The sequence below is a fragment of the Bactrocera tryoni genome, unplaced genomic scaffold (genome assembly GCF_016617805.1).
Source record: "Bactrocera tryoni isolate S06 unplaced genomic scaffold, CSIRO_BtryS06_freeze2 scaffold_25, whole genome shotgun sequence".
NCBI classification, from domain to species: domain Eukaryota; kingdom Metazoa; phylum Arthropoda; class Insecta; order Diptera; family Tephritidae; genus Bactrocera; species Bactrocera tryoni.
Genome location: NW_024395977.1, coordinates 32,183,058 through 32,255,146, shown reverse-complemented (window position 1 = coordinate 32,255,146; position 72,089 = coordinate 32,183,058). Strand labels below are relative to the sequence as shown.

General features: G+C 35.6%; 3 protein-coding genes and 2 long non-coding RNA genes across 6 annotated transcripts; 4 read left to right on the top strand and 1 right to left on the bottom strand.

Moving 5' to 3' along the window:
* Nucleotides 1–1,718: 1,718 nt before the first annotated feature.
* Nucleotides 1,719–5,200, bottom strand: LOC120780652. Of its 2 annotated transcripts, XM_040112914.1 has the most exons (6): nt 4,710–5,200; nt 4,304–4,652; nt 3,856–4,000; nt 3,624–3,794; nt 3,402–3,567; nt 1,719–3,147 (listed from the first exon to the last, which is right to left on the bottom strand). In XM_040112914.1, exons 3-6 carry the CDS (start codon nt 3,973–3,975, stop codon nt 2,492–2,494), a joined length of 1,113 nt encoding a protein of 370 aa, XP_039968848.1. In that variant the 5' UTR covers nt 3,976–4,000; nt 4,304–4,652; nt 4,710–5,200; the 3' UTR covers nt 1,719–2,491. The 2 variants fall into 2 exon arrangements, 1 of the variants encoding a protein (XP_039968848.1); XR_005705943.1 differs by having other exon boundaries at nt 3,402–3,563; nt 3,624–4,000.
* Nucleotides 5,201–38,589: 33,389 nt separating this feature from the next.
* Nucleotides 38,590–38,932, top strand: LOC120780960. Its single transcript, XR_005705982.1, has 3 exons — nt 38,590–38,652; nt 38,710–38,842; nt 38,917–38,932. It is a non-coding gene; the product is annotated as an uncharacterized LOC120780960 (long non-coding RNA).
* Nucleotides 38,933–41,609: 2,677 nt separating this feature from the next.
* On the top strand, nt 41,610–42,706 carry LOC120780882. Its single transcript, XM_040113118.1, has 2 exons — nt 41,610–42,075; nt 42,624–42,706. Exons 1-2 carry the CDS (start codon nt 41,610–41,612, stop codon nt 42,704–42,706), a joined length of 549 nt encoding a protein of 182 aa, XP_039969052.1.
* A 1,838-nt stretch (nt 42,707–44,544) lies between these two features.
* LOC120780287 (xylulose kinase) lies at nt 44,545–66,170 on the top strand. The gene is made up of 8 exons (XM_040112555.1): nt 44,545–44,626; nt 44,691–44,856; nt 47,247–47,368; nt 47,417–47,528; nt 56,957–57,672; nt 58,484–58,705; nt 65,554–65,743; nt 65,804–66,170. Exons 2-8 carry the CDS (start codon nt 44,794–44,796, stop codon nt 66,071–66,073), a joined length of 1,695 nt encoding a protein of 564 aa, XP_039968489.1. The 5' UTR covers nt 44,545–44,626; nt 44,691–44,793; the 3' UTR covers nt 66,074–66,170.
* A 1,725-nt stretch (nt 66,171–67,895) lies between these two features.
* On the top strand, nt 67,896–68,110 carry LOC120780935. The gene is made up of 2 exons (XR_005705977.1): nt 67,896–67,935; nt 68,030–68,110. It is a non-coding gene; the product is annotated as an uncharacterized LOC120780935 (long non-coding RNA).
* The last annotated feature ends 3,979 nt before the right edge of the window (nt 68,111–72,089 follow it).

Genomic DNA, 72,089 nt, shown 5'->3' with positions numbered 1-72,089 from the left:
TATATAAACGAACTACGAGCCCGAGTAAAGTGGACAACACCTTCACCTAATCTCACTAAGGGTGCTTTAGTGATCATACATGATGACAATCTGCCACCGCAACGTTGGAGATTAGGTCGGGTCGAATCAACCGTGCTTGGACGAGATGGCCATGTTAGAGTGGTGAATCTCCGAACTGCCAATGGAACTCTTTGTAGGCCGATACATAAATTAGCCATTCTTCCAATTTCTTGAAAGATAGTTCTTTCAACGCGGGCCGGGATGTTGGGTCACCCTAATGACAGTGACCCGTGCTCCGGATAAAAGCAACATATTGTTATTATAAATCTCTCTTTATCTCATTGCTTGTTAATAACTCAATGCCTTACGCTTACTTACATTTGTACACACATGTATACATACATACACATATTGTACTCATAATTTTCTTTACTTATGTCAATACTCAAATCTTCTAAAGAGCAATTATGTATATACATATGAACAACTTTGAAAATAAATCACTCGCTAAGGAACCGTGAACAGGAGCACACTGCACTTTAATTTGTTTTACGCCCCCGCATTTTTTAAAATAATAAATAAAGTAAGAAAAACGCTTCTTGCTCCAACAAAAATTTTTACTTATTTCTTTCTATTTTTGAATTACTAAAATTTTCAAATGATTCTTACTACATAAATTTTGAACAAATGCTTATGATTTGAAATATAATTTTTGTATTTATGAGTTGTATTGAATTTTAGCATAAAGAGATAAAATGTATCCTATGTCCTTACCCTGCTTCTAAGCTACCTCCCCACCAATTTTAAGCCAAATCGGTGCAGCCGTTCTTGAGTTATAAACGACTTTCTTTTGTATACCAACTTGTACCATACTTGTAAATGACAGAAAATAGCAGAAAAGAAAAAAAAAACAACAAACACATACGGGAGCTGTAGCACATGAAAATTTTCATTAGCTCTGCTGTGCTACCGCTTTCCCGCTCCAGCTATAGTTTTTTAACTAACAAAACTCGGAGCAGAGTAGAGCGCATACTTTACATTGTTATGCTAAGGCTATGCTGTGGCTCCCGACAAAGTGAGAGCGGTAGCAAGAGTAAAATGAAACGCTACGAGAGTAGCGTAGTTTTTCAAACGCTGACTAAATCATCTCGATCAATTAGATCACCTACCATGAGCAGTATCAAGTGAGAAAATGTTTTCATCTGTCTCGCGTTCATTTTGAATGAAGCGTTTTGTATATGGTGCTTTTGAATGGGTGGACTTACATATATTGTCAATTTCTGTATCCCCATACTGAAACATCTGTTTCCTGTAATTCAAAGTTTCTAAACAAAAAAACTTTTTTTCATACACAAAATAATGTAAAATTTTGGAAAAATTATATTTGCAAACACCCAAAAATAAATCGTGCATTATGTCACAAGCAATGTTATCGGTTACATGAAAGTTTGACAAGAAATTAAATATCGAAACATTTTTAATGCCACTAACAAAAGGATTGTTCAGTAAAATATCGCTATTATAACTACTTCTAGTTCGTAATGAGTTCGGGACTTCAAGACAATCTGTACGAGTTTGAAGTTTTTGCCTTTTGCATATTCTGCACCAAGAATTCGCAGAAAAATAACTGACATAGCCTAATGCAGTGTTAAGACCAAGATTATCGCCTAAAATTTGTACTAGTTTATAATGTATTATACAGCTTTTGCTGTACATTTATTTGAAGGCCATTAATTTCCAATGTTTTTAAAATATTCAGAAGTGGTGTAAGGCAAACAGTAAATCCACAATCTTGTAGATCTCGAACTTTAACAAACCCTGCTACAAATATATTTGATAATTTGCTAAGTTGGTACTGAGGTACGCTTGGAAAGTTATAATATATACCGCAAATTTTTTGTTGGCCAGATTTACTGCCCAAAGGATCATTAATTTCGAAGTCATCCATATACAAAAAAAATGGAATCGTTACATTATTTTTCTTTGAATTTTGCCAAAAGCTGCTATTGATGAAATGAGTATAAGGAAGGTTTTCTGAAAAGTTTTTCATATTTAAAAGCGTTTCCTCTAAGATCCCTTTACTCTCAAAAAGTTTTTTAATTTGAAAAGGAATGTCTGATAGGGTTATTTCGGTTCTAGCTGAGGTTAAAGTTGGATTGTTATTAAATATGACTTCTGAGAGTTCGTCGCTAACAATATATTTTTGCGGATGTTTATACAGGTCTAGTTTTTCTATTTCTTTGAAAAATTTGTATTCGGTGGTTAAATCATAAAATGGCTGAGATATAATTTTAATTACTTCCTCAAGTATAGAATTATTTTCATGAAAATTACTAATGGCTCTTAATATTTCATATTGGGGTTGAAATTAACTCTGTTACGGAATTTTGATTTTCGAATACGTCTTTCCGAGAAAAATTCGTATTGGAATGCAGCTGAAGTAGAAACGCGATCATTGAATCTTTTAAAGAAGTAATATTTTGAATTGGTACTAGTTGATTTGATGAATTAGTTGTTTGAATTGGAATATTAAGAGCAAGAGAATTTTCTTTACAAGATTGGCTATTTCTATTTTCAAATGTTTTTTGAGGTGAATTTGAAATCTGTGAATGTTAGAAAAAATTTGTTTGCAATTATATTCGTTACATTGAAATTTACAAACTGGTGGAGTACCATGAGCTGACTTTAGATGTTTAATCAGCTCTATAGAATTTAAGTGAGCTTTTTGACAAATGAAACAAGCAAAATTGGGCATTATAGCCCAATAAAAATATTGTTCTAAAAATGCCCATACTTGCTTGCTTCTTTGTGAATACTCTATCTTATAAACGTACGATAGTTTAATAATGCAGTCAACGCACTTCATATACGTAGTACATTTCCATTGCAGACCATCGCAAAAAACATAAAACTCTGAAATGGATGACCAATCTGATCCAACGACGATAATTCTCGGCTGTAGTTTCCCCTTTCTTACCGCAAACTGGTTCTTCAATTCAATTATTGTGGGTTGAATATCATTACGTGTTGCAACGAGTGTTACGAAATCTGCTTGGGCATCAGCTATTGTTGGTTTTTTGTCCTTATTAAGCCTCAAAGGCTGTAGCAAAGCATGTAGAAGAATTGTACTTATACAATATTTACATTCTGTAAAAAAACTGTGTAAATAAAAATTTTATTATTTTAAAAGTGATATTCAGGATTTCGTGCATACGATCCGGTATCATTGCATTTCCAAATCACCACGACAGCGCAATATAAAATTTATTGTTGTACATATACATACATACATACATATCTATATGTAATTTGTGATTGCACTGCCATAGTAATATGGTCGTTTGCATATTATATAGCACGAAATCCTGAATACCGCAATTTCATTTGATAAACCACTTTACCATTTGAGATGTTGTCAATGTGCAAATACTTTAAGAATAGTTCCCTTGAAACACGGTCTTTTATATCTCTATCAAAAATTTTGAGGATTTCTTTATAAAACTTCTCCAATTTCAAAAATAACATATTTCCTTTCCCGGGGTAAAGAGTCTCAAAGCCTATTTCTACCTATGGAAAATAAGTTATTGAATTATTTGAAAAAAGCATTGAATATAAGAACTCACAAGTTCATATCCACGAAAGTCCTTATAGCGCGGCCATTCACTAAAAATGCAGCTTAAAGAACTGGCGTTATAGATATCTATAATTCTTTGACCAGATGTCTCCTTCCAGTAATCAATAACCTGTTCCCATGGTGTGCAATTATTCTGCAGCCAGCATTTCTTTTCGTAATACTTATATAAATATTCAGAAATAAGTATATCTTGTGAGAGTAAACAATCTATTTGTTTATACCGCTGGATAAAGCTGCTGGCGAAGCGGTAGTTGTACGATCGGTTGAAAACTTTTTATAATTGGTTTTGTCAGCATTCGTCCAGCGTGAAAATAGCTTTCCCGTAGGATTTTTCTTACCATATTTTCTTGCTAGAAAATATGTTTCCTAAATATTAAATAGTTGCATTAAAAAATAGAACATGCTACAATTAAATAAATCAATAGTATTGCGCAAAACATATGCAACAAAATTAGTTTTATTTTGGTTTGGCCCTATTTTTATTTATTAATTTTTAATAGTAATGGTAATAGTAATGTTCATACTAAACTCCTAATTTGGTTGTTTATGTTTTGCACAACGTTTTAAGTGTGTCAAATGATTTCCCAAAAATAATTAAAATAGTAAGCAGAACTGATTTTTTTCATTTTGAAACATGAAATGATTACATACACGTATGGATATACATACCGGATTCTCTTTGGGGAATACATCGCAGATGATGTTGGCCCACTTTTGCATTTCTCCATATGTCGCCTTCCTATATAATTCTCTATTACGCAGTGACACAATGTATTCTGCTGCTTGGCAAGAAACCATTTTTCTGCTGAAAGTGAAGCACAAGCTGCCCTTTAACCGTACCTTTTAAAAGGTCGGTTAAGCTGCGACTGTCCATGCAGTTATCATACGTTGGCTGGAGTACTGGTGAAGAATCTCTTGAACTTTTAGCTGCATTTAAGTCGTCAGAAATTTTCTCTAACCACTCCAAAATTCGACTACTCGCAGATAAGGTGCTTGCATCACGTATAAGCGGTATATTCTAAAAATGCTTGCATAAATGTGCACCAAAGAAGTTATTAAATTATGCTACACTTACCATGTTCTTCCCCCATTCTCTTAATCCCGCTTTAAACTTGATGCATTCGCCAAAAAATTTTGTTGGAAGCTTTTCAAATAAACAGTCGATATCTTCCCAATCCATTTTTGTTAAAATTATCGTTGATGTCACTCCGTAGTCCATAAGAATGGAGCAAATATCATCATTTAACTCCCATGATTTAAAAATGGGCAGCGTTTCAATTGCATCTAATGTGCAAGGAGGGTTACTGTTTTCATCCAAACTGAATATATCCATTTTTCAAACTTGTCACAATTTTTATAAGACACGCGAGTTAAGGAATGTATTCCTTATAATAGTAACAAACATCAAAACAACCTTTTGTTTCAGTAAACAGAATGCAGAAACAACCTTGAGTTAGAACAATTGAAGTGCACTGTCACTACAACAAATAATCCTAAACAAACAAGTATCAAAACAACATTGAGTTTGAATACCACAACCTTATCTTAGAACAAAGCAATTGTATCTAAGCAAGCAATATATATATAAACAAACCTAAACAAATAATATAATCTGTATCTTAACAAACTATCAACTAGTAATAAGTAAACATATTAGTTAGTATAAATAGAAGTAAGAACCATGTAATAAGTGAGTCTTAAGAGTATAAATAAAGAGTACACATTCCGATGCAGCTCAAAATATATTCTTTTGACTCATTTTTACCATATGTAAAAATTAACTGGGGGCTCAACCGGGATAGCAAATTTATTTGCTATACAAAAAGCCAGATTTTATTCCGAAAGGAATAAATCAAAAAATTCCACAGGAAGTGGGACTTCCAGCACTAAATGCCTGAAAATAGTGCAGAAACAAATGGCAATGGATATAAGTAGAAGTCCTGTAACAGCGGACAATACTTCCAGAACGAATCAAAAGCAGATCCCGAAAAAACGGACAGTGGCGAATTCAGCAAGATTCACAACAGGCCCTGGAAGAGCGGACAGCGACAATTCCTGGAAAAGTGGAACAAGGTAAAAAAGTATAGGCCCTGAAATAATGGATAATACTTTCACCAAAAGATTCGCAATGTAGACTCTGAAAAAGCGGATAACGTTGAGTCCTGAAAACTCCTGAAACATTGGACAGTTAATTATCAGTTAGGAAGAAGCAAAGATGGTCCAACTCCAAGCACAAGTAACTGCATTGATGGTAATTATAAACAAGCAACAGAGGAATTTATACAAATTTATCCTCAATCGAAAAGTGAAAATTTCCATAAAAGCAACACCAATTACCCAAAAAAGGCACCGAAAACAAGGCAAGCCAAAAAGGAAAATGGTTGTTGAGTTCTGGAAAATTAACGCTAATTCAAAACGAACTAAAAGAAGACATCATTTGAAACACGAAAAAATAATTAAGTATATAATATAGAAAGATATTAATTATAAACATAAAAAATTTTTCACACATATACGAAAAGTGAAAATTTTCACAAACACAGCTAATAATTCCAAAAAGGCACCGAAAACAAGGCAACCCAAAAAGGAAAATGGTTGTTATATTTTAGAAAATTATTAAACTAATTAAACACTAAATTATAAGAGAAAGGAAAGCATTATAAGAAACATGCAAAAATAATTATTTACTATATAATATAATATAAAATAGGTAAACTCAAAAAATTAATCAAACACATAAAATAATTAATTATTATAAATAGCCGACATCAAGCCTAGATGTTTTGAAATGAGGACATTTCATTTTAACAGAGGGAGAGTTAAGGAATGTATTCCTTATAATAGTAACAAACATCAAAACAACCTTTTGTTTCAGTAAACAGAATGCAGAAACAACTTTGAGTTAGAACAATTGAAGTGCACTGTCACTACAACAAATAATCCTAAACAAACAAGTATCAAAACAACATTGAGTTTGAATACCACAACCTTATCTTAGAACAAAGCAATTGTATCTAAGCAAAGCAATATATATATAAAACAAACCTAAACAAATAATATAATCTGTATCTTAACAAACTATCAACTAGTAATAAGTAAACATATTAGTTAGTATACATAAATAGAAGTAAGAACCATGTAATAAGTTAGTCTTAAGAGTATAAATAAAGAGTACACATTTCGGTGCAGCTCAAAATATATTCTTTTGACTCATTTTTACTTATGTAAAAATTAACTCGCGTCGGGCCACACTCACGTTAATACTGACTGATGCCCAATAATTATTGCATCATCTTAAGCATGCAAAAACACGAGCCGATAGAAATACAGTTATGATTGGCGACATTGAAATGCTTACGGGGCATCTCGACAGGATAAAATCTATGTCTTGCGAACTGTATTGCCGTGCCTATTGCCTGTGGAGACTCCACATTGCTTATATCTTACAATATATCGCAAACTAATTCGTATGCCATATATCGTAAGCTATAAGCTGTCACTTCAGCAGTTTGACAGCGCAGTTTTCATTTCTATGAAAATTTCGAAGATGCAACATATCCCATTTGCACATCTGCCGACGGCATTTTCATTTCGGTAATATGAAAATTAGAAGAGCGAGTATTAAGACGGTTGTGTTATATTATAAAAAATAAAGTACATTTTCAAAATAATATTTTTTCAAAAATTTATTATTTAGTTTAATATTTTTAATTTACAGAAAAATTATGCAAATTGGTTTGGGAATAAGCGAAATCTTAAATTTAATAAACTTATACTAGCGAAAATCAAAATATCATTGCTCATTTTAAATTTATTATTTTAATTGGTAGATAAAATGTATGCCACAACTATGACATAGTAGTCCAAAAATATGAATTCTTATTTTTCCCAGAAATATACATTTGTAAAAAAAAGGATCTTTATCCTTTGTTATTATTTCATTTTTTCCAGAAATACATTTGTAAACAAAAGGATCTTCATCCTTTTTTTATTTTCCACATAAAAGATTTAAACAGTTCAAGGGCTCAAAACATGGGCTACATCAGCTACCTACCCAAATGCTACCTTCGCAAATTTTAAAATAAATTTTTCAAGAGCTCAAAGCATGCGCTACATCAGCTCGAACCTACCTACCCTACGCCTTTGCGCAAATGATTATCTTATGATAACAAATGCCCACATACAGATTTGGCAATGGCAATAGCAATAGATTTGACAGTTCGCAAGACATAGATTTTATCCTGTCGAGATGCCCCGTTATGCTTGTGAATAGTTTGTTTTTGTTTGTGCATTTGCTGTTTTTTTAAACTAATATACGTAAGGCTACATCCCGTGCACTTCGACGCGTATAATGTATGTTATGGTTGCGTGCTCAACACATATCATTATGTTATTGTTGCTTATAGTGATTTACATTTCGTTTTTGTTTTCTATTTTCTTTCATACACTTCAGTTACTTTTTGAATTCAAGAGTATGGAAAAAAAGATGTTAAAAGAAATCAATGGAACTTGCAACGGTACGCTTCCCTTCTCTTCTCACCGCCTTCTCCTACATTTAGACAGAATTTATCGAACAAGAAGTTTTCTCATTATTTTAAGCAGATAAACTTTTAAATAAAAATAAGAAGATTTCCCACATATAAATAAGAAGAAATCTCTATGAAAATATCTTCGTCTTTGACTTCTGTCCTCTTCTTGGTCCCTGCAACTGATCATAGAGACAATCTTTTTATTTTTATTAGCCATATTTTTCTCTGTGAGGTAAGAAATTTCAAAAATGTATCTATATTGTACATACATATATTAGCGTAAATACAACACGTATTTCCATACAAATGTAGTATGTAAACAGCACTTGGCCTAGCCAAACACCACTGGTCTCGACTAACTGTATCAGACCGTTGGTCTCGACCAGGGTTAAGGCTGCTCAATGACTTCGAAGACCTTTTCTTTAAAGAAGGAGATAAACTATCATGCACCAATGAGGTACAGCATGAAATTATAACCACAAATTGCAAGCCTTTATACTCCAAAATTTATAGATATCCTCAAATTTATTAAGAGGAGATAAAATGCCAAATTGAAAAAATGCTACAACAGAAAATAATTAACGAAAGCAATTCACCCTACAATAGTCCCTCATGGATTGTAGAGAAAAAAGCAGACAATTCCGGGAAAAAAAAATATAGAACTGTCATCGACTACTGGATGACAATGAATTCCAATTCCAAACTAAAATTCAATCCTAGACAAACTAGGTAGATCACAGTACTTCACCACCCTGGATTTAGCCAAAGCTTTTCCCCAAATCTCAGTTACAGAGGAAGATAGAAGAAAAACCGCCTTCTCAACACCATTTGGGCATTACGAATTTATTCGAATGCCATTTGAATTAAAAAATGCTTCATCAACTTTTCAAAGATTGATGAATAGAGTCCTTACAGAACATATTAATAAAATATGTGTCGTATATATAGACGATATTTTAGTATTTGGCACTTCTTTAGAAGAGCATTTAACTAATTTTAAACAAATATTCGAAGCCCTTAGGCTAGCAAAGTTAAAAATTCAAGTGGACAAATGTGAATTTCTCAAGACAGAAACTCAATTTTTGATCCACATTTTAACAATAGAAGGAATTAAGCAAATCCTTCTTCTTTATTGGCGTAGACACCGCTTACGCGATTATAGCCGAGTTAACAACAGCGCGGCAGTCGTTTCTGCTTTTCGCTACGTGGTGCCAATTGGATATTCCAAGCGAAGCCAGGTTCTTCTCCACTTGGTCCTTCCAACGGAGTGGAGGTCTTCCTCTTCCTCTGCTTCCCCCGGCGGGTACTGCGTCGAATACTTTCAGAGCTGGAGAGTTTTCGTCCATCCGGACAACATGACCTAGCCAGCGTAGCCGCTGCCTTTTAATTCGCTGAACTATGTCAATGTCGTCGTATATCTCGTACAGCTCATCGTTACATCGAATGCGATATTCGCCGTGACCAACGCGCAAAGGACCATAAATCTTGGTTTTTGTTCATCGAGAGAGGACTTTGCTTCTCAATTGCCTACTCAGTCCGAAGTAGCACCTGTTGGCAAGAGTTATCCTGCGTTGGATTTCCAGGCTGACATTGTTGGTGGTGTTTACGCTGGTTCCAAGATAGACGAAATTATCTACGACTTCAAAGTTATGACTGTCAACAGTGACGTGAGAGCCAAGTCGCGACTGCGACGACTGTTTGTTTGATGACAGGATATACTTCGTCTTGCCCTCGTTCACTGCCAGACCCATTTGCATTGCTTCCTTGTGCAGTCTGGAGCAAGCAGAACTAACGGCGCGGGTGTTGAGGCCGGCTGAGGCAGCTGTACACTCTTATAGAAGATGGCACCTTCTCTATTTAGTTCTGCAGCTCGAATTATTTTCTCCAGAAGCAAGTTGAAGAAGTCGCACGATAGGGAGTCGCCTTGTATGAAACCTCGTTTGGTATCGAACGGCTCGGAGAGATCCTTCCCGATCCTAATGGAGCTTTTGGTGTTGCTCACCGTCAGTTTACACCGCCGTATTAGTTTTGCGGGGATACCAAATTCAGACATCGCGGCATAAAGGCAGCTCCTTTTCGTGCTGTCGAAAGCAGCTTTGAAATCGACGAAGAGGTGGTGTGTGTCGATTCTCTTTTCACGGGTCTTTTCCAAGATTTGGCGCATGGTGAATATCTGGTCGGTTGTTGATTTTCCAGGTCTGAAGCCACACTGATAAGGTCCAATCAGTTTGTTGACGGTGGGCTTTAATCTTTCACACAATACGCTCGATAGAACCTTATATGCGATGTTGAGGAGGCTAATCCCACGGTAGTTGGCGGAGATTGTGTGGTCACCTTTTTGATGGATTGGGCATAGCACACTTAAATTCCAATCGTTGGGCACGCTTTCGTCCGACCATATTTTACAAAGAAGCTGATGCATGCTCCTTATTAGTTCTTCGCCGCCGTGTTTGAATAGCTCGGCCGGCAATCCATCGGCCCCCACCGCTTTGTTGTTCTTCAGGCGGGTAATTGCTATTCGAACTTCTTCATGGTCGGGCAATGGAACGTCTGCTCCATCGTCATCGATTGGGGAATCGGGTTCGCCTTCTCCTGGTGTTGTGCATTCACTGCCATTCAGCAGGCTGGAGAAGTGTTCCCTCCATAATTTAAGTATGCTCTGAGCATCGGTGACTAGATCACCTTTGGGGGTTCTACAAGAGTATGCTCCGGTCTTGAAACCTTCTGTAAGCCGTCGCATTTTTTCGTAGAATTTTCGAACATTACCCCTGTTGGCCAGCTTATCAAGCTCTTCGTACTCACGCATTTCGGCCTCTTTCTTTTTCTGTCTACAAATGCGTCTCGCTTCCCTCTTCAACTCTAGGTATCTATCCCATCTCGCACGTGTTGTGGTCGATCGTAACGTTGCGAGGTAGGCAGTCTGTTTTCTCTCCGCTGTGACACGGCACTCCTCGTCGTACCAGCTGTTCTTTTGCATTTTCCGAAAAGCAATGGTTTCGGTTGCAGCTGTACGTAAGGAGTTTGAAATGCCGTCCCACAGTTCCCTTATGCCGAGTTGTTGACGAGTGCTCTCAGAGTGCAAGACGAGTAGAAAATCGTTCGGCTGTCTGTTGTGATTGCAGTTTCTCGACGTCGAACCTTCCTTGTGTTTGTTGGCGTGCGTTTTTTGCTGCACAGAGGCAGGTGCGAATCTTGGCTGCAACAAGAGAGTGGTCCGAGTCGATGTTAGGACCTCGGATCGTACGCACGTCTAGAACACTTGAGACGCGTCTTCCGTCTATCACAACACGATCGATTTGGTTGGTGGCTTTTCGGTCCGGAGACAGCCAGGTAGCTTGATGTATTTTCTTGTGCTGGAATCTAGTACTACAGATAACCATATTTCGGGCCCCGGCGAAGTCGATCAGCCTCAACCCATTTGGGGATGTTTCATCTTCCTTCTCTTCCGTCGCGGCGTAGGCGTAAATCAGCGATATGTTGAAGAACCTCGCTTTGATGCGGATTGTGGCTAGACGTACATTCACCGGAGTGAATGATAGTCCTCGGCGACGGAGTCTCTCTCCCACCACGAATCCAACACCAAACTTGCGCTCCTTTATATGGCCACTGTAGTAAATGCCACAAAGACCTACTCGTCTCTCTCCTCGTCCCGTCCATCGCATTTCTTGGACGGCGGTGATGTCAGCCTTTATTTTCACAATGACATCAACCAGCTGGGCAGCGGCACCTTCCCAATTAAGGGACCATACATTCCAGGTGCATGCCCTCAAATCGTAGTCCTTATTTCGTTTGCCATGGTCGTCATCAAAAGGAGGTCTCTCATCCGAGGCTGTTGCTTCCTTTCATTCGGGGTGTTTTTTTCACGTGGCGGATCCCAAACCTAGCGCACAACCCTATGTAGGGGATATTTCGCCTTCCCACTTTAGCTCACCTTCAAACGGATGTTCTTAGGCTACTTGGTCAAAGACCGAAAGTCGTGAGCTGCTTGAGTCATATGTAAAAGAATCGTTTCTGGCCACTTCCAAGTGAATGGCGATCAGAGAACTTTCCTCACTTGCGTGAACTTCTACACATGACTCCATTCTCCACTTCTACACATGACTCCGAATCCAGCCAAAGCTAAAATCATACAAAACCTAAAGATACCTAATACCACAAAAAGAATAAAATCATTTTTAGGAAAAACAGGATTTTATAGGAAATTTATTAAGGATTATGCAAAAATTGTACATCCTATAACCCAATATCTAAAAAAAGGGTTTCAGGGTATACAAGTTTATATATCCCACGATTTCAGGGTTAAAAGTGCTATGGTTGGATAGAGCTGATGCTCCAGATTAAGAATATACATATATATATGTGTAATTATTGCCGCCGCAAACTTATAGTTTATGCATTTAAAGTTGATAATTTTGCAAATTTTATCTTTCAATTTCTCGATTTTTAGTAATTTATTTTATATTATGCACTGTTTATGCACTTACATTTCACTACATTTTTTCTACATATTTATTTCAAGTAATTATTTAGTTATTGGCTTACAATAAGCATTTTATATTTTACAAAAATTTCATTACATGCACAATAACAAAAGTATTCCGTATTGACAGATAATAAGTGTTGCCATAATTACACATTTATCAAACAAATAAAAATGAATAAAAAATAGGATTGTACCCCAAATACATAAATCATTGCTCCTTTTCTTAATATATCATGATTTTTGATCGGGCAGACCGCCGACGCCTAAAAGGAGTTTTACTCAAAAAGAACCTGACACACCCCGGTGTTGGATCGGCCAGGGATATTTTTTTTGAAACGCGGCCGAAGGCCGCTAACGCAAAAAGGAGTTTTACTTAAAAAAACCTGACACACCCCGGTGTTGGATCGGCCAGGGTTATTTTTTTAAGCACGGCCGAAGGCCGCCAATGCAGAAAGAAGTGGGACGCGAATGGACTAATGTTTACCCTGGTGTGGGTTCGGCCAGAGTTTTTTTAAGCACGGCCGAAGGCTGCCAATGCACAAAGGAAATCTAAAAGTTGTGTTAAATAGGATACTCTTTAAACTACAATTTTGTAACGGGTATTGTTACAACTAAAGAATGTACCGTTTCTTTTTTCCCGTTTTGTGATATTTTCCATATTCATTTCATTTGAATTCCGCGTTTATGCCAGTATCCAGGATACAAATTTAAAGTATATAAAATTTATAATATATATAAATACATCATTGTTTAAAGTTAAAGTGTATTTTAATTACAATATACAATAAATACAAATTTAATGTACAGTGACTCAAACGCATAATTGGACAATAAGTATATTTCTCTTCAATGAGAAAATTTCAAAAAAGTTTTGATGCAGAATTGTAGATTATGAAAAGTCCTTTCAAAATGTGTAATACTTATGGTCTTTTATTAAAAAACTTTTTTCTAATCAAAAAAGAATTGAAAATCAACAAAATTCTTGTCAAACGTATAATTGGGCATTCATATATAATATAAAAGTTTTAATACACCAGATTTGAGCAAAATTCTGGAGTTATGCTGTTCCACTCACTTTTGATTCCCTGCTTCAACTGCTCTATTGAGTTGAAAGTGGATTGATAGAGCTTATGGGCAAGTTCTTCCCAAACATGCTCAATAATGTTAAGATCTGGCGACTGTGCAGGTGTTTGTAACAGTGTTGGACAATTGTGAATGAGCCACATTTTCGCTACGTGTTAAGTATGCTTTGGATCGTTGTCCTGATAGAAAGCAAATAAGTGATAAGATAAAAAATAATCAAGTTTAACAAGTTTTTGCAAAATTACCTTGTTCCAAAAGTGAGAATCTTTTAACAAATACTCCTTACAAAATTTCACCCGTTTTTTTTTTGGCTATTCGCCCATTGATATTATTCTTCCTTAACACGTTACGAATGGTCTCGGCACAAACCTATTTTTTGAAATTCTTGCTGACCACATTTTTTAATTCATTCGCCGTTGTAAATGGTTTTGTTTTTATTTCTCTCACAATCCAACGCTCATCATAGTCATTTAATTTCTTTCCTTGGCCTTGGAATTAACATGAACTCACTCAGCAGAAAAAATAACGGATCCAAAAAACCGTTTTCAACAATAACTCGGCGTCTACACTATTCGTCCAATTATACGTTTGACGGGAATTTTGTTGGCTTTGGTTTCTTTTTTAATTTGCAAAAAAGTTTTTTGGTAAAAGAACATAAGTATTATACATTTTTAAAAGGTCTTTTCATAATCTACAATTCTGCATCAAAACTTTTTGGAAATTTTCTCATTGAAGAGAAATATTGGCTTTTGAATAATCTTATACTTAGTGTGCAATTATGCGTTTGAGTCACTGTACATTAAATTCGTATTTATTGTAATTAAAATACACCTTAACTTTTAACAATGTTGTATTTATATATACTAGTAATAACCCCCGATAATCGGGGGACTCCGTTATATAAAATGAAAAAAGTAAAAAAAAAAATTTCTTATAAAAACTCAATTTATTCAAGTACTTCATGGAAAACTACATTCGTAGTGGTTTTATTTTGGTCGTAAGTCTTAACTTTGATACCTTGAGAAGATCGTACTCGACTCAATGCGACATACAGCTGGCCATGCGTAAAACAATCCTCCTTGAGGAAAACACCAACTCTTGCTAGAGTCTGCCCTTGAGATTTGTTTATTGTTATTGCGAATGCTACAATTATTGGAAATTGGTGACGCTTTAAAATAAAAGGAAGTGTTGATTCGCTGGGCTGTAAATTTATACGGGGCAATACAATTTGTTTCCCTTGTGATTCACCGGTTAAAATTTCGACCTCTAAACAATTACAATGTAGTGCTTTTACTATCAAGCGAGTCCCATTGACCAACCCTTCATATGTATTAAGATTGCGGATTAACATCACAACTGTTCCAACCTTAAGCCTTAACTCATGAGGCGCTACTCCACTGAAATTAAGGGAGTTTAGAAATTCTGTAGGGAATCCGACATGCTCTTGCGGATCTTCAGAAACGACAGTATCCACGCTATAATATACCCTTTCTTCACCGGGCATAAGAATTCTTTAGAACGCATATTCGTTGAGAGTTTGAGACACCTAAAAAATTTACAAAGTGAGCACCGTTTCAAACAATTACCAACTATAGCGGCGCGTGAGCTATTGGGCACCACAGGAAGAACTTTCCTGAAATCACCACCTAATAAAATAACCTTTCCACCAAAAGGTATTTCATTTTGGTGAATATCACGTAATAATCGATCTAAGCGAAAGTAGCATGCTAATTCGGCGAGCATTGCGATTTTCTTCTCTGGCCCTCTGTTCCTCTTCGCGTTCAACCTGCGCCATATGCTTATACTCATTTGTCTAGGGGTTAATATTTGAAAACATTTCGTGGATTTCTCTCAGCAAATACCTATCGCAGTTTGAATTATGTTGTGCCCTTATATCAGTTGCTTGATCCGTGTCAAGAATAAACAGCTGGGCGTAGGAGGATTCTGAAGGATGATCTGCATGCAATCTACCTACCCTATGATATATTGATCCATGTATTCGGAAGCAATATGGTCCGCGCCCTGTAGGCTCCGCAATTTTCGCTTCGAATGATGCAAAAGCAAACGAACTATTTAGCTGCCGAATATTCTCCAAATAGTGTCCCCGCCAAGAGCTCAAATCATTTTCTAACACAGCTTTCAAAAACTCAGGTCACGTAATTCTTGAAGTTTAACTTTTCCGCCATGACAACATGTCGTAAAGCCATTTCTTACCTAGTAACAATTTCAACCAAATATTAAGACAATAAGTATGTATATACATATATTACGAATATAAAACAATGATAAGTACAGGTACCTTTTCACTTCCGAAATGTTTTGCTTTACAGTGTAAACATATATTAGTCAAACCCCCAAGCGAACTATACTCCGGAAGAACTACGGAGTTTAGGGCAGCTTTGAAATAACTTGCCATAGATCCTGCATGACTACGGCTCTAATAAAACAGGTCAATTCATATACATACATACATTAACAATTAACCTAGCAACAATAGCCGCCTTGACTTTTGGAAGAAAACTGAACTGACTCAAAGCTTACCTAACGCAATAAGACTTCTAATCAAAATAACGCCGACAACAATATTTCTGTTAGATTTTACATTAACAATTAAAAATTCCTTTTTATCTATAACATTCACCTAGCAACAATAGCCGCCTTGACTTTTGGAAGAAAACTGAACTGACTCGAAGCTTACCTAACGCAATAACACTTCTAATCAAAATAACGCCGACAACAATATTTCTGTTAGATTTTGCACTTGCGTCTTCGCCCATACATATGTATACACATACATATGTTTGTAAGTATGTATGTGTGAATATAAAACAAAGTAGAGTGCGCATGTCAAAGCGCGGTGTTCCTTAGCTCGTACATACATATTCGTGCAACATAGAAGAGACCGCATGTCAAATCGTAGATAGCGCCTTAGCGCATGCATATGTATGTTTGTACCAGTGCACATGCCAAAGCAAACATTTGTAATTTGTAATATTCGTCATTCTCTTATTGTCATAGATAACTTGATTAGAATCTCTTTTCTTGCTCTCTCGCTTGCAGCTGATCTGTTTTCTGAGCAGGCAACAAAACACAATCAGGGTGCCGTCAACCAGCAGTTAGTGAAAAAGGCGGGATGCCAGAAAAGCAGCGCTATAATTACTTGACGAAATTAGTGTGAAATGAAACTGTGCGAACATATTTTGGCAAAATAAATGTTTATGTAAATTAATTATTGATTTTGCATTTTAGCATTTACATATATATGTATGTATGCATTTTCAAAGTGTTTAATTTAGTGTTTTGCATAATTTATTAAAAACCCAAGTTGATATTTTTCAGCAGTGGCATCATTGGCAAATGTTATAAAAAATGCGAGTTTTGTCAGCTCTCTCTCGAACCAAAGAGTCTCGTATCAAGTTATCTATGCTTATTGTCATTTTGCTACCGAGCAGACAACATTGTTGTTGTTAGATTTCGCACTTGCGCCTTCGCGTATGTGGGTATGTGTGTAAGCAAATGACAGAAACATTTTTAATTATTCATTCTCTTACATATATGCTCTTTTCTGTAGAAGCGCTGCTTATATTAGCTTAATGTAAAAATTGAAGAACTTTAAACGCAAATATATCAAAAGTGGTTCAATAAATTTAAAATCTGTAAAATTTGTGCAAAGTTTCAGATCGCACACTTTAATTTGATGTATTGTTTGTCTCTGTACGTTTTTTAGATCTCTGGAAATAAGCGCCTTGTCTTAGAATAATATATAGATTATAAATTTTATATACTTTAAATTTGTATCCTGAATACCGGCATAAACGCGGAATTCAAATGAAATAAATATGGAAAATATCACAAAACGGGAAAAAAGAAACGGTACATTGTTTAGTTGTAACAATACCCGTTATAGAAAATGGAGTTTAAAAACGGGAAACGCGAAATTGATAAATGTCAAGAAATAATGACAAAACGGACAACAAAAAGAACGGTACCTTGTTTAGTTGTAACAATATCCGTTATAAAATTGTATGTAGTTTAAAGAGTATCCTATTTAACATAACTTTTAGATTTCCTTTGTGCATTGGCAGCCTTCGGCCGTGCTTAAAAAAAACCTGGCCGAACCCACACCAGGGTAAACATTAGTCCATTCGCGTCCCACTTCTTTCTGCATTGGCGGCCTTCGGCCGCGCTCCAAAAAAATAACCCTGGCCGATCCAACACCGGGGTGTGTCAGGTTCTTTTTGAGTAAAACTCCTTTTAGGCGTCGGCGGTCTGCCCGATCAGAAATCATGATATATTAAGAAAAGGGGCAATGATTTATGTATTTGGGTTACAATCCTATTTTTTATTCATTTTTATTCGTTTGATAAATGTGTAATTATGGCAACACTTATTATCTGTCAATACGGAATACTTTTGTTATTGTGCATGTAATGAAATTTTTGTAAAATATAAAATGCTTATTGTAAGCCAATAACTAAATAATTACTTGAAATAAATATGTAGAAACAATGTAGTGAAATGTAAGTGCATAAACAGTGCATAATATAAAATAAATATGTAATTACTAAAAATCGAAAAATTGCAAGATAAAATTTGCAAAATTATCAACTTTAAATGCATATATCTCGAAAACTATAAGTTTGCGGCGGCAATAATTATATATGTATGTATATTCTTAATCTGGAGCATCAGCTCTATCCAACCATACCACTTTTAACCCTGAAATCGTGGGAAGGTATACTAAAGTTTCCCCGATTTTTTAAAAATAGAGGGAATACAATACCACATATCTAAACCGAATATTCACACTGGATATAGTGATGTGGAAAGATTAAAGGCTGGGATTTAGAATAGCATCCCCGGATTTCGGGAATAAAATGGGTATCACTGGAAAAGTGACGTTCTCCAGATCACGAAAATATATATATATAGTTGCTTGCGGATGAAGTCATGTGTAGAAGTTCACGCAAGTGAGGAAAGTTCTCTGATCGCCATTCACTTGGGAGTGGCCAGAAACGATTCTTTTACATATGACTCAAGCAGCTCACTACTTCCGGTCTTTGACCAAGTATTCTGTGGGTAGCCTAAGATCATCCGTTTGAAGGCGAGCTGAAGTGAGAAGGCGAAATATCCCCTACATAGGGTTGTGCGCTGGGTTTGGGACCCGCCACGTAAAAAAACATCACCACTGAAAGGAAGCAACAAGCCTCGGATGAGAGACCCCCCTTTTGATGACGACCATGACAAACTAAATAAGGACTACGATTTGAGGGCATGCACCTGGAATGTCCGGACCCTTAATTGGGAAGGTGCCGCTGCCCAGCTGCCAAGGTGGGCAAATAAGGTATCTTTGGCACTACGGTCGGTAAATTCAGCCTCCACGACGAAACTTCCCCAAATGGGTTGAGGCTGATTGACTTCGATGGGACCCGAAATATGGTTATCTGAAGTACTAGATTCCAGCATAAAAAGATTCATCAAGCTACCTGGCTGTCTCCGGATTGAAAAACTACCAACCAGATCGATCATAAAAATAAAATAGATTATTACAATATAAACATTGGAAAAATTAAATACTTAAGAACGGCAATATTTGAAAAAGTAAGAGAATTAATATTTGTAATCAAAGTACCTAAAATATTTTTCAATATACAAGTAGTAACTATAATACCTATCCCTTATTTAAATAAAGAAATAAATGTTGAAATTTTAAATGTATTCAAATATAATGATAAGATTTATGAGTACAAGAAGAATAAGTACATAAATGAATGTACCATATCAAAACACTGTGCAATAGACAAGACATGTGAATTAATTACAAATGTTAACTCAGAAATAATTAATATTAATGACAAAATGATAATTGTAAAAAATGCAAAAAATTATTTAATTCAAAATAATTGTGGCTCGGAAACATTACAATTAAGTGGAAATTATGTAATAAAATACAAAAACTGTTCAATAGAATTAGCAAACCAGAAATTTTCAAATAATTACAAAATGTTTATTGACAAAATTATATTATCACAATCCAACAATATTACTTTTAATGTCACTCTAACTTTAGAAGAATTAAAATTAACGTCTATACATAATCTAAAAGAAATAGAAGAAATAAAATACAACAATAAAGTTGTAACACACAGTGTACCAACAGTGGTAATATTAATAGTAATATTCTTTGTAATAAAATTAATGTGCAATCATTGTAAAAGAAATAAAAAAAGAATTCAGGAGAATCCTTCGTCTAGGGGTAGAGGAGTTACATATATAGTTCCACAAACAACAATATGTAATGAAAACTCCAACGTAGACGAAATCATAAGAAAATATTTAAATCAACCCAACAACATTACTGTGTAAAACATTTATTTATTTGTTGGTTTGATTTAAATTGACACTCACATAAATATGTATAACGAAAATGCAAGTGTCGGTGCTTCATAAAAATTAAACAACGATACTTCCAATGTAAACAATTTTTATTTAAACCTTGTGGCTTAAATTTCATGTCATCGAACTTAAATATATGAATACTACATGAAGCGTTATTATTTTTACTTTCATAAGCAAAAGTCAAAGTAATATCCAATTACGTAGGAATATTTGTACGTCCACTTAAAAAAGGTACTTAAGCCACATAAATGCCAATGCACCGAATTTAATACTTGGAAAAGTATTAAAAGATTATAGATATGATTTAGTTTACAATTGCTTATTTTGATCAATATTGAAGGTTTCATTTTAAGACCGAAACTATTCTAAAATTAGTCTTAAGATTCACTTGAATAAAGGAAGAAGTAACAGCTTAAGCTTGTTTTTTAATTCAACCTTATTTCATTTCTCGCGTCTCCGTTGTCACGGAGAACCAATGGCCGAATCTCCCGTTTTGTTAAAGAGTCAGTCTGTCGAAGCACTGACGCGACGACAAAGCGTCAAAACATTGTGTTGTTAGTAGAAAATCCGAGCTTTGCAGAAAAACACAAACGAAGGAACGCCACTTCTCACCACTTCCCTTGCCGCTGTAACAGCTTCGCCAAAAATATGTAAATATGTATGTTGCGAGCCACGGCAAAATATTTTGTGTTTGTGTGCTTTTTTTTTATGGATACGCCAAAGGTGGGTGTAAATCTTCAAAAGATATTGTTGGCCCGTACCAACAATTATGCCCGATTCGCATACAGCGCATACGTGCTAAAGCACCCCCTTGCCTACAGACCTGTGTTTCCCTGCGGAACTACCTGTAGGGCTTTCCTTCGCAGGGCAGGTATTGTTAAAGTATGTAACAGCTCTTTTATATTTAATTTCTTAATTTGTCATTCGTTTGCAGCTTCTCGGGACTGCACTCTCGGTCTTACAGCGATTTCATCTTCTCGCAGCCTTTGCATAATATATGCTATTATCCCACATACCATATCCCATGCTAGGTGGGAAGTTAGCATAAAATTTACTACGTCCCTTGAACGTATGGGTAAGGGTTTTCCTATTTTATCGGAAAGTATTTGCCTTTCCTTTTGGAAGCGGACACATTCCACCAGTACGTGATCTGCCGTTTCTACATAATTTTTGCAGTGCATGAAGAGAGGAGATTACACATGCTTGAATTTGTACAAATAGTTTCTAAAGCAGCCGTGATCAGATAGAAACTGCGTGAGGTAGTAGTTCACCTCCCCATGATCCCGTGTAACCCATTCTCTAATATTGGGTATCAGAGAGGTCCACCTTCCACCTTCCTTTCGTTGAGGTATTCCATCTCTCCTGCCATTTTCGGAGGCATTTTTCGTTGATTTTTGCCAGTTCTTGTTTACATTGGCTAGGTGACATGTTAGCCCTCATATCGCGGACTGATGAGCAACGTTCTGCTGCTATGTCTATTGGGAGTCTTCCCGATATAACATGGATTGCATCATCCGACACTGTTCTGAATGCACAGCAAGTTCTCAATGAAGCCAGCCTGTGAACCGAGGCAACTCCTCTCATATATGAGCTATGTTTAATAACAGATATCCAAATTGGCGCCGCGTACAGAAGTATGGAGCTACTGACGCTTGTCAACAGCTTTCTGACAAGTTGTCTGGGGCCTCGCATATTGGGCATTTTTCTCACTATTGCCGACACGGATCTCGCCGCTTTGGTGTGTGTGGCCATTAGGTGCTGCTTAAATGAAAGCCTATGATCCAGGATTACTCCAAGATATTTTAGATGTGGACTTGAGTTTATTGTGTGCCCATCAATACATATCTCAATTGTTTCCACCTTTTTTCGACTACTCATCAAAACAACCTCCGTTTTGTGAGCAGCTAGTTGTAAGCCAGCGGTCTCGAGCCATCTTTTAACATTGCTGATGCTTTCACTGCACTTGTTCTTCGCCTCGTTCAGAGTTTTCGCTAGTACTACGACCGCAATGTCGTCCGCATAACCTACTATGTTTACCGCATCTGGCATCGCGACTCTCAGAACCCCATTATACATCACGTTCCAGAGTACAGGACCGAGAACTGACCCTGGCGGAACACCTCCTGTGACTTTATATGTTTCAGGTCCACATTCTGTTTCGTATACTAATACTCTGCTGTCAAAGTAGCTTGCCACAACTCGGATAAGGTAGTCCGGAACCTTTAACTCTATCAGAGCTCTAATGATTAGGGTCCAGTTCGCTGAATTGAAGGCATTTTTGATATCCAGGGTAATCACAACGCAGTATTTTTTGTCAACCCAGCGCCATCTACCGCTATTCTGGTAACCGCATTTATCGCATCCACTGTGCTTCGTCCTTTCCTGAAACCGAATTGCATTGGATTCAACCCAGCGTCTCCTTCCGTATATTTTTCGAGTCGCTTGCAAATATTTGTCTCAAAAACTTTTCCAGCCGTATCAAGCATGCATAAAGGCCGATATGACGAGGGTTCTTCTGGAGGTTTATCACCTTTATGGAGAAGAACGAGGCGTTGGCGCTTCCAACATTTGGGGAAGATCCCTTCCTTCAAGCAGCTTGTGTATGCGTTTTGGAACAATGTTGGCTTTCTCTGGATGATGCGCTTAGTTACGAAATTGGGTATTCCGTCCAGGCCGGGTGCTTTGCCTACCTTGATTCTTTTCACCGCATGTTGTATTTCTTCGTGGAACACTTCCGCGATTTCGTCCGGGTTAGTTTGAAGAATTGGCACATGCATGGGTTCGCATCTTGGGAATAAACTACTGACTATCTTACGTAGGATTGCGGGAGATATAGGTGGGCTTCTACCTATTTTCTTCATCACGATTCGGTAGGCTTTTCCCCAAGGGTCGTTATCTACCTCTGAGATAAGTTGGTTAAAGGTGTTTATTTTGCTTTTGGCTATGGCTTATGGAGTTCTTTCCTTTTTTTCCGGAAGTTTATTAGAAGTTCCGCGAAATCCTCTCTTCCTCTAGCACGTTGTTGTCTACGTCGAAGCTTGAGACATTCAGCTCTCAATTGAGCGATTTCTTCGGACCACCAGTATAGTGGGGCTTTGTATCCTCCGTCTTTTCTTCGTGACATCATGACATCGGCTACCGTTACTAGTGATTTTGTTATGTGTTTTATCTGGTTCCGAGCGTTCCCTTGTAAATCCTCGTTTACTTGGCTAATGGCGTATTCGAGCATTTCTGTTTCACAGACTTTTGTTTTCCAGCGTCTTATTAGGCTTTTGGGTGCGAAAATACCAGTGTTTTGCTTATTCTGTATACTGAGATCAAAAATTATAGCTTGGTGATCACTATGTATATACACGTCCGAAACTCTCCATGTGGTTTGAGCTGCAATCGACGAGCTTACGAAGGTGAGGTCAATATACGATGACGCTCTTCCTTTGATAAAAGTTGGCTTGTGTCCGCTGTTAAGGAGTACAAGATTAAGGTTTGCAAGTGATGATAGTAGAGCTGTGCCCCTCGCGTTTGTGATCATACTCCCCCATTCAACCGCCCATGCATTAAAGTCGCCAGCAATGACTAGTGGTGTCTCTCCTCTTGCGCGCGACGTGAGCCTAAAGGAATTCAAAAAGGGATAGGCTAGGAGCGGCGTAGCAACTATAAAAATGTATGCCCTTTATCTTTGCGTACGCGAAGCCTTTTTCTTTAATAGTCTGAGTATTTTCAAAAGGAATATTGTTAAAGCTCCATATCGCAGATTTCGAGTCTTTGTCCTCGACCCAGTTATTATCGTTGTTTGGGGTCTTATATGGTTCACTAAGTAATAGTACGTCTGTGTTAAGGTCCAAGGCGGTTTTCGTCAACAGTGCTTGGGCCGCCGAACAATGGTTTAGATTTAACTGAAGACACCTCATCATTGTTTGTATGCTTGTGCATTATTTATTGTGCAATGTTTACAAATATATATACATATAAGTATATATGAATGTATGAACATGCAGATCAATGCGCGCACATGTAATAGATTGATAAGTGATAAAATCATGATTTGAATTTCTGAACGCGCACATGCGTATATGTACATTCATATGAGCATGTGTAGAGCCATAAGATTAATATGATAGATGTATGTATATACATTTGTAAATATTGTTGTGAAAATTTTAATTTCTATTAAGAAACATAATACAAAAATATTTATTAGTATAGTATATTATGTAAAAATCAAATAAAATTATTAAAAATGCAAGTCCAAATTGACTATAAATATTACTATGCATGCATTCATACAAAATTATACTCATATCATAATTATTTTTACATGTCAATATGGAATTGCTGATGTGGTGAACACAATGAGCGCGACAGACTGCAGCAGCACGACAGTGAACTGAAAATGGCGTTGTGAATCCTTCTACATGCACATTTGCGAGAAGGCAGCAACATAACAATGGCCGGCATGTACACAAGACAATACAGCTCTCCATTTTGCATGTACACAATTTCGTTATGGCCATACTAATACCTTTCACTTCAATGAAATTTTAATATTTTGTTCAAAGTTAAATTTTTTATGCAAAAAATAAGTAAATATGTAAATTTATTTGCTTTAAATTATCAATTGTTAAATTATCAATAACGTCAGGTTTGTTAGAGCTTTGAATAATTTCATGTTTTACATATTAGTGGCATCACCACTCTACCTCATCTCTCTACTGTCGTTGGCAAATATAAAAATATATTGAAGTTAGCGAGAACGACAACTGTCGGCCTGCAGTCGTGTAGTCGTACAGCTGTCAAAATAACTGTGTCCATAAGAATGTGTGTATTTTAATATTTGACAGATGTCGTTTGCAGTCTGTCGCGCTCATTGTGTTCAGCACATGAGGGCAAAACGCAAACGCATACATACATACATATGTATTTGCATACATTGCACATACAAGCGATTCCCTGGTTGAAAGCAAAAATTGAAGAATGAGTATAGAAATGCCGACGGCAAAACGAAATTCCTTACATTCGTACATTGCGTATGAAAGGAATTCCCTGGTTGAAAGCTAACATAAACCATTATAATATGATAAAGGTGTTAGGTAAATCAATTATTTAAATATCTATATCACAATATATTGAAATTATTAATAATAACTTATTATAAAAAAAGATGAAATTAACATAAAAATAATAAATAACAGTTCTACATAATGAAACATATTTCCTATGGAATTTCAAAGAACTTATTTTTCTTCAATATTCTCTGGTTGGGAGTATCATCATGAGAGTTGTATTTGTTTACATTTTTCGCTGTTAAAAATGGAATGTCAAAGAACTCTTTTTTTCTTCAATATTCCTTGATTGGGCATACGTGCTATCACCAGGAATAAAGGGATGTTAAACTTATTCCACTGTGAGGGCGCCTCAAAATTAGCGTTTTTTATAACATTTTCCATTATGGCCAGATTGAACAAAATAACAATTTTTGGGCATTAATCAACCCAACACCCAACATTTAGTACGAATAAAAATTACTAAATAGTGGTTATTTATTATATGGAGAAACTATTTAAATCTTTTTAAAGAATATTATAACAACTGACTTTTGTCCCTTCAATAACCAATAATAAGATTTAAGCTTGTTAGCTCTCAGTCATTAAATGTTTTTAATCATTTTCCTTTGAAAATAAAACTATGATGCTTCAAATTACAAAACGTTTAATCAAATATCTTTAAATTTCACAAATTTATTTAATTCTCATTGTTTTACATTTTTTATAAGTGGTCTTGAACGATGCAACAAATCACTCCGTTTACACATTTTTTTGGTAAGATTTCAATCTGGCCATCGCTCGTTTCTAATTGATAAACCTACTGAACTCGATTAGCTGTCAAAGCTTTGTTAAACATCTCTTTATCTCTGCTATCACCATATGCCATAAATACATATCTTTATTTCTCTTCATATTCTCTGGTTGAGTATGTGAGAATTGAGGTGAGAATGCTGTAAGCAATGTTAACATTTCTCAGCTAGAATTCTGTGGTTGTGAAGCGCTGAACACAATGAGCGCGACAGACTGCAAACGACATCTGTCAAATATTAAAATAAACACATTCTTATGGACACAGTTATTTTGACAGCTGTACGACTACACGACTGCAGGCCGACAGTTGTCGTTCTCGCTAACTTCAATATCCTCCTATATTTGCCAACGACAGTACGACGACAGTAGAGTTGACAGTAGAATGGAAGATAGAGAGATGAGGTAGAGTGGTGATGCCACTAATATGTAAAATGTAAAATTATTCACAGCTCTAACAAACTTGAAGTTATTTTACAAATAAAAGCATAAAATAGCTATATTATATCATTTGTAATAACAATTGATAATTTATAGGAAAAATATTGACCTATTTACTTATTTTTTGCATAAAAAATTTTTCTTTGAACAAAATATTAAAATTTCATTGAAATGAAAGGAATTAGTATGGCCACAACGAAATTGTGTACATACAAAATGGACAACTGCGTTGTTTTGTGTACATGCCGGCCATTGTGTTGTTGTTGCTTCTCAAAATGTACATGTACGTTTTCAGTTCACTCTCGTGCTGCTGCAGTCTGTCGCAGTCATTGTGTTCACCACTTGAGTTGCATTCCGTACTTCAATTTTTACAAATGTTCGATATCGAACCTGCACCTTCTCTATGACTTTACATTCTCTGGCCCAACTCTCCTGTCATTGGAAATGAGAGAAGCACTCACCTACCTGACTTTGACAGTTGAATGGATCGATCAGAGAACGTATAAAAGAGATAAAGAGATGTTTAACTCCTCTCTCACTGGAAGTGAGAGAGCAATTTCTAAACGTCAAAACCACCTAAACTTTGACAGTTGATCGAGTTCAGGAGGTTTTGACGTTTAGCAATTGGAAACGAGCGATGGCCAGATTGAAATTTTACCAAAAAAATATGTAAACGAAGGGATTAGTTGCATCGTTCAAGACCACTTATAAAAATGAAAAACAATGAAAATTAAATAAATTTGTGAAATTGAAAGGTATTTGATGAAACGTTTTGTAATTTGAAGCATCATAGTTTTATTTTCAATGGAAAATGATTAAAAACGTTTAATGATTGAGAGCTAACAAGCTTAAATCCAATTATTGGCCATTGAAAGCACAAAAGTCAGTTGTTATAATATTCTTTGAAAAGATTTAAATAGTTTCTCCATATAATAAATAACCGCTATATAGTAATTTTTATTCATACTAAATGTTGGGTGTTTTAATTTAAATGCCCAAAAATTGTAATTTTGTTCAATCTGGCCATAATGGAAAATGTTATAAAAAACGCTAATTTTGAAGCGCTCTCACACTGGAATAAGTTTAACAACCCTTTATTCCTGACCTATAATATAGAGAAGGTTCAACTACGGACAAGCGTGTAAACTGTGAAGAGCCATGAATTTTCTATTAGTGGATTTCACCACTTTTTGCTCGGCAGGAGAAATTTTTACAGAAATGAGTGAACAGAGCTGAGAATTCAATGAAAATTATGCTCAGAAATATACATTGCTTTTACAGACGCATGTTGGCCTTTTGGTTTATATTTTTATACGCTTACATGCTATCATATTAATTGATATGAATATAATTTTGCGAATTTTTGTGAAATCATGCAAAATTGATAACATTTTTATTAAATTATGCAATTATCCAAGCAGTATTTATAGTTAATGGGCAATTGAGCTACTTTTTAAATATTTCTTATCTTTGAGAATGTAATATAGTTTCACATGTATGCATATACATATGTATATGATATATTATCATAATATCCTAAAAAACTTAATATATTACAGCAATAATATATATAAATCACATATTTTATCATTTAAAACTTTCATACGCATCTATCCTGCAGATATGTATGTATTTACATACATGCATTCTTACGTACAAATCAATATCAAATCAAAATATCATTTATCAGTAACATAATATGCGCGCGCTGCTCTATAGGTTCATACATGCGTATGACATTCCCATCCCATACGAATAATGCACACACAAACCTACATATGTATGTATATACTAATCTGTATACACATGTAAATATGTCGCCCGCAAAAACTTCTAATATTTTTCTACAAAAATAACAATCGTCTAAAACATCATCATACATATGTATGTACTTATATGCGTACAAATGTAAATATGTGGGTATGACATTCCCTCACAAACAATGCATACACAACATACATACTTGTATGCGTTCACATGTAGATATGTATGTCACCCGCAAAAATTACAAATATTGTTCTACAAAAGCAACAATCGTTTGAAAAAGCATCAGAAACCAATATGGCGGCCAAATTGCAGACGTCAAAATTTATACTAAATTACCCAACAACAAAATTTTCATTCATGAACTCAAACGTACTTTCAAAAAACATATTCGATTCATTCATAAAAGCAGGCCTTCATGCCTTGCCTACAAGCGTCTTTTCGCGACGATTTCAAAAGCTAAAAATCATAAATTGAATATATGTATTTCTAAAATGTATGAGAAGGAAAAAGTGACAACCCCGTAAAAATAAGTATTAAAATATATTTTAATAAAATTGACAACGTAGTTTATTTGTTGATTTTCAAAGAAATGTTTCAAAGAAAATATTCAATATTCCTCTGATTTACATATGTGTACAGTCAATCCCGGTTAAGTAGTACTCCGCTTAAATGAAAATCAAATCAAAATCGGTTTTTTGTTTTGAAATACATAGAAATTATTGTTTTTTAAGTACCACTCGCTTAAGTATCCACACTCGCTTATGTACCATATTATATTTTTATTTTTAACTAACTACAAATATCCGTATCTTTGAATGTGGCACATAACCAGGATTGAGTGTATTTGTCAAGGAATGTAATATTTTGTAATTCTGAAATATTTTTACGCAGCTGCGTCGATGTGTATGCAAGCTCACACACAAACATACATATTTACGCTGGTGTGTAGGCGAAGCTGTACAGCGGCAAGGAAAGCGGTGACAATCGGCGGCCATTCGTTTATTTTTTTCGGCACAGCTCGGATTTTCTACCAACAACACAATGTTTGACTGTTTGATAAAACGTGAAGTTCGGCAATTGGTTGTCCGTGACAACGGAGTTTTTGTATGAAACAATGGGTGTATATACTATGTTTACACACAAATTGGTGTGTAGACAAATTTACAAACGTTATGCGAATGATTCTTTCAAATTTGTTTACGTGCACACAAAATTACATATGTACATATGTGAATATGTGAACATTATGCGTATGGTTTTATAAAATCTTTTTACATGCTTATGTGAATCTGTGCGACGGCATGGTCTTTTAAAACGTTAATGCCCAAAAGCAAACAAATACATAAATGTGTATATAACACTATATAATAACGTAACAAAACTTTATTAATTATAATTATATTAATTATAATATTTAGGTAATTATACAAATATGATTAATGGAATTCATCATTACATACATAGGTCAAATTGCACATACATATGTACATGAATACTTACGTACTTTGATATCTAATATGTATGTACATATGTATATCTTTCATAATATCTATAAATGATATCCATAGTCGTTTACGCATTGTAAACCCTCGAATCTGTAAGCGTACATTTCTAAATATTGAAATTAGCATCACTTTTCTCATTTAACAATGAAAATGCTCAATTCTGCTATTTTCGACCCCCTCATGTTAAGTACATACATATTGGTGAAATCCGCTAATAATAAAACGTTTTGACAATCGGCACACCATGAACCTTCTCTATAAATGTACGTTCTCTGGATCGATTCAAGATCACTAATGAAAATGTAGAACAACGAAAGTTGATGAAAAACGAAATATAAATATATTTGATGATATATTTTGTCTCTTCGTATTAATATTCAATTGAAAATTATTAAAACCATTTATTAATTGTGACCCAGCATGTTTAAATAAATTTATTAAGTATTAAAAGGTCAAAATTCAGTTATTTTAAACTCCTTTAAATCATAAAAAAATATTAAAATAATATTAAATGGCCAAACTATAACCACTTTTAATCGTGCTTTTATTTAAATATCCAAAAACTGCAAGATTACGATTACTTTGGCGGGCGGTTACTGACAACGAAATTCGATATAAATGGGATATGTGCTGATAAGGGAACTTCTTCAGAGATGGAATATGTAAAAATAATGTTACTAAGATTTAATATATTCGGTTTAAAAAATCAAAAATTTGTATAAATAACACATGGTATTTCACAATGTTTATCTAATTTTTTCACATTTTTCATTTTGTATATTCAAATATACACTTTAAACACTGAAATAAGCTCACATTTAAATTTTATTTTTTAGCTTACTAAATTAATGTAAAGATCATTTAGCAAACTCATAGCTAAAAAAGTTAGTATTTACAATTATGAGAAAACCGAGCGTTGCCACATCTTATAAACCAAATATGAAGGATTTTCGTTGTTTGTACTTTCGCGTGATTCTCTTTTCTGCGTTGGCGGGCTTCGGTCGCGCTAAAAATAATAACCCGGGTCGACCCAATACTCGGAATGGGTGAAATACTTTCGCGTAATACTCCTTTCCGCGTTGGCGGTCTTGGCCGCACTCTAAAAAAAAACCTTGGCCGAGCGAGTACCCAGGGTGACTGAAGTACTTTCGCGTAATAGTCTTTTCGGCCGCGCTCTAAAAAAACAACCCTGGTCAAGCTAAAACCCGGTGTGACTGAAGTACTTTCGTGTAAAACACGTTTTTGAAAAAATATCCCTGATCCCGCCAATTCCCAGGGTTATTTAAGTATTTTATTACGTAATATGATTATACAATATTACTTATTTGTTTATTAAATCCATATGCTCGGAAATAGTGTTTATACTCATTTTAATTAAAAATGTTTTAATTATACATATGTATATCTACAAACGTGAAATAACCAAGATTGCAAAATAAAGAGCAATTTCAGCGAATTGCTCATATTTGCTCAGAATCAAATGGCAGCGGTCCACTTCATCATAACACTGTGGAACATTTTTTTGATTATTGTCTGGGGGTGAGAAGTTCCAAGTCAGGGTGATGGTACTAGGTCAGTATAGTAAACCCCTCAAAGGGTTTGGCGTTCGTATGTGTCAGTTTTTTTATGACCTTTTAAATTTTTTCCTTATCTTGATGTTTTTTCGCTTAGTTGTAACATTTTGGCAAAAACGTAGTTTAACATAACTCGATATGTCTGAACACAAAAAAAAGGCAAATTTCAGTACTGATTTTGTTCAAACATACGAGATGTACATACTTCAACCAAAATGTTATAGTGAACGAAAATTGGGTACCAAATATAGTGTGTAAAAGCTGCTGGATTGGAAAAATAGAAGACGTGAAAGTATGCCATTCGGTATCCCAATGACTTGGGCTAATCCTGGCGAAGGTCACAATCCATTGAATTGCTATGCATGTGCGAATAAAGGAGCCGCAAAAAGGATAAGAAAAAAAATTTAAAAGTTCATAAAAAAACTGACACATACGAACCCCAAGCCCTTTGAGGGTTTTACTATACTGACCTAGTACCATCACCCTGACTTGAAATTTCTCAACCCCCAGATTAGCTATTGTACTGTGTAATTAGTAGCACATAAATGATGTCCACAACAAGTGTAATAAGTAATTTTTAAAATATGAATTTCTTACTTAAAAACCTGCAAAAAGTGTAAAATGTGAATTTGTTTAAATGTTTACAATTAAATTTAATTAAAATAATTTGAAGAGGAAAATGTGCATAAAATGTGTGAAATGTAGTGAAATAGCTTGTTGAAATGCTGGTAGAATATCTCGTAAACTAAGCGTTTGCGGTACCTATAAACCTACATACTTTTTAATCAAGAGCAGAGAACGTACATATTAGAGAGAAATTTCACGATTCAGATATCGTAACTTTTCGCAAGAGTACTCGGCAGAGATGAGGGAGCTTCACCGCAGACAAATTATGAGTGTGTTTCAACACAGTTTTGCATCAGGGGACTCGAAAACAGCAGAATTGAGAATTTTCAGTGTTAAATAAGAAAAATAATGCTAATTTCAATGTAAATGTGTCCGCGATTGTCACCGCTTCCCTTGTCGCTCTAACAGCTTTGCCTACAAATCAGCGTAGATATGTATGTTTATGTATGAGCGTGCATACACATCGACGCTGATTTTTGCGAGCCAGGGAAAAATATTTTTGAAATGACAAATAATTTAAATCAACAAGAATTATGTTGCCTTTTTTGTCATCTTTTCTCTGTTTTGCGAGTTTGCGAAAATGCGAGTTTACTCTTCTAAAACAGGGATAATGGGATACCCACCTTATTCCAGTGTGAGAAAGGTTCAAAATAAGCGTTTTTTATAACATTTTCCATTATGGCCGTCGAACAAAATAAGAAGGAATTTAAATTAAAACACCATTCATTTATTACGATTGCAAATTATTATATATTAGAGTTTTAATATTTGGCGAAACTACTTAAATCATTTTTATGATTTTATGATATAGTAAAGCAACTAACTTTTGATCTTTCAGTACATATTAAGGTGAATTAAGCCTGTTAGTTCTCAATTAATAAATGTTTTTAATCATTTGTAATTGAAAATTAATTCTACTATGCAAATCGTTTCATGAAATATATTTAAATTTCGCACTTTCTTTGATTTTCATTGTTTTACTTTTTTATTAGCGATCTTGAACGGCGGCAACAAATTCCTCCGTTCACATATATTTTTGGTATAATTTCAATCTGGCCGTTTCAGTCATTCCAATTGCAAAACGTTAAAACCTACCCAATCCAGTAAATTGTCAAATTGTTCTCAAATTTCCAGTGACAGGAGAGCTGGGGATCTCTTTATCTCTGAAACGAAACATCATAAAGTTGTTCAATTTATGATTTCATTTATATTTGCCATCGTCGCGAAAAGCCGCTTCTAGGCAAAGGCATGCTCGGAGAGATGTAATGGTGGTTAATGAATGGGCCTCTGCTTGTTGAAAGTGTGCTTGCGTTCATGAATAAAAATGTTTTTGTTGTAAGTTTTAAGCATGTGGGCTTTGGCAATTTGGCTTCCAGATTTTTTTTTATAGTAGGAGGAAGCATCGAAAGCCGGAGTGCGGGACTTTATTCCGCCAAACCTACCCTACTCCCAACTCAAGACTCTCCCACGGAACCACCAGATAAGGTATTACTTCATGGGAGATTTTACGTCTCCTCTATAGCACGGATGGACTGACGCCTTTTCTGCTGTCTTAATATTGTCATGATGGAAGTTGCCGCTTCGCGAACAGCTTTCCACTTCTCAGAGGAGTGACACATAAGTGCAGTCAAACTTTCCACCGTTTAACTACCACCTAGTGCTGTTTCTAACTTTCCCTTATGTTTAGAAACAGAGGACAATGGAAAAACACATGTTCAGAGTCTTCTATTGACTCCGTACACATCGAACAATACGGACTGACGTCATTTTAAAATTTGTATAGGTAGCCTCTGAAGCACCCATGCCCGCTTAATATTTGGGCCAGTTGGAAATCCAGGTCCCCATCTTGTCTACTTATCCACGTATGGATGTCAGGTATAAGTCTGTGGGTCCACCGTCCTTTAGTTGAGGTTTGCCACCGTTGCTGCCATATACTTATGCTATTCTTTCTCTCTTCTTTATTTTGGATTTCTGTAATTGGCGCTGATAGCTCATATAATCTCGTGAACTCGTCACCCTAGATGTCTATGTGCGGCATACTAGCTAGTGCTTCAGATGCTTCGCTGGAAATAGTTCGGAAAGCACTTGTTGCTCTTATTGCTGTCAGTCTATACACCGCATTTATTGGTTTAGCATATGCTTTTTTGTTTAGTGTTTAGAAACAGAGGACAATGGAAAAACACATGTTCAGAGTCTTCTATTGACTCCGTACACATCGAACAATACGGACTGACGTCATTTTAAAATTTGTATAGGTAGCCTCTGAAGCACCCATGCCCGCTTAATATTTGGGCCAGTTGGAAATCCAGGTCCCCATCTTGTCTACTTATCCACGTATGGATGTCAGGTATAAGTCTGTGGGTCCACCGTCCTTTAGTTGAGGTTTGCCACCGTTGCTGCCATATACTTATGCTATTCTTTCTCTCTTCTTTATTTTGGATTTCTGTAATTGGCGCTGATAGCTCATATAATCTCGTGAACTCGTCACCCTAGATGTCTATGTGCGGCATACTAGCTAGTGCTTCAGATGCTTCGCTGGAAATAGTTCGGAAAGCACTTGTTGCTCTTATTGCTGTCAGTCTATACACCGCATTTATTGGTTTAGCATATGCTTTTTTGTTTAGTGCCTGTATCCACACTGGAACTGCACACAGTATAACTGAGCTCATAGCTTTTGCGATTAGAAGTCGGCGGCTGGAGCGCACACAGCCTCTATTTGCCATCATTCTTTATAAGGCGTTATAAATCTTACTTGCTTGATATGCTACATATGTTTGCCAAGTGCTGCTTCAATTTCAGTTTGGAGTCCAATATTACCCCTAAATACTTCTTCTGTGGTTGTGAAGTAATCACGCACTCTCCTATAGTGAGAGTTATTTTTTCCTCAATTTGCCTGGTGCTTATGAGCAACACCTCTGTTTTGTGCCAGTTCCAAACTCTTGGAAGAAAACCATTGGCGTAGACTATTTATGCATTCATTACATTTATTTTGTAGGTCATCAAGTTTTTTACCTACTGCTACCACAATAAGGTCGTCCGCGTATGCGATTAGCTTAACGTTTTTTGGCTGTGGAATTCTTAGCATCCCATCATAAACTAGATTCCATAAGAGAGGACCTAAAACAGAACCTTGTGGTACTTCGGTAATAGGGTAGCTCTTGATGCCCTCGGTGGTGTCGTAGATCAGCCTTCTATTTTTAAAATAACTCATAACGATATTTATGAGGTACTGAGGGGCGCGTATTGCATATAGAGCTTCGAATATATTTTTCCATTTAGCAGAGTTGAATGCATTCTTCACATTCAGGGTGATCAGCGCACAATATTTTTTTGTACCACCTTTCCATCTTTTGCTCTTTTCGCAGTGTCGACAACTTCTTTCAGTGCATCGATAGTAGACCTCTGGTTTCTGAAGCCGTATTGGCTTTCTGATAGTCCGCCGGCTTCCTGGATTGCAATCTCCAAGCGCTTTCTTATTATGCTTTCGTGCACTTTGCCCATTGTGTCGAGCATACACAGAGGTCGATACGAAGAAGGTTCGTCTGGTGTTTTTTTTTGTTTTGGAATTAAAACCAGGCGCTGGACTTTCCAGGCATTGTACATTTTTGCGAAAAGAGTGGGCTTTTAAATTATGGCTACCTTTAGAGCTCTGTTTGGTATGCCATCGATACCAGGCGCTTTGTTGTTTTTCATTCTTTTAGCTATGGCCAATAGTTCTTCTTCTGGAACCAGTGGGGGTGATTCACAGCTTCGTTTCGTCACACAGCGCAAGTAATCGGGTCGTGCGTCGGAAATAATGCCTCGACGACTTTCTTCATAAACGGAGCGCATTTCGGTTGCTACCGCTTATTTTGGAATTTGGACATACAGATTTTATAAGCAGTCCCCCAGGGGTCTATATTCGCTTCTTTACAGGTCTTTTCAAGACAGTTTCTTTTGCTACGGATTATAGCTGACTTTAGAATCTTCTTTTGGTTTTTGAAAGCTTCTTTGAAACGGTTTTCGTTTTTGCCACTGTGATTGCGTTGTAGGCGTCGTCGGGCTAAGTGACAGAGCCTTCTCAGCGTGGCAATTTCTTCATTCCACCAGTATACAGGTATTCGCTTATTGTGACGTTTTGTCCTTCGCATTGTAATGTCACATACTGCTACCAGTTCCTTTCGCAATGCGGTTACTAAATGGACGCCGCCTTCGCCTGGTGCTTCCAGCTTCGTTTATGTGTAGTGTTACTGCGTGGGGGTTTCTGGTCTCCAGACCATGTTCACTATGTGTGAATTTGGTAAGTATTTTTTGTGCCAGGAATTCTAGAACTAGGCGCACACGATGGTTTGAGCTTCTGCTTCCCCAGGAAGGATAATTTCAGGAGGAAGTCTTCAAATTCTCTAACGGACGCACTGGGACGAGGATAGCAGCTTACTTAATAAATTCCTCCTATTTCCGCCCATGTAAAGCCATTTTTTGCTTCTCTGCAGCAAGATGTGAATGTTTGTCCATTGCAGAACCATATTGCTGCTTTGCCACTTCTGTCTGTAATCCAAGTGCTTTCCGAACGTTGGGAATATTGCTCACTCAGTTAGGCGACATCAATGTTGCTTTCTATTACGGTTTGTTGCAGCAGAGCTTGTGCTGCAGCGCAGTGGTTTAAGTTCAACTGCAATATTCTCATTTCTCGATTGTCTTTAGTAACTCGACGTATTTGGGGCAAGTCGTACTTAGAACCGAATGTACTTTTGCAACATGTCCCGCGCTTCCACAACGTGTGCAAAGAGAAGACCTGTCGGTCAGACTGCAACATTTACGCGCCATGTGGCCTGGATGGAAACATCTGTAACAGCGGGAAATAGGGAGTACTCCCGGAGGCGACATATCGATCACCCGATCTTTACTTTGCCAACTTTAAGGGCAATCTTGGCATCTTGGGCACGCAGGGATATAAGGGCTATTTGAGTGCCGCTTCTTGTTTTCCGCATATTTTTAACATTAGCGCATAATGTGCAGCAAAATTCTTCAGGAGTAGTTATCTCAACCGGATCTTTGCACATTGTAGTGACGTTGTGTGTTTTTGGTTGTACTACAGCCATCTCGCCAACCACTCCCTCTAGGGCGCTCTGAAAAGTTTCAGCTCTTTTGTCTCCTTGGCTTTTTAGCTCTATGAGCAGGTCTCCTTTGAGAGTTTTCCTAATGTTGATCACGTTTGAACCCAGTTCCTCGATGCCACTGTCACCTTTATTTTACGAAGGATGTCTGCATACGAGGCGCCGTCCTTTTTTGTTAGAATTATAGCGTCTGTTTTCGACCTAATTCTCTTCTCCATGGGCTTTTTTCCCACATCTACCCATTTCTAGGGTGCTGGTTTATTTGTTTTAATGACTTCACTAAAGGTTTCTTGCACTTTTTGAGTCATGTTTTTTGGCTTCTTCGTAGGTGGTAGGAAGCCTGATGTCTCCCGTGCTCTTTTTGGGTATTTCGCGGCGATACTTGTGACGCTTTCCCTACCATTAGTGTTTTCGAATGGATTTCGGGATTTTCTGTTTTGCCATACAAGTACGTTATGCTGCTTACAAGCTCTCGCATGGCTTGGTTTATGTGTCTCTGTTAAGACATCATATTTTCGAGCTCCTTTATATTTTGCCCAATTTGCCAAAAATATTAGTAGATTCTCTACTTTGCGCTCTAACGGATTTGCCACTCTTGTTCTCGTTGTCAGCAGATTCGCTATTTTTTATTGGTCCAACAACGGTGGACTCCTCATTTTTGCCATTTGGCGGCGTTCTTGCAATTTTTGAAATCCTTCGAAAAGGATTTTCTGGTGTACACCCAGAACTACTCTCAGAGGCCATACATCAATTCATAACTACGATGTGCCTGGATTGCTGTTCTCAGGGGAAACAATTATATTAAAAAACAAATGTGCAGCGAAAAAATGGGCAGGTATGTGAAATAATTTAATATAAGATACAAAATTGTACTTATCTCTTCCGATTTTAATTGCCCACTTGCGTCCGTCACCTGATTGTTACAGGGGAAACAAATTTAGCCAAAGCTGCCTCAAAACACTTGGAAAAAACTATGAAAAACACTGGACCGCACAAAAACGCGTCCACTTTACGCAATCACCAAGCCATGGACAGGAACAGGAATAAAGGGATGTCCAACTTATTCCAGTGTGAGAGCGCTTCAAAATTAGCGTTTTTTATAACATTTTCCATTATGGTCAGATTGAACAATATAATAATTTTTGGGCATTTAAATTAAAACACCCAACATTTAGTATGAATAAAAATTACTATATAGTGGTTATTTATTATATGGAGAAACTATTTAAATCTTATTGAAGTATGTTAGAATAACTGACTTTTGACCTCTCAATACCCAATAAAAGGACTTAAGCTTGTTAGCTCTCAATCATTAAATGTTTTTAATCATTTTCCATTGAAAATAAAACTATGATGCTTCAAATTACAAAACGTTTCATCAAATACCTTTAAATTTCACAAATTTATTTAATTTTCATTGTTTTACATTTTTTATAAGTGATCTTGAACGATGCAACAAATCCCTCCATTTAAACATTTTTTTGGTAAGATTTCAATCTGGCCATCGCTCGTTTCCAATTGATAAACGTCAAAACCCAAGAATGATAGAAACAAGATTGCGCAATGCGCATGTTTGCTTTCAGTCAGCTGTTCTTGCTGACATCACGGTTGACTTATTATTCGCCCGCGCCTTTGAATGTGAAAGAAATTTGCAGTTTGAAATGGGTAATTATAGCATTTTGATTACAATAATTTTACTTTTATAACCAAACACTCTTGCAGGTTTAAGTTCGCGGAGTCTAACGAAGTTGCTACCTAGCGCTTTTCTCACGTTAACCAGATTAACTCCTGCAGAGGCTAATGAACGGCAGAAAAGGATGGAGTCTCGTTTAAACCACTGTTTCTTATCCTAATTGTAATAATAATCTTAACTAACAATTTATTCCATTTATTTATACGCATGTATGTATGTTTATTATATTTTTGCAGGCAATATTTTTCAACGTGTGTCAGTTGATCTATTCTGACCCAATTGAAAAAAATGATGACTTCAAGATTCTCAACAACGACGGGCTTGAAAATTTGGCGGGGTACATCTGCCACAAACTTGGTAAAGACAACCCCGAAATTTGTGCCTATTCAGAAAATTGTTCGTCTTATACTTGGGTGGATCACCCATCTGAAGGAGGACTCTCAAAACCAACAGATATGTTGATGGAGCATATGAGAGACTTGCAAGCAGTATTTGACGACTTAAATGGTACTGATTTGCATATGTATATGTACAAATTACGTCCAGAAGCACTTAGATTTAAGTAATTTTGTAAATTGTAGCACCAAAGTAAAATAATTGTTTTTCAGAGCTAGAATGTACTTTAGGATTCGTTCCTTAAATAAAAACTTAATTGAAAATATGTACAGCAAGACAAGAAAATTAAGTAAGAAAATAAATTGATAGTTGGTCAAAAAATATTCAATATTTTTATTTGCATAAATGTGTATAGTTGAAACAAACTCAGCATAGAGACAAAATTAAATAATACAACGAAAATTCCATGAAATGAATATGTAGATAAATGTTCACTATAAAATATTCACTTATATTTAAGTTAACTTTTGATGATGTTCATGTTTTTGTATGCCTGCAATACAAAATTGATTCTTATTGCAAAGAAAAACAAGCAACTGAAAATCAGCTGATTGTACGTTGGTCAACCGTGACGTAGATGCGCAGAACGAACAAAATCTGAACTCGTCATTGCGCAACCTTGTTTCTATCATTCTTGGTCAAAACCTACTGAACTCGATTAGCTGTCAAAGTTCAGTAGGAGTTGGACATCTCTTTATCTCTTTATGTACCTATGTACATATATAGGTACATAGGTACCATACATACATAGGTAGGTACCTAATAGTGCCCATACACGAGCACACAAGTGCGTTCGATCGGTATGAATTCGTTTGCCCATACACGACACACAAATCCATTTTGCGTCCGTTCTTCACAGAGTTAACATGTGCGACAGGCAAGCGGAACATTTCTTGGAATTTATTTCTAATGCAGCATTTTTATCTATTTCATGGAATTTCGTTAATAAGTTATTCCAACTTTTTTTTTCTTACACTATGTATGTATATATATGAGCGCTTAGGCAAAAAGCGAAAACTTTGAAGCGTGATTTCTCGGTTTTTCATTTTTACGATTATTCTTAATTGGCGGGCAGGATAGAAAAAAAACTAAACGTCGTATGGAATTAGGGCAAAGTTTATTATCATTGACATAAAATTATCTTATATTTAAACTAAAAAAAATATTAAGAAAAGTCAAGTTTTAACATATTTTTAAACAGCATAAAGTAAAATTCTTTTGATCAAAAGCCACTACTTAATAAATTTTTAACAAAATTTTAAATTTTACACTTTTTTTGGAATATTCTTAGTTTAACTAGAAGATAAATTAATAAAAAATATGAATCTCTTTGAATTTTTTGTTTCCGATAGTAATTGCGACCTGCATCCTGGCCGCCGTCCGAAAAATGTACATGCGAGATGCATCGGGTAATTGCTTCCCAAAGGCAGAATATCAAAGATTTCGTATCCAAAAAATTTGTGAAAGATGTTCAAATATATAACTATAAAGCCTAGAAATTTCGCTTGAATCAATAATTTGTTTCAGCACAGCTCGGACCGTAAGGCGAGGCGACAGCAGGGCAATGCCCGCGGGCACGTTCGCTCAAGCCGGAAAAAGAAAGAGCGGCCAAATCACGCCGCAGGAGCCCCCCCGATCCAAAAGGGTGCGAGGCACGGATGCAAAGGCAGCCGGGGGCCAACCATCTGGACCGGCTTCTCACCGGGTAGAGGAAGGGCGGCGCGGGTATGCGGATGCTGTCAGAGGCGTCCGCATGGCTGTCCTGCCTTTCAAATACCCGGCGGAGTCGCTGAAACCGGAGGAGCTCACCGTGCTTCAAGACATCCTGATAGACGAGGCGTCCAAAGGAGAGGAATACACGGCGTCCTTCCTAGGCATCGACTTCAGGGGAGGCATGATGCTGGTAGACTGCCTGGACGAGTCGTCCGCCGACTGGCTGAGGGAGCATGCTCCAAAGTTGGAAGGCTGGACGGGCCCTGTCCTCTGCGTGAAGAGGGTGGAGGATGTGCGGAGCGGGGACAGGACATACGAGCACGCCCTAAACCTGGTGAGGAACCAGAACCGGGGACTCAGTATCTCGTCCTGGTGTGTTGCAGGCAGCAAGAAGGAGAAGCTAGGTGACATCGAGGGATGGAGGTTGCACCTCTACATCAACGATGAGTCATACAAGTATGTCCGGGCCGCCTGTTTACAGGTATAGCACGGTCGTCATGCGGCCCTACAAGCCTGCTGACACCGCGAGCAAGGAAGCTAAAGCGCCTGAGACTCTTCAGGACAAGGGCGTCGACAATCAGGCAGTGCCTGAGTCCGCCCCGGAGGAAACAAAAATGGAGGTGGACGAGTTGTCGGAGCAGCCCTGCGGGAGCAAGTCCGGACAGGCAGGGCCAGCAACGACCACTGACGTCCCCGCGGATGACCGGAGCATGGAGCTACCCTCAACGCAGGAGCTCCTAGATGGACTAGGAGGCCCAATGGGCAGCAGTGCGATTGACGGCGGGGTAGAGGATCTCTCCCTCCTCGAGCCCACTCTATGATGGTCGGCGTCATAGAAATTGCCCAAGTGAACCTGCATCATGCGGCGGCAGCCTCGGCTGTCATTGCAAGCAGGTTCATGGCGGAGAAACTGGGCGCATTGCTGATCCAAGAGCCTTGGATATATAAGGGAGAGATAAAGGGCCTCAAGACGGAGGCAAATAAGGTAATCTGGGACCTCTCTAGCGAGAGGCCTAGGACGTGTATAGTTGTCAGAAGCAATATTGATTTCTTTTGCATTTCAGAGTTTCTGACACAGGACTTGGTGGCGGTACAGGCCAGGGATACTGAAGGCAAAGACTTCGTCCTGGCCTCAGCATACTTTCCGGGAGAGACAGCAACGGCGCCCCCGGAGGCGGTGGAAAGGCTGGTAGAGCACTGCAAACGGCACAAGCTCCCCCTCATCATCGGCTGCGATGCTAACGCTCACCACACAGAATGGGGCAGCACTGACTGCAACGCGAGAGGTGAGTCCCTATTAGAATATGTTTTAGGAAGCAATTTAGAGATTGAAAATGTAGGGTGTGAACCCACTTTCGTAACCATTAACAGGAGGGAGGTGTTGGACCTCACCTTGAGTAATGAGCCTGCAAATGGATTGGTCTCGCAATGGAGGGTCTCTACGGAGCCCTCCATGTCAGACCACAGGATTTTGAGGTTCACGCTAAAGGCAGAGGTCAGGAAACTCCTCCCCAGACGCAACCCTCGGAAGGCGGACTGGGACGCCTTCAGGGTTACACTAGGTGAGGAATTGGGCAGGGGGGAGCAGACCGATAACAGCGTGTCAGGCCCGGGCTTGGAGTTTAGGCTATCTAAGCTAAACGAGTCTGTCATTAACGCTTATCATGGCAGCTGCCCCCTACAAGTGACCACAGTGACCACAGAAAGGCGAAACAGTCCCTGGTGGTCCAGGAAACTATCAGACCTCCGTAAAAAAGTACGCAGACTATTCAACAAAGCGAAGCGTACGGGGGTCTGGGAGGAATATAGGAGCTATCTCACTTTATACAATAAGGAGATCAGGTCTGCAAAGCAGGCCAGCTTCAGGAGATTCTGCGAGAACGTTACCTCAACGCCAGAGGCGGCCCGGCTGCATAAAGCTCTGGCGAAAGGCACCAACGACGCAGTAGTAGCAATCAAAAGAGGTGATGGGACATTCACGACCAGCGCAGAGGACAGAGCGACGGAGCTCCTGCGGGCGCACTTCCCGGAGACGGTTCGGGAAGACCAGTGTCTCCCTGCGATCGAGCACAGGCCAACCCGCGAGGATTGGAGTACCGCCAAACGGCTTTTTACGGAACGAATTTCATATTTTCGGACTATAATAATTGTAGCATAAATTTTATATAGCAATTAAAATAATAACTTTAATATGAGCATTGATATTTTCATTTATGCTTGTATAAGTTTATTTAATTCGCCAATCCATTTTATATAACTTTTCTGCAAATTAACAATATTAAACTAAACATTAATTTTTGGAAAATTGTATTAAATTTTTGAAGATGTACTTTATTTTTATAATTTGAAATAACGGCACGATTCCGATTACTTTGGCGGAGGGGTAAAAAAACCGAATTTCCGTATAAATGGGGTATGTACGGATAGGGGAGCTTCTTCAGAGGAGGAATATCCAAAAACAATGTAAAAATTACTACTATTTTTTTCAAATATTCACGATTAAAAGTTCAAAAATTTGCACTAAGAAAACATGTTATTTCTCTATGTTTCACAAAATTTTTTCACATTTTTTACTTTGTAAGTACACACTCTAAGCTTTGAAATAAGCTCACATTTCACTTTTATTTTGCTATATTTTACCTAAATTTCTTAATTTAAAAATCACTTAGCACACTCATCGTTGAAAAGGTTAGATTGTTTACAATTATGAGGAAAACGAGCCTTGCCATATCTTACCATACCCTGGTCGAGCGAATACCCGGGGTGACTGAAGTACTTTCGCGTACTACTCCTTTCTGCGTTAAAAATAAAAAAATATATTGACTTTTTGTTATAAAGTGGTGAAACTGGTTATATTCTTTGGTTATTATGCACTCATATTGAAACAAAATTTGAGTTTTCGTACTGTATTGTAACCTTACACTTTATTACGTAACATTATTATATAATATTACTTATACATATGTATATATAATATTATTATATAATATTACTAATACATGTATATAATATTACTTATTTGCTTAATAAATTTAAAAAAGAAAATATCCATATGCATGAATAGAGGAATTTTTGCGAAAAAGAGGAATTTCAGCGAATTGCCTTGTCATCACATGGCAGCGCTCCTTTTTTTCGTAATTTTTGGTAAACAAATGAGGTTGAAACGAGTGTAAAATGTAATTTTTAAAATAAAGATTTTTTAAATAAAAAAAACCTGCTAAAAGTGTAAAATGTGGATTTATTTAAACGATTATAGTGTAATTTAATTAATTTGAAGAGAAAAATGTGAATAAAGTGGGTTTAACGTGGTGAAATACCTTCTTGAAATGTTCGAATTTTGCGAATTTTTGGACTTTAAGGTCGAATATCTCGTAAACTAAGCGTTTGCGGTACCTATAACCCTATATATTTTTTAATCAAGAGGACTTCCTCTTTCCAACGGTACCTTCAAATCGCGCCGCCAAAGAAATCGGAATTGTGCCGAAATAACCGTCTTAACACTGGCTATACTAAATTTAATATTACCGAAATGAAACTGCCATATATATGCGATGTGTTATCTATTATTAATAAGTACTTTTTTTTCAATAAAAACTCAGTGCGAAATAAATTGATCTATTAAGTAAATGCTAAAAATATACTTCCTATAAGACTAATTTTATTTGAAATTGACTGTTGGTTGGCAATAATTATTGCCTGTGAGGAAATAGTTGTGGATAGTGGAACTTAGATTATTCATATTCATTCGTTTAATACTGACAACTGCTGATATTTACTAAATAGTAAAATTGCCGATAAAAAAGTTTATAGTTCAATATAAATACTTTGTGTGAGAGTGTAGGCTAAGTTTATACTGTTGACTAAATATTATTAAAGCGAACGAAAATTGTTCTGTTTACAGACGAGACGACAAAGTTTTTATAAATTTCTTCTCATGCCTAATACTTTAAACCTGTACAATTTATGAGTTATTATTTTAATTAATCTTCACATACTTCTTTGCAATGACTCCAAAAGCCGCTGACGTTAAAACAACTTATTTAGGTTTGGATTTAAGCACACAAAAGGTAAGCTATTAAAAATTTTATTGTCACAATTCCAACTTCTTTGCCGCCGCGAACTGAATGTACCGTTGGAAAGAGGAAGTCCTGATTACAAAATATATAAGCTTATATGTACATATGTACCGCAAACGCTTAACTTTCATCAATCGAACAAGCTATTTCACTACTCCACGACACTTTATGCACATTTTCCATTTCAAAATCATATAATTCAACCTTAAACTTTTAAACTAATTCACAATTTACACTTTTTGCAAATTTTATAAGAAAAAACATCTATATTTTAAAAATTACTTTTTACACTCGCAGTGAGCATCATTTACATATGTATGTATGTGCTAACAATTATGAGGAGATGGAGCTGTGCCATATGATAATTGAAATTTCTCTTTCTCGCTATAATTCCTCTTTGTTTATTAAGGAGTTAGTTCTAATAAACCCAAGTGTGTATTTAAGTGTTATATTTCAAATTAAAATAAATATAAACGATCTTTCGGCACAATTCCGATTTCTTTGGCGCCGCGATTTGAAGGTACCGTTGGAAGAGGAAGTCCTCCTGATTAAAAAATATATAAGGTTATAGGTACCGCAAACGCTTAGTTTACGAGATATTCGACCTTAAAGATCAAAAATTCCCAAAATTCGAACATTTCAACAAGCTATTTTACCACATTAAACACACTTTACTCACATTTTTCTTTTCAAATTAATTAAATTAAACTATAAACTTTTAAATAAATACACATTTTACACTTTTAACAGTCTTATATTTTAAAAATTACATTTTACACTCTTAGTGTAGCTAAAAATTACGACGAAATGGAGCGCTGCTATGTGATAATAAGAAAATTCGCTGAAATTCCTTTTTTCCCCAAAAATTCCTCTATCCATTCATATGGATATGTTCTTTATTTAATTTAAAAACAAATAAGTAATATTATATAGTAATATTATATAATTATATTATATAATTATATTATATAATTATATTATATAATAATATTATATATATTGTCACCTAATGTACAAAAAAACGTATTATCAAAAAAAAAAATGGAAAGCGCTGACAGATATAATAACCAAAATTTAACCATTTTATAACGAAAACTCAAATTTTGTTTTAATATCTGTGCAAGAAAACCAAAAAATATAACCACTTTATAACGAAACTCAATATATTTTTTTTAGTTTAACGCAGAAAGGAGTACTATGCGAAAGTACTTCAGTCACCCCTGGTATTCTCTCGACGAGGGTTATTTTTTAAAGCGCGACCGAAGGCCGCCAACGCAGAAAGGAGTACTACCCGAAAATACTTCAGTCACATAAATCACATATTACACATATTACACATATACATATGTAGAAAGAATTTTTTCTTATAGTTAATATAGAAAAAGAATCACGCGAAAAAGCAAACAAAGAAAAATTGTTAAAAATCCTACATATTTGCTGTTTAAGATGTGGCAAGGCTTGTTTTCCTCATAATTGTAAACAATCTAACCTTTTCAACGGTGAGTGCGCTAAGTAATTTTTAAATAAACAAATTTTGGTAAAATATACCAAAATAAAAGTAAAATGTGAACTTATTTCAATGTTTAGAGTGTAAATTGAAATATAGAGAAATACCATGTGTTATTAGTGCAAATTTTTGAACTTTTAATCGTGATTATTTTAAAAAATAAAAGTTATTTTTATATTATTTTTGGATATTTCTTCTCTGGAAGAAATACGGAATTCGGTTTTTTACCCCTCCGCCAAAGTAATCGGAATCGTGCCGCTACGAGATTTGGTAATAACTTTAAGGATGGTAGTACAATATGATAATTAGAATAGCACAAAATTTGGAGATAAAATATTAGACAACAAAAAAATATGTTAGATATTTCAACAAGTAAAATGATGTAAATGTTTTCCCGAAATTTGCTTAGATGGTTGTAGTTCTCTTAATAAATAAAAATAATCTCACTAATACTTCGTACGTATTTATGTGTGTACTTATAAATCACCACTTATAATTAATGAAAGTTGTTTTGAAATGTATGCTTCACAAATTTAGACTTTTTTTCAAAGGTCAAATTCCTCAGAAGAAAATGATAAGATTATTGCGTCAATTGATTATATAGTTCGATCACAACTAAAACAAATATGTAGCGTTAAAACAGATATTGATATTGATGCATACATATGTGGACCCTACTTTGGAGTAAATGTCACGGACACAATAAATACAATATGGTATTTACGGTAGCTAAAAATGAACTAATTTGACGGAGTTCAGACTACATACTTATGTACATTGGTGTGTGTAATAAATATGTGCACTTGTGAATGCGTGTATATACATACATATGTATGTTTGTAATCCTATTAATGTTTTTTTGTTTTTATTTCAGCTTAAAGCAGTTCAGTTGTCTTCCAAATTGGAGGTTAATGCGTCTGCGGAAGTAAAGTTTGACTCTGACTTGCCTGAATTTCGTACTAATGGTGGTGCTAATTTCGGACTAAGAAATCATGAGTAAGAAAAGATGACAGAAGCTATTTTATTTTAATTATTCTTTTGAAGGGTTTTTGTACAACCTGTTATGTGGGTAAAAGCAATCGATATTGTATTGGATCGTTTGGTGATGCAAGGTGCTGATCTTAGTACCGTGAAGGCGATAGGAGGCTCTGCCCAGGTACATATAAACTTAATCTCATTTCTAATATGAACATGATCTGCGAAGTAATGGAATTTTGTTATAAGTAATGCTGGTACATATTTTGAAATTCGACCACTGCTAATTTCAATTTAAATGATTCATTGTATATTGACCAAAAAGTATCAGAACTGAACCGTGTATATAGGTATGTATATAATAAATATAGCCAATACAATAAATGCCCATAGGAAATAGGTTCTTTTTGTTCACACAATAACAAAAGGGTTGCATTCTAACATAAAACCAGTATTAACTAATCTACATATTTTATAAAGGAACCAAAAGAAATAGAGAAAACAAATGATACCTCAATGGCAGGAAATAAATAATATTTTATTACTTTTTGGCTTAGAATTCCTTTCTGCATTTGCGGCCTTAAATAGCACTACCAAAAAATAACCCTTGTCGGACCAACACCGAAGCGAGTACAGTTCTTTCGCGTTGAACAATAACAATCGAAAATTAATAATATTTAGTCAGGGGCGGTAGCAGTTATAATGAATTGGCTAAAAAATCAAGTTTACTAATTATTTCCCAATTTATATTTTTTTTTTACAAAATAATCGTTATATTTTAATATTTATTTTTAGCTCACAAAGTAAGAATTATTTGATAACAGTTAATTATTGCTCACAGAATAACAGTTATGTGTTGAGTTTTAATTAATTCTTGTGTAATTAAAGTTGAGGAGTAAACATTTTGTTTTGCCACATACCAGCTGTTTCATGAATATTACTTTCAGATCGTAAGATTTAAGGGGGTTGTATGGTAAAAGCAACCTTTTTTCAATAATTTTTTTACACACAAATTTTTATTTGAGAGTTCAGGTTTTTCATATGTTATTCTACATGTAATTGTGTCATAATGTTGTCAAATATCTATTACGCGAGAAAAGCACGTTTAAAGATCGCTAGCTGTGTGATTCAAGCGCACGACACTTTGCAGCGGATCTCATTTTTAAAAACTCAGTTTCTACATTATTATCATTATATAATCAAATTGTAAAAATAGTGTGGAATGCTGGGTATATGAAAAATATGTCACAAAGCACCCCACGCTTTTCCCACAATAATGCAGGAATTTTTCCTTCATTATTGTTGTTAGTTTATACAAAGAATTATTTTTCACTTTTTAGTTTGATATGCTTTAAAAGCGTGTTTTTTAGTTTTTTTTTTAAACTATATTTATTTTTAATTTTTTAGTTTGATGTGATAAACCCCAAATTTGTTAAAATATGAACTGTGGCATGTAGTATTGTTTAAGTTTTACTCGTAACCTTTCATTGGCAAAAAAGTAACGATACAAACTTGGCTTAATCCATTTCCATTGTTCTTGTCTAGCAATTATAATTCAAGTGGTCGACTCGGAAAGTAGGTGGTAAACTAGGTAGGCGTGTTGTCTCATTTTCCATTTTTTCAGGTAGAGGGGTTCAAATATAAGATAGGTAGAATATTTCTTGGGTATTTTATATTAAAAGAATCTATTTTTTCTTTTATGAGATTTACCAATATTATGAAATATAAACGAATATAACTTAAATCGTATTCTCCGCCATTAGATTCGGTGACAATTTTTGAAAAGCTCACATCGATGTGACAGCCAAAGTTTAAAAAAAAAGGAGTTTTCTATTGCAGTTGCTTTTCGGAGGCGTTTTGAAAACTAGTATCTTAATTTTTTTACTACAAAAATTCTATTATAAGTATTAATTTTTTTATTACATAAAAGTCACATTTTTTCCTTTATTTGATATTATTTCTTCTGGTGCGCGGTTATACATATATACATATGTATGTATATCTATATAAAGTATACTTTCTTTAAGGATATACATATGTACATATAATTCAGTATATACATGCTATTCAAATGTCACCAAAACTAGTTTTATATAGATGTTGCATACTTTTAAGCGCATCTTTTTAGTGAGCTGCTTAAACTTACTATCGCCTTCCTTCAGTGTCGCTGAAATATTCTAGGTTTCAGTACCACTTAAAAAGTTACAAACAAACATACATGCATACAAGTGAAGCTAATAAAATCGTATTAAAAGAAGAAACCCGTTAGGCGGAGGGCGTTCCCTTTTCAAGTAAGAGCTCATACTTGGAGAGCCTTTCTTAGACCTTATCAACAAATTTTTCGGTATAATAAGCGAAAAAACATTCGTTTTTTTACCCACGCTGGAACACCTTGGAGCATTTATACAACGTTGTCACATCATGAGGCAACATTTTCTCTCTCTATGTGTTCAGCACAATACTTTGAGAAAAGAACACGCAACATTTATAACCCATGCGTAAAGAAGCATAAATGCGACATTTTTGTGTTAAAAGAAAACGCTGTTAGTGCTAGTAATTGTTAGTAATTTATTTTTTATTGTATGCAGTAATGCTGTAAACACAAAGGAGTCGACAGTTATGTAGTCGAGCAGCTGCCTAAATAACTGTGTCTATAAAGATGTGTGTATTTTAATGATGGACAGATGGAGGCGACAGACTTCAAGCGGCATCTGTCCATTTGTGTTTACAGCTTGATGTTTACTTTTTCATCATGGAAAGATATACACAATAACAAGGTCACTAATTATTCAGTTTTATTATCAAAATCATTGTTCTCCAATTTCCCTTTTTCATGCGCTTTAGACATTTTATGGTCGTAATAATGGTTCACATGTCCTCTCTATTAATCGAATTGTTGACAATTTCGAGCGTACATTCTCTTTACATAAGATCGCAATTTGTCGATTCCAAGACGTTCTCAAGAATTGGGACTGTCTCAAACCACAACCTGGCGAATTTTGAGAAAGTATTGGGGTTGTATCCTTATACAATTTGCTGATTTTACTTGATAACCATTAAAAAAGTCTTCTCCGATGAGGCGGCTCACTTTCATCTGAGTGGTGCGGTAAATAAGCAAAACTATCAATTTTAGTACGAAGAAAATCAACAAATTATTTATGAACAATCATTGCATTCACCTAAATTAACAGTTTGAGGTGGTTTATTGTCTATCATGGGATGATTCCACCATCCAAGGGGTCCAACCTTACTGTCAATACAGAGCGGTATATATCGATGATAACCAACTTTTTATAGCCGCAATTGACAACAACTGGTTTCAACAAGACGAAGCTACGTGCTACACAGCACGTGCAACAACCGAATTATTGTGAGAAAAGTTTGAAGCTTCGATTATTTTAAGAAGTTGTGACATGGAATTGCCTCCAAGAAGTTGTGATTTAATACCTTTAGACTTTTTCTTGTGGGGTTATTTAAACTTATTGGTCTTTAGCAATAAACCAGATTCTCTTCAGGCTTTATAATAATAATACCCAACGATTACCCTCCTCCCGCCCAACCGACACGAGGGGCGCATACGAGCGGAATTAGCCGAGTCATAAAAAGCAAGAGAGTTTTAAGCGTTGTGATCTTATGCTGCTCAGCTACAGAAACAACAATTTCAACAGCCAAAATAAAGAATTAGATTAAAGTAAGTTTATTATTTTTAAATGTTACTTGTTAAGAGTAGATAAAATATTTTTTTTTTTTGGTTAAAAGTGTGAGTCTGTTAGATCAAATGTGCTGGAATGAGAATTGAAATCGTGGCATATACGGCGGAATGATTCGTTTAACTCAAAATTTGTTCTAGAAAATTTTAAAAGTAAAGGTCTAAACTGCCTGGTAGAGCGAGCGGGAACGTTAAAATTAATATCAGATAGGAGAGATGGGCTACATACTGACCCATTCATGAGTTTTACAAGAAATATTTTACCAAGCATCTCCCTACGACTAGCGAGTGTCGGGAGATTTATAAGTTTTAAACGGTTAATGTAAGGGGGAAGATTTAAACTGGAATCCCAATCAGTGATCTGCAGTGAATGAGTTAAACACAACTTTGAGCCACTTGCGAAAAATTGAGTATGAAGCAAGCAAATTATTCACGGAATGAGTATAAGTGTGAATACTGCTCACTTACAATTATGAGAGAGAGAGTTTTGGCTTGTGAGCTGATTAGCTTGTATGAAGCATATATTCACAAGTGTTTGCTTATGAGCTCACAATACTTATGAATCTTTGCTTAGGATTCTCTGACATTCATGAATACAAAACACTTGTGAATATACGAAGAAGCTCAGTTGTGCGCAAGCCACTTGCAAGCCTTTTGAGCCGTAACGCTATGAACCAAAGGCTAGAAAATCCATTACGAAAGCACTAAGAGTTACTATTATATAATTGTATAACAAAAAGGATTTTGTAATTGGTTCTAACTAATAATGACTAGATCTAATGAAATAAAAAAGGGTTTTCATATTTTGTATTAATTTTCTCTATTATTAAAAAATTACATATATGTACATACTTACATTCATGTTATCACTTATAATATTACATTTTATTTTATAAAATGATAATTCAGTTCCTTTCAATGGAATTAAAATTAAAAATAAAAATTACGTCAGTTTAATGGTATAAAAATTACGTGAATTATTAACAAAAACAAAATAACACAATTCAGTTCATTTCGGTAAAAAAATATAAATACTAAACATAAAATTTACTTCAAGATTTATGTACATACATAAGATTCAACTCCAAAGATACAAGTATATATTATAAGTATAGCTTCTAAATATATATATAAATTTGTAGTTTTTACGAAGTCACTAGAATCACGGGTTTCGTTTCTTTTAAAACCCCTCCGCGTAGGTATAAACTTCAGGGACTCATCTACCTAAGCTCTCCACTTTCTAAAATGTAAGATAAAGCTTTTCATTTAGGCTTAAGAAATAATTAAATAAAAGGATAAGAAACAAAGAAGTTTCAGTTTTGTAGTTTTTACGAAGTCACTAGAATCACGGGTTTCGTTTCTTTTAAAACCCCTCCGCGTAGGTATAAACTTCAGGGACTCATCTACCTAAGCTCTCCACTTTCTAAAATGTAAGATAAAGCTTTTCATTTAGGCTTAAGAAATAATTGAAAAAAAGGATAAGAAACAAAGAAGTTTCAGTTTTGTAGTTTTTACGAAGTCACTAGAATCACGGGTTTCGTTTCTTTTAAAACCCCTCCGCGTAGGTATAAACTTCAGGGACTCATCCACCTAAGCTCTCCAATTTCTAGAATGTAAGATAAAGCTTAAGAAAATAATTGAATAAAAGGATAAGAAATAAAGAAGTTTCAAGTTGCAGATCACTGATCCCAATGCAAATGATTTAAGGCAAAAAGTAAAAATTGTTTTTGAACGGACTCTAACTTATCCGAATGGACTTGGTAACTAGGGTTCCAAACCACAGAAGCATACTCCAATATAGGCCTCACCAGAGATGTAAAAAGAATTTTTGTGGTAAGTGGATCTCTAAATTCTTTAGACCAACGTTTAACAAAACTAAGAGCGCCTTTAGCTTTAAAAACCGTGGAAGATGCGTGAAGATTAAAATTGAGTTTAGGATCCATAGTTACTTCCAGATCAACAAAACTGCATACTTGCTCCAACCTAAAGTTTTGTATTACGTATGAAGTATGGTCTACAGATCTACGTGAAAAGCACATCGTTTTACATTTTTTAAGGTTCAATGGCATGACATTTCTAAAACACCAAGAAACTAAGTCTGTTTGAGACCGACTTCTTTTGCTATTTGAAGTATATGATTGAAAAAGTTTTACATCGTCAGCATAAAATAAAACGCTTGAATACTTAATAACAGATGATATGTCATTAATAAATAACAAGAACAGAATTGGACCAAGACGGCTACCTTGAGGAAGGCCTGAAGGAACATTGATTATGTCAGAAAAAGTATCGTTAAATATGACTTGTTGAGTTCGATTACTAAGATAAGAAGCAACCCATTTTAGAAATATTGGTTGAAAACCAAAATGATCGAGTTTATTGAAAAGAATTGAATGATTTACTTTATCAAAAGCTTTATTAAAATCTGAGTATATAACATCAGTACGCTTATTCTACCCTAAAGCCCGTTGATACATGTGATACAAATTCAAGCAAATTAGTTACTGTAGATTTCCCTTTACGAAAACCGTGCGGAGAACATGAAATTAGTGGAAAAATCCGGAAGGTTATGTAGTCTGTTATAATTGTTTCAAAAAGTTTATGTATTGCTGACAACTTTGATATTCCCCTATAGTTTTCAATATATGACCTAAATCCACTCTTATGCAAAGGAATTATAAATGACTTTTTCCAGATATTTGGAAATAAGCCTTGCTAAGTGGTGCATTAAATAGTTTTGATAGGGATTGGCATGAGGAAATCATATCTGGGCCATAACTAAATGATTGTTCTAACATATTTAACTGATATAAGACTACTGCTTCGGAAATGGTGGGTGCATTAATTACAGAAATCGGACATAACTTATGCTGCTGCGGATCATTTTTTGGAGAGTAATTGGACCTAAAGAATTCAGCAAACATATTAGAAATGTGTGATTGTCACTAGACATAGTAGACTCATATTTCATAGCGGACGGAAAATTAGAAAACTTGCGTTTGAGTTGACGAAACCATAGAACAATTTTGGATTACGTATAATATTTTTTTTTACTTTGTTTATATAATTATTATAACATATTTTATTAAGTTCAGCAAACTGTCGACGTAATTTGGAATATTTTGAATAGTCAACAACTAAACCCCAGTTTTTTTTTAAGTTTAAAAGCACGAGATTTTCTATTTTTTAATTTACATTACTCTCTAGAACTCATTCTTTGAGTAACAACACATTACGGAACATATTTTTCAAATAAATTTAAAATAGTTTCATTAAAATGGGTAGCAATAAATTTAATATTGCCGCTGTAATCTGGCCAAGTTACTTTAGAAAGTTCGTAATTAATCTTCTTAAAATTAGCTTTCGCAAAGTTGAACCGAGAACAAAGGTCATGTGTATTATTATGAACAAAGTTGGCTATATACAGTTCCTCAAATAATTGATCGAACGTTTGCGGTGTGTTAACTTATTCAAGGATAAAAGAAAAAATAAAACCAAAATCATATCGAAATATTTTTTATTAACAAAAGGAGAGGTTAACATTTTCAAAACCCAATGTATATTTCATTCAAAAAGTGAAACAAAACAAAGCCACCCCTTGCTTGCAGAACTTATTAGTTTCTGGCAGGCTTCTATTGTGATTTTTTTCCAGTGCGCTGTCACTTGTTGCCAAAGTGCGTCAAGGTTTCGGGGAATTGAATCACTACTTGCCAAGGAACTTTTGAGTTCTCCCAAAGGTGTTCTATAGAACACTTGGAACCAACTTTTCGTAACTGTTACGGTATGCTTGGGGTCAATATCCTGCTGAAAAGTTTAATTTTCGACAGTGAGACCATTGGCTCAAGCTAAGAGGTTTTGATCGAAAATATGAATATAATCGGATGCGGTAATTCGTCCTAGAATCCTGTGACATTTTCCGCCCCACTATAATTCATACAACCCCATAGCATCAACGAACCACCACCAAATTTAAGGGTTGCGATAGTGGTTCACCTTTCCGGCACCACACCCACTGCCTCCCATCTGATCCAAAGCGATTTATTTTGGTCTCGTTAGACCAGATCACTTTCTTCCAATCTTCGATTGTGAAACTTTTATACTTTTTTGCAAAATATAGTCTCAATTCTTTATGGCGCTTTGTTAAAAAAGGTTTCTTAACCTTGGAGCGACCTTTCAAGCCATGTTCGCGTAAGACGTTGCGAATTGTTTCATCACAAACGTTAAGCTGATCATTTTCCCGTAGCTGCTTATTGATTTCTACCGCATTATCACATGCACCAGTCTTGATTTGCCTAATTATTTTGCGTTTCAGTGAATGAGACAGAAGACATTTTCGTCCTGGCGACCGCTTTTTAGGCAAATTTTCCATTTTGTTACGTATTATGCTAATGGTGGATGTAGAGCAATGAATCCTGCGTGCTATCTCACGGTGGGAATGCCCTTCTCATAAGAGATTCTCTATTAGACTTGTTGCTTCCTTTGATATCGGTTTATAAAAAAATTTTATAATAATAACCTTTCAATGTAAAAAAATGAAATGTAATAAATTTCTTTTGTTTCTACCGACAAAATATGTACACATCCAACACTCGCTTCTATACTCAAACAATTGATCGAATAAGTTTTCGCGTGAGTTCAATGACACGCTAGTTACAAAGAATCGAAATATTAGCGGTACTATCTATTAACAGTACTCCTAGTACAGTACAACATTTTTTTTAACATCAGCAAAGAAATGTTTATTTAAGTTGTGCACACTTGATCAATAAATTGAGGAATTGTATATATCGGGTGATTTTTTAAGAGCTTGATAACTTTTTTTAAAAAAAAAACGCATAAAATTTGCAAAATCTCATCGGTTCTTTATTTGAAACGTTAGATTGGTTCATGACATTTACTTTTTGAAGATAATTTCATTTAAATGTTGACTCATGTGGTTTCAACAAGATGGCGCTACATGCCACACAGCTCGCGATTCTATGGCCATTTTGAGGGAAAACTTCGGAGAACAATTCATCTCAAGAAATGGACCCGTAAGTTGGCCACCAAGATCATGCGATTTAACGCCTTTAGACTATTTTTGTGGGGCTACGTCAAGTCTAAAGTCTACAGAAATAAGCCAGCAACTATTCCAGCTTTGGAAGACAACATTTCCGAAGAAATTCGGGCTATTCCGGCCGAAATGCTCGAAAAAGTTGCCCAAAATTGGACTTTCCGAATGGACCACCTAAGACGCAGCCGCGGTCAACATTTAAATGAAATTATCTTCAAAAAGTAAATGTCATGAACCAATCTAACGTTTCAAATAAAGAACCGATGAGATTTTGCAAATTTTATGCGTTTTTTTTTTTAAAAAAAGTTATCAAGCTCTTAAAAAATCACCCGATACTTGTAAATCAATACAAGTATACTCGAAAATTGGATTCATCGGATTCGTTCCTGCATGTGAAGGCGGTTTGATTAATGGTATATTTAGATATTTAAATAAAAAAGATTTGAATTTCCTTAGCAATTAGTGTGTTTTTTTTAAGAAAAACATCACTCTTATTGGAAACCCTATATATGTATATAGTAAACATATAGCTACATATACATACATACAAGTATGTATATAAAGAAAAGTTGGTGAATTTTTAGGATGATTTTTTGGAGCGTAAATTACAATTCATTCCTTAGGCCTACCAAGGCTATACTGTTAAACTAACTATTTTACGACAAAAAATTGAAGAGAGGTCACAAATTCTTATAGCTGGCTTAGTATCGTTATGGTCATTGTAATATTAACCTTTTCTGATTGTTATGGACGGATTCCAGCATACCCCTTTTGATTTGAGGAAGAGCAGGTTTAATTTATGTGAGTTACATTTATTTCTTTTAAACTAAATTTATTTGTTTCACAGCAACATGGTTCTTTATATTGGTCTCGTCATGGTGTTCAAACTTTAAAGAACTTAGATTCCGATAAGTTCCTTCATATTCAAATAGATGATTCCGCTTTTACGTTGAATCGTACACCAATTTGGATGGATGGTTCAACAGAGAAGCAATGCATAGAAATGGAAACTGCAATTGGAGGACGTATGGAGATGGTTAAAATCACTGGATCAAAGTGTTATGCTCGGTTTACTGGCCCACAAATTCGTAAAATTTACCAAGAGCGTTCGCATGCTTATGAAGAGACCCATCGCATTTCTTTGGTTAGCAGTTTTTTAGCTTCGGTATTTCTAGGCGATATTGCACCTATAGATTATGGTGATGCATCAGGAATGAATCTTTTCGATATTAAAGAAAAAAATTGGTCCAAACCATGCTTGAACGCCTGTGCTCCTGACCTGGAGGAGCGGTTAGGGGAACCAGTTCCCACTAGCTCCATAATTGGAAATGTTTCTGATTTCTTCGTGCAACGTTTCGGGTTTCCTGTTGAATGTAAAGTTACAGCTTTTACGGGTGATAATTTATCGGCGCTTTCGGGAATGGTAACTGAGCAAGATAGCTTAGTCATGTCTTTGGGAACAAGCGATACATTATTGATGAATTTAAAAGTGCAGCCTCATCTTGAAGAAGGACATGTGCTATGTCACCCAACTGAAATTCGTCAATTTATGGGTTTGTTATGGTACGTTTTAAAATTATTACATTTTCATTTCTTAAACATGCACGATGCATTAACAATATTGCATATTTCGTGTATTAATTTTCACGTAGAATATGCAGTATAACACAGTCGATCACAATATAATTTGGAAAAAGTTGATAGAGATTTCTGCAATATATAATTACAAAATATAAGTCCAAGCAACTTATTGAAATTACTAATTTTTCATTTCTGAAAATGCTCTTTCGTTGAAGTTGTTTTTGTTTGCATAGAAATAATAAAATCTTCCTGTTTTGAATTACTTTTCAAGATTCCTTATTTTGGTTGGCAAGTCGATGCCGCTTTACTAGCTTTGTTTGACGCACCTTCCAAACTGTAAATTATTTATTGATTTCTGTAATCAATTAAAATATCAAACCGAGACAAAGTATACTGAAGAGTAAAATCTGACCTAGACCACGCCTGCTTCCCATGTAACAACATTTTAACTAAACGCAAAAATAATTAATAGTTTTTATCAAAAATATTCGTGTAGGTTCATATATTAATCATATTAATATGCGATTATATCGATTTTGAACATTATGATTTCTTTTGTAAATTTAGAAGGTGCCTATTTTTTTTGTTTGTTAAATTTTTATTGTTGCCACCGGTATGATGGCCTGCGTTCCATCCCAGTTCCCGACTAACAGCAACTCAATTTTTTACAAGCGATCGCCTCTGTTCAAGATGGTATATGTAGTTATTTCAATTATTTTTTTGCAAATTACAGTAACTATTACCATGCAAATCAATAAACTTATTTTATAATTTTTCTCTTTGTTGTTGTTAGTTTTCGAAACGGATCTCTGGTACGGGATTATTTTAATAAAACTGAGGTCAATAGTGATTGGAAGAAGTTTAATGAATTACTTGATTCCACACCACGTGGAAATTACGGCAATATGGCTTTACATTTCCATTCAATTGAAATAATACCTAACGTACAAGGAGTCTTGCGCTGGACTAGAAGTAATTCGGGGGAAACTTCCGAGACAGCGAAAGGTGTGCAAAAGTAAGTTCTAATCTAAATATTTTATTACTTATGTATTTAACTCTATTGTTATGATGCTGATATATGTATATATGTATGCTTGTAATCTATAACAATTTTTAAAAGCAATTCTAGGGAGTAAAGTATGACGGAAAATGAAATTTTTATTGGTTTTATAACCTACAAACGTTCTTTGATGCTATTCTACTATATAATAATATAATCAAATGTAACATGCAATAGCAGCGTGTAATAGTTGTGTTCCGGTTATTTGTAACACCTACATAAATCTAATCGAGTTGGATATACATTACATATATGTACATATGTATATAGGAACATATGTATGTACATATATAAAAACAAGAAAAAACGTTAACTTCGGTTGCACCGAAGCTAAATACACTTCACAAATGCATTTTTGTTAGCAACTATGTGTTCAGTTTGTATGGAAGCTATATGCTTTAGTAATCCGTTCTAAACAAGTTTTTTAGAGATTACATTGTTGCCTTAAAAAATAACATATACCAAATTTCGTGAATATATCTTGTCAAATGTAAAAGTTGTCCATACAAGAACTTGATTCCGATCGTTCAGTTTGTATGGCAGCTATATGCTATAGTTTTTGCCTTAGAAAATAACATATATCAAATTTCGTGAATAAATCTTGTCATATGTGAAAGTTGTCCATACAAGAACTTGATTTCGATCGTTCAGTTTGTATGGCAGCTATATGCTATAGTTAACCGATCTGAACAATTTCTTCGGAGATTACATTGTTGCCTTAGAAAATAACATATACCAAATTTCGTGAATAAATCTTGTCAAATGTGAAAGTTTTCCATACAAGAACTTGATTCCGATCGTTCAGTTTGTATGGCAGCTATATGCTATAGTTAACCGATATGAACAATTTCTTCGGAGATTACATTTTTGCCTTAGAAAATAACAAATATCAAATTTCGTGAATATATCTTGTCAAATGTGAAAGTTGTCCATACAAGAACTTGATTCCGATCGTTCAGTTTGTATGGCAGCTATATGCTATAGTTAACCGATCTGAACAATTTCTTCGGAGATTACATTGTTGCTTTAGAAAATAACATATACCAAATTTCGTGAATGTATCTTGTCAAATGTGAAAGTTGTCTATACAAGAACTTGATTCCGATCGTTCAGTTTGTATGACAGCTATATGCTATAGTTAACCGATCTGAAAAATTTCTTCGGATATTATATTTTTGCCTTAGAAAATAACATATACCAAATTTCGTGAATATATCTTGTCAAATGTGAAAGTTTTCCATACAAGCATTTGATTCCGATCGTTCAGTTTGTATGGCAGCTATATGTTATAGTTGTCCGATATCGGCCGTTCCGACAAATGAGCAGCTTCTTGACGAGAAAATGACGTTTGCAAAATTTCGAAACGATATCTTAAAAACTGAGAGACTAGTTCGTATTTATACAGACAGACGGTCATGGCTAAATCGACTCAGCTCGACATACTGATCATTTATATATATACTTTATAGGGTCTCCGACGATTCCTTCTGGGTGTTACAAACTTCGTGACAAACTTAATATACCCTGTTCAGGGTATAGTGAGCTAAATGACGTTAAATGTTAAATTCCGAACATCTATTTACCGCTTCGTTCGCCCGTCCGCCTGTCCCTGTAAGCGGTACTTTAAGTAAAAATGTAGATATTTTAATGAAACTTGGTATTGCAGCGAAAATCTATTAAGTGCCATAATAGCTAAGCCACAAATTAAAAATAAAACAAGAAAGGAAGGGCTAAGTTCGGGTGTCACCGAACATTTTATACTCTCGCATGATAAAGTGATAATCGAGATTTCATTATCCGTCATTTACATATTTTTTATTTTGCTGTAAAATTAATTAGATTAGTAGTTCCTGATATATGGTTTTTGATCCATAAGTGGGCGACGCCACGCCCATTTTCAATTTTTAAAAAAAGCCTGGATGCAGCTTCCTTCTGCCACTTCTTCCGCAAAATTTAGTGTTTCTGACGTTTTTTGTTAATCGGTTCACGCACTTTTAGTGATTTTCAACATAACCTTTGTATGGGAGGTGGGCGTGGTTATTATCCGATTTCTTCCATTTTTGTACTGTATATGGAAACGCCTGGAGGAAACGACTCTATAGAGTTTGGTTGACATAGCTATAGTAGTTTCCGAGATATGTACAAAAAACTTAGTAGGGGCCGGGGCCACGCCCACTTTTCCAAAAAAATTACTTCCAAATATGACCCTCCCTAATGCGATCCTTTGTGCCAAAGTTCACTTTAATATCTATATTTATGGCTTAGTTATTACACTTTATAGGTTTTCTGTTTTCGCCATGTTGTGGGCGTGGCAGTGTGCCGATTTTGCCCATCTTCGGACTTAACCTTCTTATGGAGCCAAGAAATTCGTGTACCGAGTTTCATCATGATATCTCAATTTCTACTCAAGTTACAGCTTGCACGGACGGACAGACAGACATCCGGATTTCAACTCTACTCGTCACCCTGATCACTTGTTTATAACCCTATATCTTTTAGTTTTAGGACTTACAAACAACCGTTATGTGAACAAAACTATAATACTCTTTGTTGCGAGAGTATAAATATATGCTGCTACCGGAGCATTTTTCGAATTTATACATTTCAGGAATGTTTTCTACCGCCACAACAACAACAACATACAAAAAGTTAATTTGTTGCAAAGTGCCTCAGTAGCAAGCTGCATTTGTGCCTTAAACATTTTTTTTGGAAACGGGTGTGTTTTTTGACAGATCTTTCGTGAGTCGTGTCAAGTTGTTTTGTTATTTTTGTTCAGTATTGTCTGGCATTTCATCATGAAAAGGCAACGACGTATGACGTATTCGAGCTAAATTTTGTTCAGCGATGAGGCCCATTTTTGGATCAATAGGTATGTAAACTAGCGAAATTGCCGCATTTGGGACGAAGAGCAACATGAAAAGATTCAAGAGCTACTATTTCATTCAAAAAAAGCAACGGTTTGGTGTGGTTTGTGGTTCGGTGGTATCATCGGTCCATATTTCTGCAAAAATGATGCCGGTGAGAACATAACTGTCAATGTCAACTGGCCTAAATGATCGTGTTATATCATACCTTTAAACTTTATTGGGATATGTAAGGTCTAAGTCTATGCGAACAATCCCGTTTCGATTCAGGCCTTGGAGCAACACATCAGGGGTGTCATTCGCCAGCTATCAGTCGAATTACTCGAACTAGTCATCGAAAATTGGACTCAACGGATGGACCATCTGAGACGGAAGCGCGGCCAACATTTGAAAGAAATAATCTTCATAAAATAAATGTCAAACGATGTTCTTTCGAATTATAATAAATATTCCCCATTGAATTTGAAGCTTCTGTGTTTTACTTATTAAAGTAGGGAACCTTGAAATGGATCACCCTTTACCAAAAGTGTGATAGCTCACTAAAATAACAAGAAGCTTAAAAATTTAAAATGAAAATTGTACGGAAAGGCTGCATAGGTACATATCTGCGCTAAAGCAATGGACTTGCCACCGTCTACTCACAGGTTAAATTTCATACCTCAACAATGATCGATCAGTTTCAAGAAAATTTGGTGTATAACATTTTATGTGCACTTCTATGTTACGGTATGAAAATGGGCGAAATCAAAATCATTCCTACTTCACATATAACAGTTTTAAATTCCATTTGGAAAGGAAGGGCTAAGTTCGGGACGTATTTTCAGGAGTTTAAGAGAGTTTATATTAAATAAGCAAGGAAGCGCTAAGCTCGGATGAATTCGACCATTTTACGGTCTCGCAATGTGCAAAGATAAAAGGTGTTGGTAAAATTTTATATTAAAAAATTTTTGGTAAAAATTCGACATTCAATATATGACAAAACCGTGAATGGATTTCGTTCATTTTGGTATTTTATGAAGTTATATTGCAGACCGTAAACTCGCGTCCTTTCATTACTACCGTCAACCAAATAAATGGAATGTGCTATTTTAGGGATAAGAACTTAGACCACGGTCCTATAACAGTTCCATTCATAATCAATTCTAAACCACATTATCTTTTATTAAAATATCGTATATATTGACGAACTTAAGGGATCGTCTCAGTGTGAAATTTTTGAGAAAGCTATTTTTTTTTGCGGTATTATAGGATAGTAAACACTATAATAAACATTCTCTCAAATTTTTAAATCGAAAATCAAATTATTACGGTCGCTACAGCCTTTTTTGTATAAAGGGAACAGAGTGGGGAACATAGCGACTCCAATCTTTAAACGCGTTTTTCTCAGAATGGTCTTTTTCAAAACGGTTTCCACTCTCAAAAGAAGATCTTAGATATAGTTCCAATTTGGAGAGAACATAGCACATATGAAAAGCTATGGCCTAATTTCAACAATTTTTCCCTTAATCTCTTAATGCTTGTGACATATTTTTTTGTGAGCACTTTTAGTACTAGTTTTCAATATACCCGTTAGGTGTTGTTGTTGTTGTAGCAACAGAAAACATTCCTGAAGTAATTTGGAAGAATGCTGCCGGTTTGACCGTTCGTAACGTCAAAGAAAATTATATTGAAATTGTGTTCAAATAAGATCTGACATAATCTTACCCCATCAGGCTAATTTGTGGAAAACGTCAACTTGAGGATCGAAATTCCTTAAAATTCGTTATGATGCTTAGACCAAGGTCTTGACTAATTCGGTTCATATATGGGTTTTCATCTAAATATGAGCGATGTCCGTCCATCGTTTGCTTCACTTTTTGCACTGTCTGTGGTGGAGCTTAAAGGATTTGTCCTGTTTCTTTTTGTATCTTAAATAGTTTAGAATATATTACATTTAATCTCTTAGAGGGCGGGGTCATTCCTATTTTTCAAAATGTTTAACCCGCAGATTCCCCTTTCGACTGCAATTCCCCGTACCAAATTAGAGTTTTATATATTAATTTAGTGCTGAGTTATGGCACTTTATAGGTTTTCGTTTAATGGCGTTTTGTGGGCGTGGCAGTGGTTCGCTTGCGTATATCTAAAAATTTCGTCCTACCTTTCTTGCCAAAAAACATGTGCATAAAGTTTCATTACGATATCTCAATTTATATTCAAGTTATAGCTTGCACGGACAGAGCCTTGCATTTGCTTAGAAGATGTGTTACACTTTTCATTCCCACTACTTCCTGCCAACTTCTACAATAGCCATTATATGGGGTATCTAGTCTGTTGACATGTCGTCCAATTAGACAGTGCCCAGTTAGCACTCCTACTAGTGTTCTTATGTCATTTCTTTTGAATTTTAATAGTCGGTATGTGCGGTCAATGTTCCACGTTTGCTTGCTTGTTGAGGAAAGTCAAGAATTGGTTCCACCGAAACTCTGCTAAATTTATAACACGTTCGTCAACATTTGTAGAGTAAGGCCTGTTCTGGCTAGTTTATCTACTTCATAGTTACCAGAAATATCACTATGCCCTTGAACCCATTGCAGGTTTATCGTGAAATAGCTCACTCCTTGTCAGAAGAGCATGGCTTTCTATGATTGCTGTGATCTTCGCTTGGAAGACAGGTCTGGTAAACGGAAGATAATTTTAGGATCGAATTTTGTTGAAAAGACACTACCTCCCAGTCGATTATGTAGTTTGAACTCATATGTATAGATGCTTATCAACGCGTCCCTGTTCATCTCGCCTCTTTTTCTGGAAGGGAAGGCAATATTGAGGACCACATTTATTTTTAATTCTATAGGATTTTTAAAATCCTTGGCAGTGGGTAAAAACGAGAATGTACTAAGTATCACTGAATACCCCTTATTACAGGCGACTAATTTGGAGAATTCTCTCAGTCTAAGAGCTGACTTCGCTGCCATTTGCTTAGATTTTACATTATACAAGATTACAAGTTCGTTGGCAATAAATGTAAAACGACGTTGTTCTTGTTGTTGAGCTCCATTGATGCTCTTTGTAATTTTTTTCTTGCGCGCCAGCCCGTATTTTTTTCCGTTATTAGTCACCATATCAATATACCGTATGTCATAATCGGTCAAACGACTACTGTGTAGAGCCAATGAGCTACCCGAAACGTTAATACCTATTTGGGCATTACCATCCTATTGCAGGTGTAAAGTACTTTAGCAGCTTTCCTCATCCTAACGTCTATGTTTGATAAAAGCTTTCTGTCTAAAATTAGTCCTAAGTAGCTTGCCTTATCCCAAATTGTTAGTCTGTTATCATTTAATAATGGCGGCATAACTTCAAGATAACTATGTTTCCTAGTGAACAACACTATCTACGTCTTGCTAGTATTTAAGTTTAGTCCGCATAATACCACCCAACGATTTATATCATTTAATATTATTAGCATAATCATAGGGAGGGTATTCAGAAATTTACCCATATTCGAAAACGCCACATCGTCAGAGTAGACCAAAACAATGTACCCCCTTATTTTCTAGATCTAACAGCAATTTATTCATTATTAAGATTCAGAGAATATCCCTCTTATCCCACGTCTCCTTAAGGTGTACCTCTTTGAATACATAGATCTCTTCGCTCTCGCACCTGCACCTTCTTATTGTTGCAAGTTTTCTGATCATGTTTTTTTTTTTATAGCAAAACCGTTAACATTGGCTTCCACAACACCGGAAACCTATACAAATCACTACAACTTTTTAGTTTGCACAACAGCCTTCAGTGTTTTATATTCTTCGACCATAGCTTATGGCTTTAGTTTCAAGATGCTATTTTATCAGTCGATTACCCATTTCCTTGCCTCGCATCTCTAAATTTGAACAAAATTTTAAACAAATTATGTTAATTATATACCTGATTCACAAAAAACATATGTTTTTGTTTCAGATTTTTATCGCCTCAAACTGAAATTCGTGCCTTGATTGAGGGACAGATGTTGCATAAACGAGCTGTTGCTGCGGACATGGGATTTCATTTCGGCAGCGATACAAAAATAATAGCTACAGGGGGCGCTTCTGTAAATAAATCGATTTTACAAGTTGTTTCAGATGTTTTCAATGCTCCAGTTTTTGTGCAGGTTAAAAATGAAATGATGCGACCTATACATTTATAAACTTAATACAATTTCTTTCTGCAGAATGAGAGTGAAGCGGCTTTATTTGGTGCGGCATACCGGGCAAAATATTCTCTTTATTTAAATTCAATTAAAGCATCCAATGATACAAGCAACGGAAATATCAATATAGAGAATTCAACATTAACACCGCTAAGCTATCATGATTATATTATGCAGTTTATTCCAAATCATTTAAAATTAATTTGTGAACCCAACAAAGATTGTGAACAAATCTATGCACCTATGCTAGAGCGCTATCGTAAAATGGCAGTAGTTTTGGCACAAAATTGAACGTACTTCAGTAGATGTATAGAAAACATTCCCATTGGTAATTATTTTAAATACCAAACAATATCCAAACTTACATAATTGTAATATTATAAAAATACTAATTGTTCCTTAAACTTTTCTTTAAATTTTATATATTAATGTACAAGCATATTTTTAATTCGAAAGTGAAAATATATTAAGATAAAATTATTCTCAATAACATTTCATGGATTATTCTCATTTATTCTCAAATTATTAGTGAAAGAAATTAAGACAAGGAAAAAAATCCGTTCAAAAGATTGAGTAAAAATTAAAAAATCTTCACGAAACTTGATGACAAAGTCTGCTCTCCCATTTATTTGCAGGTCATTTTATTAAAAAAAAAGGTGAACATAATTAGCAAATGTAGTACGATAAAAAAGTTAATCAGCCTTATCACACAATCCATCGTAGCAAAGCTACGAATACGAATGTCCGCTACGAATACGCATAATTTTCTTTCACTGCATCCATGTGAATTCGAAACTTTTGTTATCAGACTTAATTTTGCATTTTGACATATCGAAATAACCTTGGTAGAACAAAAAATTTAATTTCTGATAAATAAAACTGAAATTGTTTATATTCAGAGTGAATTTACGAACAAAATATGGATCCGTTAACTGCCACTCTACGAATTTTGAACTTACGTATGGAATGGTTCGAATTGTAATATAGCAATTTCGTATCTTTCCCAACCCAACTATTTTATTGCCAAGAGCTCGACCCACTTCATTTTCAATTGATAATATTGCCAAGCTTGTCAGTATTTCTTCACACATTGTACAGTGCAAGTAGGTTTTGATAAATTCAATTAGAAAAACTGCGCTCTCCACTAGCTGTCGACAGATGAAGTGTTAGCAATCCCCGTATTGTCATAAATAGTTTTAGAACAATATCTTTAAATTCGTTATTAACATATATAATTTCGAACGTCTACTTTTATAATAAATTTTTCTGTTTGTACTTTGTTGCATAAATCTGTTGCTTTTACTTACAACCTGAGTTTATAACATTTTTGATCAATAGTTAACAAAAATTCAAAAGTTTTAGTAACCTTCCACTGATCGCAACTAAAAATCGATTCAAGGTAATGACAATATAGAAATTAATTTAAAAAATTTTGTTAACGTCTCAAATTGGCCCATCTTCCTACTCATAATTAACCAGTTTTTTCTGTTTTCTGAAGCGAACCGGGGCCCTATTCTTTACGTCGATTCGATATCCGGATATATCATAAAATTATGCGAAAGTTGTACCACCCTGTGCGGAAATAAATTCTTACATTTTTATACTCTTGCAACATGTTGCTACAGCCTATTATAGTTTTGTTCCCCTAACGGTTGTAGGTATCACCTAAAACTAAACTTCATTACTGGCGTAGACACTGCTTACGCGATTATAGCGGAGTTAACAACAGAACGGCAGTCGTCGTTTCTTCTTTTCGCAACGTGGCGCCAATTGGAGATTCCTAGCGAAGCCAGGTCCTTCTCCACCTGGCCCTTCCAACGGAGTGAAGGTCTTCCTCTTTCTCCGCTCTGAACTATGTCAATGTCGTCATATATCTCATACAGCTCATCGTTCCATCGAATGCGATTTTCGCCGTGGCCAACGCAAAATGACCATAAATTGTTGCTGTTAATGTTGGTAATAAGATAAACGAAATTATGGCTATGTTCTTAAATGCATCATGACGATTGCATAACAAACAGAACGTTCAGAAATGCCAATATTGCAGCACTGCAATAATCAAGCGTTCAAAAAGACAGCACTTCTATCAGCTGTCACTCATAATTTCTATCAAAAAATTGTTTACTGCATTTAACTACGATGTCTGACGAAAAGTAAGTGCAAAACTGTTTTATTTTATTTTTGTATTGAAATTTAGTTAAATTATGTTAATAGTAATTGTATAAATTATTATTTTTAAATTTTTAGTGAAAATCTCAGTAATGCGGAGACACAGTTATTGCTGAGAGTACGTTAGAATATGGAGGACGAGTTTAAATCGGGTAGAAGGAAACAAAATGTATTGTGGAAGAAAGTTGTGACCGAAGTTAAAAATGTAAATGAAAACAATAAAAATTAAAATGAAGTTCATCAGAAAAAGTAATAAAAAAATTATTCAAATAAAGGAAGGTCAGGTAAAGTAAATTTTTTATGATTAAAACATAGTGGTAAAATAGTTTCTTCTATCGATTCCACTGATATCTGAATCAACGGGGGCATCTTGAATTCCTTCGATTTCATTGTTGGTTTCCATATCGGCATGTGTTATTGCATCGTTAATATGTTCAGAATAACCTCCCTTATTTATGATAAAATTGTGTAAGATAGCACAAGCGAGTATTACATTAGATGTGGCTTTAATGCTCGAAGCTTCAATATAATTTAAAATTTTAAACTGTTTCTTAAAAATCCCGAAAGTTTGTTCTATAAATACTTTGTCTTTTAAAAGACAAACATTTGTACCTACAAATTTTTTTTTCGACTTCAATACCCTTCTTTTTCTTAAATTTAAAGAAAATCTATCATTTCTTTGTTCACAAATTTCGTCTAGTGTTAGATTCAGCAAAATTTCCATTTTAGTATTATACGCGTTCAAAAATGCAAACAAATGTATCTGCAAATTGTCAAAAATAGTATAAGAAGTATCAAACGTCAAACTTGCAGTGTTGCTACTGTTGCTTATGCTGCAAGTCATGATGCATTTACGAACATAGCCTATCTACAACTTCGAAGTTATGACTGTCAACAATGGCCCCCTCTGCTTGCAGGCGGGAAGAATATACCCGTGGAAAGGCATGCCTGTCGTAAGAGGCGACTAAAATCCACATGCATTGTGTCTGTCATTCTGGGCTTGCCTTGAAATGTCAGCATAGCCCATGTCAGATATAGTACTACTGTATTTTTTATTCCTGGTATGCAATGACATTTTGTTGCGAGACAAATGTCACCGGTCATTTGAGTTCTTAGGGGCTCAACTGGCAGTAGCGAAAGCTACAAAGTCTCACCAGAGACTATAACCTGGTACCACGGGGAGCAGTTAAGCCCTTGGAGTTTACTCCAATCTGCTCATTGCGTTTGGCCCTTTGTGGATATCCGGGGTGACTGTGGTTTGAACCTAAATGCAGGCAGGGCATTTTGTCCAATGTGGAGTCGCATTGCATCCGGGTGCCGGAGCCAGAGTACGGCAGAGGTTTTAGGTCGGCCTCGTACCCGACCAAGGCGGCTAGAGTGTCCCAATCCATCCGAACTAATTGGAACGAAGGTATAAGTGCAGAATGCATTCATACTTTGGTTCTCCAAGGTATGATTGCTGAATGCATTTATGCTTTGGGGCGCTGATCAACGCATTGTATTGATCTACGTGCTTCTAGAAATAGAAAGCGCCGTTAGGTTAGGCCTTCGCAGGCAGGTACTGACGTAAATCACAACGGAATCTGTCAACAGTGGCGTGGGAGCCATGTCGCGAGTGCGACGATTGTTTGTTTGATGATAGAAGATATTTCGTCTTGCCCTCGGTCAATTATCCAATCTGGAGAAAGCAAAACAAACTAAATATCAATATCATCAGCTGTACCCCCCTATAGCAGATAGAAGGTATTGTTTGGTATCGAATGGCGCGGACAGGGCCTTCTCGATCCTGACGCAGTTTTTGGTATTGCTCAACGTCAGTTTACACAGCCGTATTAGTATTGCGGGGATACCAAATTCAGACATCGCGGCATAAAGGCAGCTCCTTTTCGTGCTGTCAAAAGCAGCTTTAAAATCGACGAAGAGGTGGTGAGGATCGACGCACTCTTTTCACGAGGCCTTGCCAAGATTTGACGCATGGTGAATATCTGGTCATTTTCCAGGCCGAAAGCCACACTGATAAGGTTTAATCAGGTTTGTTGACGGTGGGCTTTAACCTTTCAATTTAATTCCTGTTTCTTATATATGACTCCAAAGTTTTATGGAATGCATAAGGTAAAACTTTTTTGATTTTCCATAAAAGGCCTTTATGCCAGACCTTATCGAATGCTTGAGCTACATCTAGAAAAATAGCTGAACATTACTCTCTGTGTTCGAATGCTTTTCTGATTTCGTTCGTAATTCTACTTACTTGCTCTACAGTGCCATGTTTAGCACAAACACCGAATTTGTGCGTTGGTATTATAGTCTTTTAGGTCTGTAGGAAGACGGCTGTGTTAAGTCTTTCCCAGGTTTATGTATCATAATGATCGACTTTTTCCACGAAGTTGGTTAGTATCCGAAACCAAGAATTTCATTAAAGAGCAAAGAGAGCACCATTATAGCAATATTTGGTAACTCAATTAGCACTTTTGGAGTGTCCTGATGCTTTTTTCGGATTTAGCTCTTTTAGGATTCAAGTAACTTCAGAAGTAGAAGTCCTAATAGACACAAGCGACTAGTTAGCGGCATTGGGCAAAGTTGGCAATTTAAAGTTGGGCAATTGGGTTGAAATACCTTTTCTAGGTGATATACAAAGCAATTGCCTTTTCCTCATCACCATGTGCCCTATTAGCATTCAACTGTCTTAGAGACATGCTGGAATCTACTGGTGGCTTAAAAGACTTTTGGGCTTTCCAAAGAAAGTTTTGCTTGCTAGAATTAGGACACAGTTTCTTTATATAATTTTCAGTGTTGCGATCTTCCTCGCGTTTAAGCTCTTTTTTTAATTTGCGTACAGCAGATTTCAGTTGAAGCAGAGTTAAAACGGAGCGACTTATCTGCCATTCATGTCTAGCTCACCTTTTCTCATTTAAAAGTTTTTCTATTTCATTATTAGTGATCTTTCTAAAACCAACTGGTTTATTGTTTATTTTTGTGTAGTACAGCTGCCGTCCTTTCGGATTAATAATACGTGTCGGCCGTTTTAATATCATAACTAACTTCTGAAGATGGATATTGTCCTATCAAAAAAATCGGGCGAAGAGTTGGGTAAAAAAATTGTAGGAGCTCTTAATTCAATGGGGATTTCGATCAAAAAAATTTTTTTCCAGTCCTACGATTTTGCACAAAACATGTCTGGCAAGTATAAAGGAACCCAGCGAAAATTGTCAGAAAAATGTGAGAAAACTATCCCTTATATACCATGTCATGCTCATCGGATCAACATATTTGTTGAAACATCATGCAATGCAAGTGTTTTGATTAAAGGATTCTTTAACGTTTTAGAAACACTGTACGTTTTTTTTCTGGAAGTACGAAACGTTTTCTTAGTTTGCGAAAAGAATTCAATGATATTGAGAATGCATTGCAACTGAAAAACCTGTCAATAACACGATGGACTGCTCGGGCTGAAACAGAAAAAGCTGTGTGGATTTCTTTCGAAGGTATTGTTAACGCTTTGGAAGTCATTCAAAAAGATTCAGAAAGATTCAGCATTGCTAGCGAGTTCAGTTGCATTTGCTGAAAAGTGTCAGATCAACCCTGAAAATGACTTCGAAACACCACAGAACACGCCGTGCTCCGAAGGACGATAATCCAGCAACTGCTTGTAATTTTGATTTCCAGACATTTTATAGAAAAGAATTCAAAATTGTCCTCGAAAATTTCACAAATTGTATTCAAGATAATTTGCAAGAAACTATGTCAACCTTCAAACCCATTCAAGAGATGTTCAGGATTCCAGCTAACAGAAGTAATATTACAATAGAATCTATACAATTTGTTGTGCAATTGGAACCTAAGTTCTTCAGTGAAGATCAAATTGAGAAAGGTCATTCCTTCTGCGTACAAAATTGTTCATTACATAATGACTGCTCCTGTCACGTCGGCTTCATGTGAACGTTCTTTTAGTAAATTGAAATTTGTTTTCAACGATTTGCGTACAACAATGGGGGATGAACGTTTGAATTCTCTGATGCTGCTTTCTTCTTCAAAGTATAAAGTAGACGAAATCGATCTGCGCGATGTTGTTGGAAAATGGTCAAGGTTGAAACATCGCAGAGTGAAAATATAACTCAGAAATTTATATTTTTTGCAAATC

What these genes read in the sequence shown, in the direction of transcription:
- LOC120780652 (XM_040112914.1), bottom strand. Translation starts at nt 3,975, where the DNA reads ATGGTAAGAAAAATCCTACGGGAAAGCTATTTTCACGCTGGACGAATG. An exon ending in GCCAGCAGCTTTATCCAGCG is followed by an intron (nt 3,795 to 3,855) that starts GTATAAACAAAT and finishes TATTTATATAAG; the next exon opens with TATTACGAAAAGAAATGCTG. An exon ending in ACTTTCGTGGATATGAACTT is followed by an intron (nt 3,568 to 3,623) that starts GTGAGTTCTTAT and finishes TATTTTCCATAG; the next exon opens with GTAGAAATAGGCTTTGAGAC.
- LOC120780882 (XM_040113118.1), top strand. Translation starts at nt 41,610, where the DNA reads ATGGTCGGCGTCATAGAAATTGCCCAAGTGAACCTGCATCATGCGGCG. An exon ending in CACTGACTGCAACGCGAGAG is followed by an intron (nt 42,076 to 42,623) that starts GTGAGTCCCTAT and finishes TTATACAATAAG; the next exon opens with GAGATCAGGTCTGCAAAGCA.
- LOC120780287 (XM_040112555.1), top strand. Translation starts at nt 44,794, where the DNA reads ATGACTCCAAAAGCCGCTGACGTTAAAACAACTTATTTAGGTTTGGAT. An exon ending in CGATAGGAGGCTCTGCCCAG is followed by an intron (nt 47,529 to 56,956) that starts GTACATATAAAC and finishes TTTGTTTCACAG; the next exon opens with CAACATGGTTCTTTATATTG. An exon ending in ACAGCGAAAGGTGTGCAAAA is followed by an intron (nt 58,706 to 65,553) that starts GTAAGTTCTAAT and finishes TTTTTGTTTCAG; the next exon opens with ATTTTTATCGCCTCAAACTG.